The sequence below is a fragment of the Corythoichthys intestinalis genome, chromosome 20 (assembly GCF_030265065.1).
Source record: "Corythoichthys intestinalis isolate RoL2023-P3 chromosome 20, ASM3026506v1, whole genome shotgun sequence".
In the NCBI taxonomy this organism is placed as follows: Eukaryota; Metazoa; Chordata; class Actinopteri; order Syngnathiformes; family Syngnathidae; genus Corythoichthys; species Corythoichthys intestinalis.
In genome coordinates this window covers 36,257,033-36,329,121 of record NC_080414.1, presented here as the reverse complement: position 1 = coordinate 36,329,121, position 72,089 = coordinate 36,257,033, and the positions used below count along the sequence as shown (strand labels likewise).

At 39.8% G+C, this 72,089-nt stretch overlaps 1 protein-coding gene, 3 long non-coding RNA genes and 1 other non-coding gene across 7 annotated transcripts; 2 read left to right on the top strand and 3 right to left on the bottom strand.

The window, feature by feature from the left end:
• Positions 1–27,334: 27,334 nt before the first annotated feature.
• On the bottom strand, positions 27,335–59,813 carry LOC130908898 (uncharacterized). The gene is made up of 4 exons (XR_009061671.1): positions 59,380–59,813; positions 43,507–43,632; positions 27,549–27,680; positions 27,335–27,478 (listed from the first exon to the last, which is right to left on the bottom strand). It is a non-coding gene; the product is annotated as an uncharacterized LOC130908898 (long non-coding RNA).
• trnac-gca (transfer RNA cysteine (anticodon GCA)) lies at positions 53,063–53,134 on the bottom strand. The gene has a single exon. It is a non-coding gene; the product is annotated as a tRNA-Cys (tRNA).
• pomp (proteasome maturation protein) lies at positions 53,451–60,118 on the top strand. Its single transcript, XM_057824818.1, has 6 exons — positions 53,451–53,554; positions 53,825–53,922; positions 54,032–54,092; positions 59,579–59,680; positions 59,754–59,847; positions 59,931–60,118. The coding sequence occupies exons 1-6, from the start codon at positions 53,552–53,554 to the stop codon at positions 59,996–59,998; spliced, it is 426 nt and encodes a 141-aa protein (XP_057680801.1). The 5' UTR covers positions 53,451–53,551; the 3' UTR covers positions 59,999–60,118.
• A 6,311-nt stretch (positions 60,119–66,429) lies between these two features.
• LOC130908899 (uncharacterized) lies at positions 66,430–67,130 on the bottom strand. Its single transcript, XR_009061672.1, has 2 exons — positions 66,767–67,130; positions 66,430–66,633 (listed from the first exon to the last, which is right to left on the bottom strand). It is a non-coding gene; the product is annotated as an uncharacterized LOC130908899 (long non-coding RNA).
• Positions 67,131–67,408: 278 nt separating this feature from the next.
• LOC130908896 (uncharacterized) lies at positions 67,409–70,252 on the top strand. 3 transcript variants are annotated; one of them, XR_009061669.1, is made up of 4 exons: positions 67,409–69,531; positions 69,652–69,754; positions 69,839–69,909; positions 70,016–70,252. It is a non-coding gene; the product is annotated as an uncharacterized LOC130908896 (long non-coding RNA). The 3 variants fall into 3 exon arrangements; XR_009061670.1 differs by having other exon boundaries at positions 69,646–69,754; positions 69,843–69,909; XR_009061668.1 differs by having other exon boundaries at positions 69,646–69,754.
• Positions 70,253–72,089: the final 1,837 nt, after the last annotated feature.

Sequence of the window (72,089 nt, the reverse complement as noted above, 5' to 3'; positions counted from 1 at the left end):
TCTGAGGGTGATACCCAGAAGAAAGGCTAACAGTAGCCCCAATACCTTTACAGAAGGCACGCCAGAAGTGAGATGTAAATTGGGGCCCCCGGTCCGAAACGATGTCACAGGGCAACCCATGGAGCCAGAAAACATGCTGGGTTAGGAGTTCGGCCGTCTCAGCAGAGGTAGGGAGTTTAGGCAACGCCACCAGATGCACCGCCTTGGAAAACCGGTCCATCACCGTGAGAACGACAGTATTCCCCTGGGAAGATGGAAAACCAGACACAAAGTCAACGGCAATATGAGACCAAGGGCGATTGGGCACTGGAAGAGGACATAGAAGCCCAGCTGGTGGCCGATGAGACGCCTTGGCCCTGCAGCAAGTGTCACACGCAGCCACAAACTCCCGGACGTCCGTCCTCATGGTAGGCCACCAAAACTGCCGGCTAAGGAAGGAGAGGGTACGTTGGTACCTGGGATGGCAAGCAAACTGGCTGGTATGGCCCCATAGAAGCACCTGGGAACGCATCGAGTCAGGTACAAAGAAACGGTTGGGGGGACCGTTGCCGGGCCCGGGCTCAGTCTGTTGGGCCCGCTCAACCTGGGATTCAATGTCCAAGGTCACTACTCCTATAACCCAAGAAGTTGGAACGATGGACACAGGGTCACTAGAGGACTCCTCGGGAGCATGGAGACGTGACAACGCATCAGCCTTGGTGTTGCTGGAACCAGGTCGGTAAGTAAGGGTGTAATTGAAACGGTCCAGGTATTGTGCCCAACGTGCCTGGCGGGAGCTAAGGCGTTTGGCGGCCCGTTCTTATGATCTGACCAGACAACAACGGGCTCCACGCTGCCCTCTAGCCAGTGGCGCCACTCTTCGAAGGCAGCTACATCAGCAAGCAGCTCCTTATTCCCGATATCATAATTCACCTCCGCCGGCTGCAAACGGCGGGGGAAGAAGGCACAGGGGTGCAGCTTCTGGTCCTCCACAGAACGCTGGTACAAAACGGCCCCTATACCCACATCTGAAGCATCCACCTCCACTATGAACGGCCTGGAAGGGTCAGGATGGAGAAGGACGATGGGCGGTCGTGAAATGTTCCTTGAGGACAGAAAAGACGGCATCGGCTGCTGGTGACCAAATATAGGGGCGTGGAGTGGAGGTGAGACCAGTGAGGGGGGCAGCTAAGCAGCTGTAGTTCCGAATGAAACGGCGGTAAAAGTTAGCAAAGCCTAGGAACCCCTGGAGCTGTTTGCGGGTTGTTGGTCGGGGCCAACTGAGGATTGCTTGTATCTTGAGGGGTCAGGACGGATGCAGCCACCCTCCACAATGTGCCCAAGGAATTCCATGGAGAGAGCGTGAAAAATGCATTTTTCAGCCTTGATAAAAAGCCTGTTCTCTAAAAGGCGCTGGATGACCAAGCGGACGTGTTGCACATGCTCCTCAAGACTCCGGGAGAACACCAGGATGTCGTCCACGTACAGGACCAAAAATACGTCCAACATGTCCCTCATTCATAAGTGCCTGGAAGACAGCAGGGGCATTGGTGAGGCCAAAGGGCATAACCAGGTATTCATAGTGCCCACGGGGGGTCTTAAAGGCTGTCTTCCATTCATCACCTTTTCCGGATGCGGACAAGGTGGTATGCATTCCGAAGGTCCAACTTGGTAAACACGGTAGCACCAACGAGGGGTTCGAAATTTGAGCTCATGAGGGGAAGTGGATACTTGTTCTTGATAGTGATGTTGAGCTGTCTGTAATCGATGCATGGCCTGAGATCCCCGCCCTTTTTCTTGACGAAGAAGAAACTGGCCGCCACCGGAGATGTTGACGGGCGTATGAGACCTTCAGCCAGGCACCCATTAATGTAACTGTCCATAGCTGCTTTCTCAGGTGGAGACAGGTTGTACAGGCGACTGGAGGGAAGGAAGTTCAGCACCAGGATGGAGCTCGATGGCACAGTCGTAGGGTCGGTGCGGAGGAAGGGTGCAAGCGCGCTCCCTACTGAAGGCCTCACCTAGGTCATGGTATTCAGAAGGAACCTTGGTGAGGTCAGGTGGAGCAGGGCTGGGTGGTTCGGCCAAGGAAGGTGTCTGAGCGGACCGAAGGCAACGGGCATGGCAAGAAATACTCCAGCTCAGAATGCGGCCAGAACGCCAACAGACATGCGGTGTGTGGAGTGCCAACCAAGGTCTGCCCAGGATGAAAGAAAGGCGCATCAGGTGAAGCGATAACGTAGGGGCGGATTCTCTCCACGTGATTACTTGAGACAGTGAGCGTGAGAGTCTCACACCGATGAGTAATGGGACTCATGGGACGACCATCCAAAGCGAACGCTGAGAGAGACTCCTCCAGGGGTGTGATAGGGAGTCCAACCTCTAGGGCATAAGAACGGTCAATAAAAGTCTCATCGGCACCTGAATCGATCAGCGCTGGGATGGAGAGTGTTCGCTCTTGCCAGGCGAGGGTGACGAGAAACCTGGCTCTACTTGAGTGGGGGTTAGACAAGCGGCTCACACGGAACCCCCGACCAAGTGAGCCTTGTCTTTTGGGGTTCAAGCCGAGGGAGCCCTGGAAGACAGGCTTGCACATGTGTCAACCGAGTGCATCGAGCTAGCACAGTACATGCAGAGCCCCTGTAGTCTCCGGTGTTCACGTTCCGCTGGAGTCAAATGGGCCCTTCCCAACTGCATGGGCTCCTCCTCACTAATAGGCTGTGAGGAAGCAGGGAAGAGATGGGAAGACTGATTCTGACTCACTGGTGGTGACGGACGTAGCCTGTTTGCAGCACGACACTGGTGAGCCCGCTTTCGTTTACGCTCACGGTGACGCTCGTCAAGGGATATGGAGAGGGTGATGAGCTGGTTCAAGGAGGTAGGCCTTTCTCTACCCACCAAGGCTTCCTTTATGGACTCCGCCTGGCCTCTTCGGAACGTGCTGAACAAAGCGGGCACATTCCATCGGCAGCGTGCAGCGAGGATACGGAATTCTGTGGCGTACTCTGCTACTGAGAGAGAACCCTGCTCAAGGGTAGAAAGGGCAGAATCAGCATCCTGCCCAGGGGCCTCATGATCAAAAACCATCCTGAATTCCTTGATAAATGCAGCGTAATCCTGCATATAAGGTGCGGAGCCCTCTCGGCTAGCCATAACCCACCGACGGGCTTGCCCTGTGGTCAGGTTAGCAATGTAGGCTATGCGAGCAGCGGCAGTGGAATACATGCTTGGTTGTAGCTCGAACACATACTCACACTGCATCAGGAACTCACGGCAGAGTGTGAAAGAGCCATCATACAGGGCTGGGGCAACGAGGTGGGGCTCACGGGCAGAGGGTGCGTCAGGCGGAGGAACCGTGGCTGGTGGTCACGAAGGGGGAGAAATCTGGGCGCTGAGAGCAGCAACACGGTCGGTGAGAGTCTGAACCAAAAGGGTGAGTTGGCTAACCTGGGCCTGTTGTTCGGATGCCTGCGCCCGCTGAAGACCTGACACTGCCCGGACCTCCTCCCTCAATCCAGAAAAAAGAGCTGCCTCAGATAGCTGGTGAGAATGTTGGGGCTGCCTTGGCTTTGTCGGACAGTAAACTGCTCAGGCAGGCAATCGGGCAGACAACCTTTTTACATTATGTACTGTATACTAAAGCTTGTGTCTGCTCTGACAAAACAGCTGTTTGAACTGCTGTGGAAAGTTCTTTGGTCATTGTGTGCTTCAACATAATAAACTGTGAACCATGACAACTGAATGTAAAAGTGCTTGATGGGATTTGTCCCATGTTTTAACACTCAATTTTCTAAAATGTAGACAGTCTGGTTTAGCTACAGTTCTGGATGCTAGTCTTAGTTTCATGCCACATGGCCCTCTCAGGAGTTAACAAGTCTGGATTTGCAAATATTCAAGATGCTAATTGCAGCTATCCAGAGTGACCCCCCCCCCCCCTTCACACCTAGGCTGCTTGATTGCTTTTTTGAGTGGTCTATTGTTTGAAAAAGCAAAGTAGTCAGTTTGGTATCTGGGTCATTTGATGCCTTTCTGGTATTTCTTAATAGTCAAAAAAAAACCCGGGACCTCCAGTGTTAATGTTGTTTTACTTTACATACATATCCCTGTAGCACAAATCTAACACCACAGAGATTTGTACGGTATGTAATTCACAGCAGCCACACATAAAATGATTTTGTGAGTGACGCATTGTGGTTTCGCAGGTAAAAAGCACTTACAGGTATTTGAAGGAAGACATGATGAGCACATGTTTCATCATAAAATGGAAGCCGTCATTGTTAATCTGTCTAATGGTCATTTCATGTCAATGTGACTGCTGCCAACTAAAGGGTTCAGGGGAATGCACCATGGGTATTCATTAATGACATTGCATCTCTGACTTTCATGGTACAAGGTTACTCAGGTTAATACAAGTTGGGAAGCACTATGGTAAAGTATACAGTGCACTTTAAGTTGTAAACCTTTTTCATCTTTTACAAGCAGGGTCTGTACGTGTCTGCAGCTGAAAATTATTATTATTTTTTTTTAGATTGGGCAATTAATCCAAGTTACAATGCAGTTTCATGACTAGACTTCATATGCGTTTTACCCACCCAAAGCGCTCTTAGAATGTAAATATGCACCTTCTATCTTAGTATGCTCTGTCATTTTAATAATCACACTTTCTTTTGCCCTTGTATGGTGGAGTATTCACTCTGAGACAGATCATGCTTTTGTTTATTTTATAGTTGATCTTTATAAGATGAACTCCATGTCTCTCCAAGTATTACAGCAATCTGTGCAAGTCTGTTTCTGTCAAGCAGCACACAGATGTAGAGCATCACGACATAAAGCATACTACTAGTTACGAAATATGCATAAACCTGGTAATTTTTATTTTTATTTTTAAATTGAAAAAAAAATTTTTTTTTTTGCTTTTAACCAAGAATCGAGACTGTTTTATATCCGTATCTATATAGAATTCAGGGATTTACACATTTATTCACTAGCATTTTCAGTGGGAAATGCTTTTTGTTTACATATGGCGGCCGCTAATTTCCTTATTGACTAGCCTCATGGTTCGCAATATTTACACAAAATAAATGCTACCTGCATTTTTTTTTTTTTTTTTGCTTTTAACTAAGAATCAAGACTGTTTCAGGGTCCATATCTATAATGAATTCAGGGATTTAAGTATTTATTCACAAGAATTTTCAATGCAAAAAGCTCTTTGTTGCACTAAGGGGGCTGCCACAGTGACTTAACTAGCAGCACATTCTGTCGAATAAATGCTAAGTACCCGTTTTTTTTTTGTTACTTTTAACCAAGAATCGAGACCGTTTTACGTCCATATCTATAAAGAATTCAGGAATTTAAGCATTTATTCACAAGAATTTTCAACGGAAAAAGCTCTTTGTTTACATATGGCGGCCGCTAATTTCCTTACTGACTAGCCTCATATTTCGCAATGTTTGCGTAAAATAAATGCTACCTGCACGTTTATTTATTTATTTATTTTTTTGCTCTTAACCAAGAATCGAGACAGTTTACGTCCATACCTATGAAAAATTCAGGGGTTTAAGCATTTATTCACAAGAATTTTCAACCGAAAAGGCTCTGACGTAGCTTTGACGTAGATAGGCCCCTTATGAATCGGACCCGCGCCCCATGTCCCGTCAATACATTATGAAGTCTATGGATGGATATATGGACAAAACACATGCAGCATTTTAATGTTTATTCAGGATGGTGATAAAACTAGCACTGTCAGATAATTTCACTTATTTCTAGTAGATTTACACAGAAAACGGGAATTTAACTAGATTTAAGGTTGTGTGTTTTTTCAGCAATGGGGGGTTGTCAGATATAGTACTTGTGGATAATGTAAACAGTTTACTTTCTTTGAAAATAATTTGGAAGTACACAAAATACTGCTGTGATGTACGGTATGGGAACATAATCCTGAGAAGACATGCTTGCCTCGGGCATTTTGTCTCTAACACGTCAGCTTCAGCTTGAGTAGGTGGATTTATAAGCATATCTTTTAGCTGAATGTAAACCCTTTTAATGGTGTTGCGCTCTGCAAAATCTCAAACTGCTTTCCAGTGAAAATGTCACACACAATCCTGTAGTTATTTTAAATCTTAACCTTCTTAATGGCTACTTCTGGCTATGTTCCGCCACCGTTCCCATGTGCTTTGCACATAGAGGTCACAACCCACTGAACTGTGGATAACAACAACCGGTGCCCTTTTATAGGGAGCACCCATTCGTACTTGTTACTGGTCAAATGTGTCCTGATGGGAAAGTACAGTAATGAGAGAGTTTATGCCGGCAGAGGCTGTGCTGGCCTGCTCCTGCTGTTAAGGCATTGTGCTGAAGTGTGTAAAAACGTGTCAATCCGTGTGTGTTTCATGATGTAGAATAATGAGTCAAAGTCTACCTGTTGGCTTCTGCTGACCACACACAAAAAGCCAAGATAGCCAACGTAATTGTTGTGAGCAATAGTCAAATTGGTACACAAAATACATCCACAAACGACATTTCACGAGGCAAGCCAAGATGAATAGCATCATACATTTCTGCATAAAATCCCCAACAAATGTGATCTGATCTTTGTCAAAATTAAACAGATGTAAAAACAGTGTCCGCTTTAACTAAAACCACCCAAACATTTATAGGTGTTCATATTTTAATGAGGATAGTATGCAAACAATGACAGAAGAGGGAAAAATAAGTAAGTGAACCATCACATTTAATATTTTGCGGCCCCTCCTTTTGCAGCAATTACTTCAACCAGACGCTTCCTGTAGCTGCAGATCAGTCTGGCACAGCGATCAGGACTAATCTTGGCCCATTCTTCTCTACAAAAAATGCTGTAGTTCAGTCAGATTCTTGGGATGTGTGGCATGAATCGCTGTCTTTAGGTCATGCCACAGCATCTCAATGGGGTTCAAATTTGGATTTTGATTTGGCCACTCCAGAACGTCTATTTTGTTCTTCAGCAACCAGACGTTGATTTACTTCGGTGTTTTGGATCATTGTATTGTAGCAGCATCAATCCTATTTTTAGCTTCAACTGTCTGACAGACGGCCTCATGTTTTCCTGCAAAACATCCTGATAAACTTTTGAATTCAGTCTTCCATTAATGATTGCAAGTTTTCCAGGCCCTGAGGTAGCAAAACATCCCCAAATCATGATGCTCCCTCCACCATACTTACCGGTGGGGATGAGGTGTTGATGTTTGTGAGCTGCTCCATTTTTCCTCCACACATGACATGTGTTACTCCCAAACAATTCATCTTTGATTTCATCAGTCAACAAAATATTTTGCCAAAACTTCTGTGGAGTGTCCAAGTATCTTTTTGCGAACATTAAACGAGCAACAATGTTTTTTTAGACAGCAGTGTCTTTCTCCATGGAATCCTCCCATGAACACCATTCTTGGCCATAGTTTTACATATAGTTGATGTGTTCAAAGAGATATTGGACTGTGTCAGTGATTTCTGTAAGTCTTCAGCAAACACTCCAGGGTTCTTTTTTTATCTCTCTGAGTATTCTGCGCTGAACTCTTGGTGTCATCTCTGGTGGACGACCACTCTTTGGGAGAGAAGCAACAGTGCCGAACTCTCTCCATTTGTAGACAACTGACTGACGATTGATGAACATCCAGACTTTGACAGATGGTTTTGTATCCTTTCCCAGCTTTGTACAAATCAACAATTCTTGATCGCAGGTCTTCAGACAGCTGTTTTGACTGAGCATTGATGCACGTCAGACTATGCTTCTCATCAAGACATTTCTTACCAGGTGTGTGTTTTATAGTGGGCAGGGCAGCTTTAAACCACTCATCAGTGATTGGGCACACGCCGGACTTAAAATGTTTGGTAAAAATTGGTTCCTATTGCTCCTTAGGCAGAGGGTTCACTTACTTATTTGCCCCCTTCTGTCATTGTTTGCATACTATCCTCATTAAAATATGAAAACCTATAAATGTTTGGGTGGTTTTAGTTAAAGAAGACACTGTATTTTCATCTTTGTGATTTTGACAAAGATCAGACCACATTTGATGGTGATTTTATGCAGAAATGTAAGAAATTCCAAAAGGTTCAGATACTTTTTCATACCACTGTATATATGTACATACCTTTGTATATATGTAACAAATCATTTTGATGTGAATGCTCAGTGTTATACTACCATTACATACTGCTTCTTCAAGTCTGTGCTTCTCACCTTAGACTTGCTTGCCTTCATTGACCCCTATGAAGCCCCATTGTTGAGACATGTAAAATCCCTCTAAACCTGATAAGATGCCCAGCCATGTGAGGACGTGCTAAGAGAAATGTAAAGCAAATGACGTAAAATTATTATGAATTAATTGCAACAACTTATTGGCAAATTCAATGTTTTTCCACAAAGGAAGTAAAAAAATCAGGTTGTGGCATCCGGTATTGCTGAAATTACCTTCTTTACAGGCTAGCTGGCATTTCTAACAGTTGAATAAGTAAAGAATGAAAAACGGCTTTATACAGAATAGCCACTGAATATGGAAAGTGAATGTGCTATACATACGTCAGAATTGACAAATTGAAGAACGTAATGATATGCATTGCCCTTTTTGTTGAAGTCTTCCAAATAGCAGTCATTTCCTCCTGGTAGCGCTTCTCGTACTTTGATTTATTCCATCCTTCTTCACTGGAGAAATTGAATCACTGGTATGTACAGTATGATTTTACTGAACAGTTTAGGTCAGGGGTGTCAAACTCATTTTGGTTCGTGGGCCACAATCATGACAATTACATCGCATGTGGGCCAGACCAGTTTATTTTTTGGCAAATAAGTTAATATCATTTGATGTGTAACACTGAAATATAAGCATTCACAACCAGTCTTCCTGGTTTCAGTCAATTGGACTTTTATCCATTGGTGGTTCCAAGATTTTTCTGAAACAGGGGCCAAGAAGGGGCCACATGTAACCCTCAGGGGCCAAGCGTCGATGCCATCTTTTTTCTGTGTTTGTTTCAGTCAACAAGGCAATATACAGATTATCCTGAATGTGGCGGTAAAAACGTCTATGCTTGACACTGTCAAGTGAACCAGTATACTACTCCTTCTCAAAAAAATTAGGAAAAACGTTCATTATTTTCTGTAATGTAGTGATAAACATTAGACTTTCATATATTTTAGATTCATCACACACAACTGAAGTAGTTCAAGCCTTTTAATGTTTTAATATTGATGATTATGGCAAAAAAGTCATGAAAAAACAAAAATCCTTATGTCAAAAAATTTGCATATCATGAAAAGGTACTCTAAAGAAGCTACTAACCTAATCATTGAATCAACGGATTAAGTCAAAACCCCTGCGAAAGATGCCTGAGGCTTTTAAAAACTCCCAGCCTGATTCATTACTCAAAACCGCAATCATGGGCAAGACTGCCGACCTGACTGCTATCCCGAAGGCCATCATTGACACCCTCAAGCAAGAGGCTAAGACACAGAAAGAAATTTCTGAGCGAATAGGCTGTTCCCAGAGAGCTGTATCAAGGCACCTCAGTGGGAAGTCTGTGAGAAGGAAAAAGTGTGCCAGGCCTGTACAACCAGAAGAGGTGCCCGCATCCTGAGAAAGATTGTGGAGAAGGGCCAATACCAGAACTTGGGTGACCTGCAGAAACAGTGGACTGAGTCTGGAGTAGAAACATCCAAAGCCATCGTGCACACGCGTGTGCTGGAAATGGGCTACAGGTGCCGCATTCCCCAGGTCAAGCCACTCTTGAACCTGAAACGGCGGAAGAAGCGCCTGACCTGTACTTTTTTCAAATGAAAGCAAATTTTGAATGTCATTCGGAAATCAAGTTCCAGAGTTTGGAGGAAGACTGGGGGGAAGGAAATGCCAAAATGCCTGAAGTCCAGTGTCAGGTACCCACAGTCAGTGATGGTCTGGGGTGCCATGTCAGCTGCTGGTGTTGGTCTACTGTGTGTTATCAAGGGCAGGGACAATGCAGCTAGCTATCAGGAGATTTTGGTGCACTTTATGCTTCCATCTGCTGAAAAGCTTTATGGAGATGAAGATTTCATTTTTCAGCACGATCTGTCACCTGCTCACCGTGCCAAAACCACTGGTAAATGGTTTACTGACCATGGCATTACTGTGCTCAATTGGCCTGCCAACTCTCCTGACATTAGCCCCATAGAGAATCTGTGGGATATTGTGAAGAGGAAGTTGAAAGACAGCACTGTGGATGAGTTTAAGGCCACTATCGAAGCATTCTGGGCCTCCATCACACCTTAGCAGTGCCACAGGCTGATGCCTCCATGCCACGCTGCATTGAAGCAGTCATTTCTGCCAAAGGATTCCTGACCAAGTATCGAGTGCATAGCTGATATAATCAACTGAAGGTTGACTTTTTTTGTATTAAAAAAAAACAACTTTTTTTGTATTGGTCGGATGAAATATGCAAATTTTTTTGAGTTAGGGATTTTGGGGTTTTCTTGACTTTTTTTGCCAAAATCATCAATATTAAAACAATAAAAGGCTTGAACTACTTCAGTTGTGTGTAATGAATCTAAAATATATGAAAGTCTAATGTTTATCAGTACATTACAGAAAATAATGAACTTTATCACATTATGCTAATTTTTTGAGAAGGACTAGTAGTTTACGTCCATGAATTTGGCCTCCCAGCAGACGCAAATGTACATAAAAATGATGTCAGTCGTTTGTGCTATGTTTGTGCAGTAAAACATTTCATTTTTGAGATATTTAAAATTCTTTTATAGGTCAATCTGAGGTTAACCAGCGCCCCATTTTGATTAAAAATGGCTAAAAATAATCTCAATCATTTGTGCTTTGTTTGTGCTTTTGTGTTTGTAGATATTATGCTTTTAATTTATAGTGATTACGTGACGCAGCCCCCCCCCCCCCCCCCACCTCCAATGGTGCCATATTCGTTTGTGCCAGATTTGTGCTACGAAAATTTTGGTTTGTGCTGCTATCGTTTCATAGATATTGAGATATTAATTTCGAGTGATGAAATCACTCGCAGTCATTCTGTATCCTAATGCTGCATTTGAGGAAGGTGGGAAGTCGGACTTATCCCACTTGTATGCACAAACGATTGACACTTTTTAGCCATTTTTAATAAAAACGTGGGGCTGATGGATTAACTTAAAATATTGAAATACAATAAATTATATTGAAATAAAATAAATTTTAAAAAAAAATAAAAAAGCATTTAAATGCATATGTATTCTTTGGCCTTTCGGTTGTTTGACCAAGTGTTTCCAGTATTCAGTTTCGGCAAAGAATTTTGCTTTTGATACATCCCTAGAAACAACATTGTCTTATTCTCTCACTTCAGAAAAGAAGGATTTACCAATTGCTTTGTGCTAAAATGGGAACAGGGGCCATTCAAATTAGAGGCGGGGCCAGTGCCCCTGCGATCCTACCTCTAAAACCACTACTGTGTTTACGGTTGTTAGTGGAACCCAAATAATTAATTTTGGGTCATTTCCTTTTAATTTTAGGGTACTTACGGGTCACTTTCTGTCAGTGGTGGAATGTAACGAAGTAAAAGTACTTTGTTACTGTACTTAAGTGCATTTTTGTGGATCTGTACTTTACTTTAGTACAAATATGAACTGGTACTTTTTACTTTTACTTCACTACATTTTACAGCAGGTATCTGTACTTTTGACTCTACTACTTTTCAAATTGTTGCCTACGTTACACGTTACTTTAGTTTTCTTTTTATCTCATTTTGAATTGATAGTTTCTGTTGAGGCAAAGTTGGCAATGTCAATGTGGACCAAAGTGCAACCAGGAAACGGAAGTGGAGTGACGTGTTTTTATTGAACAATGGCGATGGCTGTGGCTGCAGCTGTGGCTGCGAGGGCTTGATGGATGGGTGTCCTGATGGCAAAAAACAAGAGTAGTCAAGAGTTCGATAAACGATAGTCAAAAAACTACAGGCGTAGTTGGCCGTTGTACCAATGGTGACTGGCAAAATCATCTAGCACATGCTTACCGCTCCTTATGAGCAGTGTTGATTGTTGATAAGCTGCAGGTGCACTCCCAGGTGAGCCAAGATTCATTCCATACATAAAAACAGGAAGTGTTATAACAATAAAAGCCAGCAGAGGGGAGTGTGGGCAAGGACCACCAGTTTTGTTTTCATGTCTCCGGCGCAATCAGTAAGCCCCGTGCAAATATACCGTAACTGAGCACGAGAGGCAGCGAGCAAGATTAGGCAGGTGAACAAGATATTGAGAAATAAAAACTAAAGATACATGTTAATATCGGTCGCCGATAATTATCGGCCGATAATGGCAATTATGACGTCACACAGATAATCCAGATAATAAAAAATTCAACTGATAATGCAATCCGATAATTACATACTTGATTTAGCCTCCAAATGTGCACAACCGAAGAATTCAGCACGCCGCCTCCTCAACCCCTCCCCTCTCTGTAGCCCCTGAGGGAGGAGGGGTTGAGGAGGCGGAGTTACACGACAAGAAATAGTTGAATATCATGGCGGCTGTTACTAAAAAATGACGCCCTCGCCATCTGCGAAACATGTACCGCAGAAGTTCCACGAGGCAGAAAGAAAGCGTCCTCATTCCAAACCACTAACCCAGGATCCATTTAAAACTGCATCACAAAGATTTCTGGAACGAATACGAGGCTGCTGCTAGCGGGAATGCTAAAGCTATTGTAAACACAAACTAAGTTAAACTACAGGGCTTGTGACGATACAGAGTCGGGTTGTTTGGGAAAGCAGCCCAAGGCGGATGGTAAACTCGCATCTAATGCTAAACACCGGCACGACTAGAGACCGATAGTCGGCAAGTAGCCGTCTTCCGACGGAGCCCGCCGCTCTGGCTGGTCTGGCAGGCCGCCACCTCGCCGTTGGCAGAGCCCGGTTCCCCGGCTTCAGGACCTCCGACGAATACCCCGGTTTCTCGAGCGTTCCCCCACGGCCGGTGCGGGCGGATTATCCAGTACGAACGTAGCCGCCGCCACCGAGATGAGACACGATTTTTTTTTACCGAAATGACCCGAGAGCCAAAGCCCTGGATAAACAAATAATGCAGTTTATACGACCACCATTTTTCAAGAAAAACATGCCAATCACATTTTCACCACGGACATTTGGAAAAGTGATGGCCAGTAAGCAAGCTTATCATGACGGCACAGTGGTTAGATGATAATTTAAACATGGAGAAAACGAAGTCAGCCAGTCAATAATGCATTCAGTATGTTAATTGACGAGCGGTCAGATGACTTTGTAACGCTGCCTTTATTTTCAGCTTAACAAAACTCAGGCACAAAACAACACACGCGGAGATACAAGCTCCAACTCCGTCCAAATAGTACTGCCGTGTATCAATTTAGCTGCTGTAAAACAAATGTCGTGAGTGCCGCAAATGTAAACAAAGCGCTGCAGAATGGGTACATGACATCTCGCTCTTTTGAGTTAATCATTTTCACAGTGTGCAACAAAGCATATAACATTAGCAATCACTTTTCAAATTAATTTAACTGATTTTTCTGCTCAATTACAGTCACAGTAGATAATCAAAACTTATCGGCAATTATTAACACTTATCAATTTAAAATTGCACATTCTTGTTGTAATGAAATAACAATAATATTCTGTAGCCACAAATATTATTCAAAATGTTTTCTTCTTCCCAGTTTTTTTGTTTTTTTTTTAGGATTAAGTATAACAATGTATTGCTTAAAATAAGGCTGTTAAGATTATTTTCAGCTAGCTATTTTTCTTCCAAGAAATCTGAGAGAAATACACTTGAAGCACTGGCAGATAATTTCACTTATTTCCAATAGATTTACCCTTAAAACTGACTAGTTTTAAGGAGGTGTGTTTTGCAGTGTATTAATGTTATATATGTTAGGAATGGCTTACTTTTAAAGGCATTTTTGTGCAACTTAGGTATTTACTCTGTAAGTAATTGTTGACAAAATTTACCATTACACAATGTCAGACAATCTGTCATTATTTAGATGTTGGAATTGAATACTTGTTCATATTTTATGTTGAAAAAAGACCAATAAATTATATTTTTGCACAGTAATATTTTCTTTTGTGTATACTTTAAAATTTTATATAAATCTTTTAACAGAATTATCGGCTTGACATTATCGGTTATCGGTTAGAATGAGGAGGAAATTGTCGGTTATCAGTATCGGTTGAAAAATGTATTATCGTGCATCACTAATAAAAACCATCACACTCTTGTACAGTAGGTGGCAGTATGCACCTGATAGTTGCTTGCAATCCGCCATTAAGCTAAATTTGGGAGTATTTGAGATTGTTAAACTTCTATTTACAGTGCACAATGCAGTCATTTTTTTGCTTGATTTTTCCCATTCTGTTTTAAATAAAACTGAGCAGTCAGCCAACGACCTTTCTGGTTCTTTTTTTTTTTCAAAATAGACTCAGATCTCTGTATGTATGTATGTGTTTGTGTGTGTGTGTATATATATATATATATATATATATATATATATAGACAGATATATACATAAGAAAATTATTATATATATTATTTTTGCATTAGGAGAAGATACATAGACTTTTTACTTGTAAATTTTAAAGCAAGTACTTTTTTGTACTTTTTTTACTTTTACTTAAGTAATTTTTGCAACTGTATCTGTTGTTTTACTTAATAAAATAAAAATACATCCACCACTGCTTCCTATACATTTTGTGGTAACTCAGTGTCACTTCCTGTACATTTTGGATCATTTCCTGCTGGTTTTGGGGCATTTCTAGGTCACTTCAAGTTGATTTCGGGTCACTTTATGTTGGCTTCGGGGTATTTTGAGGTCACTTTGTTCATTCGCTGCCATTGACGGCACTGGCACTAAGGGGGCGAATGAACAAATGTGACTGCGGACACGAAAGTGAGCCAAGTGCAGTAGTGCACAAATCTCCGGTTTTGTGGCAACCGTGTCAAATAAAGCATGTGATTTGGTATGTACAGTATGAATGAGCTACAGTGTGTCTGTCAGGCAGAACAACCCTGGGGGCCGAATCTGAACCCCTTGGGGTACCGCTTCTGGCCTGTGGGCTGCATGTTTGACACCCCTGGCTTAGGTTAGTTAGGTTAGGTAGTGACCTGCCGTTTCATTTCTTCTTCTTCAAAACGTGACATTATTGCACAACTGACCTCTTGGTGAACAAAATTGACTCACAATGATGTTCACTTTGGTCACAGTCCTCTTATTTAAATGACTATTGTTTTAAAATGAATACCTTTCTATCTGTACTTCAAGTAAAGACCAGCTACCTCTCGAAGTGTACTAGACTCCCAGTTGTGCATCTGGTAATGTGATGTGAGGGGTTGTGACACGCGGACAGTGCTGCTAGCTGTGCTCGGCCCCTGTGTCAGACCAGATTCCTATTCCTTTACATTGATGTCCCTTTTACCACAGCCACAAATTTGCTAACGACTGATGTCTAATGCTGGCTCTCATCTGACATGTGATGCAAATGACACTGTGAAATGTGAGGACATGCTCTGTAATGATGATGAAACATAGGTGTCATTTTCATGGTGTGTGGCCTGTGTTTAAATGTGTACTGCCTGTAGCTATCTAATATCATGGGTGTGTTTATATTGTCATGAGTCTTCATCAACCCTTAGCAAAATAAAATGGGAAAAGACAGATAGAGAAGCCAAAGAAGCAACTTATTGAATACTTTGTAGTGTACTTTGTACGTATTTAATAATTTGTATTCATGCAACTTTGTGAATATTTGAATTTTAATAAGATTTGCTGCAAATGTCAGTTGGAAATAACTGAAAAAAAAAAAAAAAACATGCAATTAGTTTGACATTTACTGTATCTTACTTCCTACTCACTGTATTAAGTACTTGAAAATGCTTTGGAGTTTTATCATGAACCGCTAAGCAAATATTAGTTTTTAAATTTCACAATTGATGATTAAATTGCTTTTTTATATATTTCATAGTATAGTGTTTTGTGGCACCGTCACTGACTGTCATACTTACGGTAGTGTGATTCCGGCTAGACTTGGTTTGAATTGCTATAGGAAACATCAGTAGTGCATGAAGGTCATGGTGCTGGAAAATTGCCCAGTTATGAATGCTATATATAGTCATGCTCTCCTATGGTACAATGCAAAAAGTACAGAATAAACAGTGTGAAGTACAATGAAAATCAACAAGTCTAACTGAAGTGGAGAACAGTTTTAATAGCTAACAGTTAAACAGTGGTCAAATGTAACGAAATAAAAGTACTACAGTAACAAAGTACTTTTTAAATCACTACATTTTACAGTATGTATCTGTACTTTTTACTCCACTACTTTTCAAATTGTCCCCTGCATTTCATGTTATTTTTGTTTGTTTTTAAAATAATTTTTTTTCATTGTGAATTGTTTCGTTTTCATGCCTCCGGCACAATCAATAAGCCCCGAGCAACTATACCGTAACTGAGCACTAGAGGCAGCAACACGAGTACACACAAGATTAGGCAGGTGAACAAGATATTTAGCAATAATAAAAACACCACACTCTTATACAGTAGGTGGCGGTATACACCTGATAGTTGCTTGCAATCTGCCATTAAGCAAAGTTCTGGAGTTTTTGAGCTTGTTAAGCTTCTGTTTACAGTGCAGTCAATTTTATTGCTTGTTTTTCTCTTAAATAAAACTGAGCTGTCAATTAATTTTCAGTTTCTTTCTTTGACGTTTGACTCAGATCTCTGTATGTATGTATATATGTATGCATGTATGTATGTATGTATGTATGTATGTATGTATGTATAAATGTATGTACATATGTATGTATACATGTATACAATATATGTACAATGGTATGAAAAAGTATCTGAACCTTTTGGAATTTCTCAAATTTTTGCATAAAATCCCTATCAAATGTGAGCTGATCTTTGTCAAAATCACACAGATGAAAAAAAAGTGTCTGCTTTAACTGAAACCACCCAAACATTTATTGGTTTTCACATTTAAATGAGGATAGTATGCAAACAATGGCAGAAGGGGGAAAAATAAGTAAGTGAACCATCACACTTAATATTTATATATATTATATTACTGACATGTTATATTGTTATCTTGTATTCACAGAAACCACAATACAACAAAATAAATTTCATACTCTTTTCATCATCATTAAAGGAAAATAAATCCTGAACGTCCCCTGTTGATTCTCTGATCGGAGTCACAACTACATAGCGTCGCCGGCTTTATACCACACACCCACATATGGATCCCCAGTCAAATTAACCCTCTTTTTCAGGTATTATTATTATTTAGAGGTGTGCATCGGCACTGCCCTCACGATTCGATTCGATTACGATTCGGAGGGCCACAATTCGATTCGATTCGATTCAGAGGGTCACGATTCGGCAATGAATCCGATGCATATTTTTCGTGAATCATGAGGCAACACAAGCGGTCAGACATTAAACAACTTTTTATTGGCTCTTGTTTCACTCCTGGTTGAAGTCAAATTAAAATACTTTCATATATATATATATATATATATATATATATATATATATATATATATATATATATATATATATATATTAAAAATAAATAAATAAATAACAGATCACAGCATTTAATTGGTGCTTTGAATGAGACCAGGGCTTTCTCTTTTTTTACACACAGTAGCAGCCTTTCACACAGTGCAACATCTGAACTCCTGTGCAAAATCAGTAACAGTCACTGTATTTTAGTCACAACGACCCAACAATAAAAAAATTCAAGTAAATATTAAAGAAAACGACAAAGAAAATATTGTAGTGCAGCAGCATCTTTATCGCAATATCAACCCAGGGAATGGATTGATATTTAAATGTAAAGTAGCTCCCTCTACAGAAGAGCCTAGATCTTGAGCCCGAACCCAACCCGACCAGACCAGACCGAATTTCGGGCCGGGTCGGGCCCAAAATGTCTAATCATTTACGTTCGGGTCTCGCTAACTTTTTTTTTGTTGAATAAATATATATTTGTATATTAAAACGATGTATGGATGTTAAACTAAGGAATACTTGTTATAAAATAAATAAATTGGACGAAACAGAGAGAGAAGGCGCTTTGGTAATCACAAACGTGAGCCAGTGCATTGTTTGCGCACATGAATGCCGTGGCCCCGCCCTCCTTTTAATCTTCCCCACCCGCTCTTGGCGCTCTCCGCGAGTCTGCAACCCTGCATCCTGGTATTTCCTTTTTGAATTTCGATATAGAGCCGCAAGAGGTGAAAAGCAAATTAAAGGCGGTGGGATTGAAAAGGCAAGAATCCACAAGTGGTGTGTGGAAAGGATTTAAATTGATAGTGGAAGATGTTACAGAAAACTGTCGGCCTTGCCGAATGCAACAAATGTGGTGCTTTGCTCCCGTACGAGAGCAGAAAGGCCCGCATCGAATCGAATCGTCCATGCTCCGCATCGGGATGCATCGCCGCATCGATTATTGTTGACACCCTTATTACTATTATATAATATATTATTATTACTTTTGTTCCTTGAAGAATCCAAAAAGGGTTATTTGATTGTGGCTTTCTATTCAATTCAATTCAATTAAATTGTATTTGTATAGCCCTAGATCACAACAACATTGTCTCAAAGGGCTTTGCAGAGGCAATATGATACACAATCAGAAACAGCAAATGAAGCAACAAAGATGAATAAATAAATTCAAGTCCTGGGTTTCCCCATCCTTTCCCCCATTGTTTCTGAAAAACAATACATTTTTACATTTAGGCACTCCTGCAATCGTCAAACTTTTTCTGTTACAAACTGACCCCGGCCCCTCATCAGAGAAGGGAAAAGTTATGTGGCCCCCGCAGGAAAAAGTTTGGGGACCCCTGGTTTAGAGTCTGGACTTTGACTTGGCCGCTCCAGAATGTGTATTTTGTTCTTCTGAATCCATTCTGAAGTTGATTTACGTCTGTGTTTAGGATCATTGTCTTGTTGCAGCATGCATCCTCTTTTTAGCTTCAACTGTCTGACAGAGGGTTAGGGTTAGGTTTTCCTGCAAAACATCCTGATAAACTTTAGAATTCATTCTTCCATATAATGATTGCAAGTTGTCCAGGCCGTTAGGCAGAAAAACAGCCCCAATTCACGATGCTCCCGCCACCATACTTCACGGTGGGGATGAAGTGTTGATGCTGCTGAACTGTTCTATTTTTCCTCCACACATGACATTGTGCGTTACTCCCAAACATTTCAACTTTGGTTTCATCGGTCCACAGAATATTTTGCCAAAAACTCTGTGAGTGTCCAAGTGCCTTTTTGCGAACAGTAAACGAGCAACAATGTTTTTTTTAGACAGCAGTGGCTTCCTCCGTGGAGTCCTCCCATGAACACCATTCTTGGCCATAGTTTTACTTGTAGTTGATGTGTGCATAGAGAAATCAGACTGTGCCAGTAATTTCTGTAAGTCTTTATCAGACACTCAAGGGTTCTTTTTTACCTCTCTGAGTATTCTGCGCTGAAGTCTTGGCATCATATTTGGTGGAAGGCCACTCCTTGGGAGAGAAGCAACAGTGCCAAATGCTCTCTATGAGTTGACAACTTCTTTGATTGTGGATTAATGAACATCCAGACTTTCAGAGATGTTTTTGTATCCTTTCCCAGCTTTATATAAATACACAATCCTTTATATAAATCAACAATCTTCAGACAGATCTTTTGACCAAGCCACGATGCAATTTAGACAATGCTTCTCATCAAGACAATTCTTACCAGGCGTGTGTTTTATAGTGGGCAGGGCAGCTTTAAACCAGTCATCAGTGATTGGGCACACACCTGACTTAAATTGTTTTGGTAAAAATGGGTTTCAATTGCTCTTTCAGTTCAGAGTTCACTTACTTATTTCCCCCCTACTGTCACTGTTGGCATGCTACCCTCATTAATACATTAAAAAAACCTATAAATGTTTGGAGGATTTTGTTGAAGCAGACACTGTTTTTTTCATCTTTGTGATTTTGACAAAGATCAGATCACATTTGATGGGGACTTGTGAAATGTGAGAAATTCCAAAAGATTCAGATACTTTTCATACCACTGTATGTATGTATGCATATGTAGTACATGTAAATGTATGTATTATATATGTATATACATATATATATATATATACGTGTGTGTGTATAACTATTTTTTGCACCTGTATCTGTACTTTTACTTAAGTAAAAAAAAAAGTGAGTACTTCTTCCAACACTGTAGTTAAATAAGGATTTTCATTTAAAGTTATGTGTACGACATCATATAAATCCCGTCTCGTCCTCTTAGTATAATGCATTACATATATATATTTTATAATGGCAGCAATTGACTGCATAGGCCTATTTATAGCCAATTAAAATAAATGACCTTGTAATGTGTCATCCTTTCATGTGGGCGGATTTGAATCACAAGTCCTATGACAAAAACCAGCCTCGAACCACTTTAATTAATTGTATCAGCCTGACAACTAAATCTCCCACAGGGACTATGCAGGCACTGTCTACTTTAAAAGAAGCCTTCAAAACAATAACAACCTTGGACTGCTAAACGTGAAGAGACAATCCACCTTTTGTTAAACCTAACTGAAAGACCCATGGGGAATATGAATATAAAATATCTCAAATTTTGTCCTAAAAGCCTTAAATAAAATAAAAAATGTACACATTTAAGGTGAAATTTAATGAAAAAAAATGGATGACTTGTGAAACATGAAGACACAGTCAAAAGTACGACCCCCTAGCTGGTCACGGCCTGCTAAAGGGTCCAATCAGGCCCGCGGGTTTATTCTGCCTGATAGGCACCTTTACTGTTCAAATGGAATCACATGCCTTTCTTTTGATATTGGTACTGTAAAACCAGAAATTTTGTGGTTTGTGTCTGCAGTCAAATTCGTTCACTGGTGGATAAAGCACTTCTTTTTTTTCTCAGATACTATACTAATTCTTTGCACCTGTATCTGTACTTTTACTGAAGTAAAAAAAAAAAAGTACTTGCTTTAACATTTGCGTTACGAATAAAAAGGAAGTATTTTCTCTTGATGCAAAAATGTAACATACGTATATATTAGGGCTGTCAAACGATTAAAATTCTTAATCGAGTTAATCACAGCTTAAAAATTAATTAATCGTAATTAATCGCAATTCAAACCATCTCTAAAATATGCCATATTTTTCTGTAAAGTATTGTTGGAATGGAAAGATAAGACACAAGACGGATATATACACTCAACATACTGTACATATAAGTACTGTATTTGTTTTTTATAACAATAAAACCACAAGAGGAGGTGGAGTTTGTTGGCGTCCTGTCCTGTGCCGTACTGTTGCCGGGTCCTGGCCCCAGGGTTATTAGCTAGGGCTTGTCTGGTTGCGTCTGGTCATGCGTGGGCCCCGTGGGGTGCGTGCTGGTCTCGCGGGCGGGTGGGGGTGCCGCGCGGGTGCTGGTCTGGGGTGAAACATTAAAACTGCTCAGACTAACTGGACACTTAGACATCCATTCTCTGTGTCAAACAGCTGAACAGGACAGGTTAAAAAAAAAACAACAATAATGAATAAATCCACAAGACGGCATTAACATTATAAAAAAAAAATTCTGTTAAAGGGATTCACGCTCCACAGATAGAAAGACTTGTCGTTCTTAAAAGATAAATGTTAGTTTAAGTTATAGTTTTCTATTCAAACGTATTAATGACTTTGTTTTAATAAAATTTGTAAAATTTCAATCAAAAAATAACTAGTAGCTCGCCATTGTTGATGTTGCCGAGCCGTCACATGGGCTCCCTGCCGTTCTTCCACAGTGTCTTTAACTGCGTAAGGTAGTGATTGAAATACACCACAAGGTGTCAATGGCGAGTTTTAAATCTTTGAAATCTAGCCAATGAATGTGTTTGTCCCTTGACTGACACCGTAGCTTCCTGTTTTTTTTTTTTGACTGGGTCTATTGTGATTCACGTTCAGTTGAGTGCTGGCTTTACAACGTACGAGACCTCTTATAGTTTGTATATTGTGACTAAATATTGCCATCCAGTGTATATGTTGAGCTAAACGAAATATTTGAATAGAGTTTGACCAAAGTCTGAGTAAGTTTTATGCGTATTTTGCAGTTATTTTGATTGGGAATGCCAGTTCTTTACACTGTTGTTTAACTGTGTGAGAATAGGGCCTCATTAATACAGATTGAAGCGCTTTTCTTTTGTAACATTAATTTTTTTGAGAGATACAAATATTATTTATGTTATGCTGTCACTAAATGATACTTGAAACTTGATACCTGAAACCTGATACTTGAAAATTATACTGTTTGTTGTGAAGGAGTTGCCAATAAACGGCGAGGTCCAATGAACGCCTGTGTCCACTCGGCTTTCTTTGCCTTTTAGCTCTCAATGTGCAAAAAACAGCATCATTGTAATCCCTTTGAGGCAATGCATGAGCGGGTCTTTCCATGCATGCGTTAAATGCGTCAAATATTTTAACGTGATTAATTAAAAAAAAAAAAAAAAAATTACCACCCATTAACACGATAAATTTTGACAGCACTAGTATACATATATAAATATAATGTGTATATATATATATATATGTATACAATATATGTGTACGTATACTCGTACATAAGGAAATTCTGACTCAATATTCAAAGAAGGAACCAGAAAATTCATTGACTGCTCAGTTTTCCCGTTCTCTTGTGCATTTGAGTTCAGCTGTGTGTGCTCAAGTGCTCAAAGATTTTACTCAAATAAAAGTAGTGTCACTTCTAAATAATATCACTCGAGTAAAAGTAGTCATCCAAAAATGTATTCAAGTACAAGTAAAAAAGTATTCGTTGAAAAGAATACTCCAGTAATGTGTAACATTGTGAGTAACTGCTTACAATGTGTGATTTTTCTTTTAAAAATAATGTTATATTTTTTTTCCTCAGCACAACTTCATCTATATGAACTGTTATTATTATACTGTACAGTGCACAGTGGTCCCCAACCTTTTTTTGCAACACAGACCAGTGTGATATGGGATATTTTTTACGGACTGGCAAGGTATGGCAGAAAATTGACAGTAAATATAAAATAACATGACGAAACTAAAAACGAACATTAAGTGCAGGGAAAATATAACTCACCGTATGCTGACTCAACCTTTTTTTTTACAAGCGGCTTCTCCTAAAACTTGGCGGCAAATATCCTTGGAGTGGGGCAGGAAGTAAGGTGATGCAGTACCCTCCGGTGTTGGGGAGGCAAAAACTGTGTTTTGGTGGGTAACATGGTCAACACCTGACACCTTGCTTGCTACAGAGCCACGCTGAATAAGACTTGTTTTGTGAAAAGGAGGCGTTAAACCGAAGATGATTGAATCTTTTAGTTTTCAAATGTGTTTGTGTGTCATTGCGCCATCTAGCTGCGGGGCATTGCATTATAATACATGGGCGCTTTTATTTCCAAAACTCCAACACACACTGTAGGAGAAATGGAACGCTGTCTTTGTAGTTGCTGGTAGTAGCAGTATGTAAACTATCCAGCATGTGTGTGTACTGCCGTTGTGCACGCCTTGTATAGAGAAAATGCGTGAGCATGACAGATTTGGACTGAAACGGCTGTTTTTGGATATATGGGAAAAAGTAAAATTGATCCTAAGTGTGTGATTTTCAGCGCTCCTGCTTGGTCGCAGGCATAATGAGTTCTTCTCCAATCGTGAAAGGTTTCTTGGCTTTAGAAATACGGTTCGCCAAGAGGTATGATGCTGTCAGTGCATTCGCTTTTGTTGCCTCGTTTGCTAGCTTTTGGCCACATATTATGCAGAATGCACTTGGTTGTAGGCTCCTCTTCTGGCTCAGCACTTGGCCTTTTCCCTGTAAAAAAAAGCTGTCCAAAGACGTTGCCGCCTGCAGCACACAGACAAAAGCAGCTAACGTTACTGTTTACATTGACTGACGCTTTGTGGTGTGCAAACACCCCAGTAATGGCGGCCAACCACTAGAGGGTGACGTACGCAAATCTCAACTAATATTAGTCAAGGCGCACACGCCAGATTGCGGTCGTTAACAAATTATTTATTATTTCTCTGTGGCCCGGTTGCAAATGTGCCACGGACTGGTTCCGACCCCCGGCCCGATGGTTCTGTCAGTTGCCACAGCCTCTAAATGCACATTTCACCTTGCCTGGCACAGCCAGACTGTTCTCCCTGTATTTTTCAAACACTGAGAGAAAAGTCTGGGAATCAGCCCATTAACAGCCTCTCGAGCAGGTACAAAATCAATCGACAAATCAGATTCGTTTATTTGCGTGATGTGTTCTTAACGAGCAACGTCACTCTTGCGCGTCGGAAGTCGTCTCCACAACAACACAGATGGTGAACAGGAGAGCCGAGAATATGTTCCAATCCACTGTAAAATCAGTTTTAAATTACCAAAAACACATCGACACGAGTCATTGACGACAGACTGTCTCGCGCTTGCCATGTTGAATAAACTTCGCTCTCCTCGTATGTTTACTTCCGCGCGCAAGTCCCACGTCCTGCCCTCGTCGTTTTACTAACGTCACGTCTGCCCGTCGCTGATCGGTCCACTCCGCTGTCTGTTTGCTGTGGCTTGCTCCGCCCTGGAAATTTTATCCGCTGAATGGTGGCCAGACTCAATAACTGGAACAGCGGTGAGTCTGGTGTACCAGGCAACATTTCACCATGTTGCCATCCTTCAGTTGAGTCAGAAAACTGATGCTGCATTCGAGAAACGTGGGAAGTCCGACCTGGAAATATATCATTAAAACGCCACTCAAGCTGGGAGGTCCTAGTTGCGAAGTCGAAAAAAAATACCCAGACATCACGAGTTGCTTCAATCTGACGTCACTTGAAAAAAAAGGCTACTGCCCGTCGAAAAGCAGACCGTCAATAGTAAAACTAAAGAAGGCAGATTACAGTGTGTGCTATTTACCTCAGCCATCATTTTTCCTCCACTATTTATTGGCTTACATGAAGGAAGGTTTAATGGAGGCCAAAATAAGACTTCACACTTTCCTAAAATGGCGAAGCACTCCTCTCTCATTTAAAAATAGTCCTGCAAAAGGAAATGATTTACGGCATTTTGGTGTAACATTGTCATGGCCGCATGGGTATTACGAACGATGATCTGTATTTTGAATTTATTAGACTATGGTAGATCTGTTAATATAGTTTCTTATTAGCATGCTAAGACAGAACCATTGACTCGCGCTAGCTTAGCCACTCCGGAGGCCTGAAACTAAAATATATCTGACAAACTGCATGGAATTTGTTGAAATCAACTCCACTGACTAATTAAGCCCTCACTAACTCGAGGATCATGTCAAAGATTCTGAACTTGCCCTTTAATGCAATGGACATACCACTCCACTGCATACTGCAACCCTCTCTGTCTGCTTCTGAACTAAATAAAATTAAAACAAACAAAAACAAACAAACAAACAAAAAAACAAAAAAACGCTCTATTGCAAGCTGTGGTAGTGCTAATTCAGAAATTTGAACTCCCGCCATCTTCCATAAATCATTTGTTCACTCAGTCACTGTCACTGAGAGAATTTGACGTAGCCTTGGGTTGTCCTAGTTTTACAAGAAGGCGGAGTTTTGCGATCGATCTATTGAGGAATAGTGAAGTTGAACTGAAGCCGAGCACATTGTTCCTGTTGAAAGAATAGAGGAGCGTGAGGACAAAGCTAATATGGAAATGTAATTATGATACAAGTTAATTAAAGGGATGGAAAGAGAAGAGGCTGACTACTTAGGACTGCCGAGCATCATCAGGTTAGATTAGACATAGAATAGAAAAGTGACAGGACGCTCTCATAATAACATTCCATTTAATCTCCACTAAATCCTTGTCAATAGAAACAGCAAGTCCACACAAAAGGCAAAACCGTTTTTCCCTGTCATATCATAATTACAAACCCAAACTGCATGATATAGTATCTCTTGTTGAGCATTTGAATTAAATGGAAGAGGGCAGAGCATTTGCCTCATTTAAATAATTCCAAGAATACAATGCCCAGCTGTTTTCCTTTAAGGGAAATATATTAGCACTTCTGTGAAATTGCATTTGGGAGTCCTCACCTGTTTTTCCATATAAGCCTAAATTGCATAACGGCTGACATATTATATTATTTGAGCAGATTAGTGGCATGCAATAACACAATGTGTGGTGGTCTCCGCCCATTAACCTACAATGTTATAATCCTACTTTGTCCTCCATTATTCTACCACTGCATTGTTGTGCGACAGTTAAGAGATTACAGAATTATATGTATGATGGATATTCTATTGCCATTTCGTGGCACATAGGGGACCTGACTACATCAGCGGTTTTTGTGCACATGGACACTATAGAATGGGAATCATGCATGCATGCAGGTCAACATATAAAAAGCACTAAAGAAAAAAATGGCAAACTCAGCTGCAGCAGGGCTGAGAACCAAAATTGGTATTTGCCATGTGGCTAAATGGATTTTGCCATGTGGCATTTTTTTGCCATGTGGCATTTTTTTGCCATGTGGCAAAATGGATTTTGCCATGTGGCATTTTTTTTTTGCCATGTGGCAAAATGGATTTTGTTATGTGACATTTTTTTTGCCATGTGGTGAAATGGATTTTGCCATGTGGCATTTTTTTTGCCATGTGGCATTTTTTTGCCATGTGGCAAAATGGATTTTGCCGTGTGGCATTTTTTTTGGTCACATTTATTTTGTCGTATTTTTTTTTTAGGGTGGGGGGGTTACGTTTTTTTGGACAATACGGCAGTTTTGCAGGCCATGCACGTCCATGCCACTGATGGCTATGCAAGGTTAATTTTCCATTCAGATGAAATAGCAGAAAATGTGGCTGTGATTTTTGACCATATAATTAGCATTACAGCACATTGACATCCAACTGGCACCCAAATAAAAATGGCAAAAAAATTGCCATGTGGCAAAATGGATTTTGCCATGTGGAATTTTTTTTGCCATGTGGCATTTTTTTTGCCATGTGGCTAAATGGATTTTGCCATGTGGCATTTTTTTTTTTTTTTTGCTATGTGGCAAAAAGGATTTTGCCATGTGGCATTTTTTCTTTGCCATGTGGCTTTTTTTTTTTTTTTTTAATTTGCCATGTGGCATTTTTTTGCCATGTGGCGAAATGGATTTTGCCATGTGGCACTTTTTATTTGCCATGTGGCATTTTTTTGCAATGCGCATTTTTTTGCCATGTGGCTAAACGGATTTTGCCATGTGGCATTTTTTTAGTCACATGGCAAAATGGATTTATTTTGTTACATTTTTTTGGAGTGGAGGTATGTGTTAGGGTGTGCGACGAGAGGGGATCCAAATGCAGACAAGCAGGGGTTGTGGCGAATAATATTTTATTGGCGAGCACAAACAATAACGTGGCGGGCGTAAGTTGTTCTGCTTGGTGTAGCTGAGCCGACGCGGGGTGTGGAAGCTCGGAAGAAAGGCAGGCGTGGGATCCGATAGGGGCGCGCAAAGTCAGGACCTGGGGCGAGAAGAGAAAAGTCGTGAGCCGGGGATCAGATAAATAATTAAGTACGCGAGACGCAACTGACGTGGTAAACAGACTAGTTGATCGGGCGACGGGGTGGTGGCGTCCACTGGCTTATGAAGATGGCTGATTGTCATTGCCAGCAGCTGTGGCCGCTCCACCCGTCTGGCGTCCAACCTGCAAATCAAAAACACACCTGCCCAAGGTGGGCCAGGGTTCAGGAGGGAGGGGCCGAGGCCCTAACAGTATGTGCCGTTTTTTGGGCTGTATGGAAGTTTTGCAGGCCATGCACGTCCATGCCATTGACAGCTATGCAAGGTTAATTTTCCATTCATATGAAATGGCAGAAAATGTGGCTGTGATTTTTGACCATATAATTAGCATTACAGCGCATTGACATTCAACTGGCACCCAAATAAGGCTATCTATGCACGTCAAAATTTTCCGACCGAGTTTCCTTTAAAAGTTGACAAGACTCCTGAAATAACCTGGTGGTCCACCCGCAAACGTAGCGACCGCGTACCCAAGATTCATTAGTGCAGAAAGACAACTGACTCACACGGAAATACGGACGTGCACAGCCGTCAATGGCATAGCCTGACTTGGGTGCCAGTTGCATGTGAATGCGCTGTATTGTAAAGTGCATGGTCAAAATCACAGCCACTCATGTTTTTCTGCCATTTAATATGAATGGAAAATTTGGACATGCATAGCCATCAATGGCATGGACGTGCAGGGCCTGCAAAACTGCCAGATACCCCCAAAAAAATGCCACTCCCCCCTCCCCAAGGAAAATTCCACAAACCAAAATCTATTTTGTCACATACCAACAAATGCCACATGTCAAAATCCATTTTGCCATATGGCAAAAAAATATTGATATTGCATGGACACAGGGCCAATCAATAGTGGGCCTATTTCTGTCAAAGCTGACAGAGTGGAAACACAAAGAGCTTCTTACGTTGAAAATCCTTGTGGATAAATGCTTATATCCCTGAATTCTTCATAAATATGAGTGAAAACAGTCTCGATTCTTGATTAAAAGCAAAAAAATGGGTAGTGAGCATTTATTTTACGTAAATTTGTCAAATGTGCTGCTAGCCTTTAAGCCACTGTAGCACCACCTTGTCACCATCAAGAGCTTTTTACGTTGAAAATTCTTGTGAATAAATGCTTAAATCCCTGAATTCTTTATAGATATGGACGTAAAACAGTCTCTACTCTTTGTTAAAAGGCTTACAGAAATCACTGGCACAGTCCAATATATCTGTGCACCAGAGGTTGCGCTAGACTTTTTCGTTGTCTGTCATTTTGACTGACAGGGTCATAAAAATCCGGTCATAATCTATTTTTACCCGTCACTTAAATTTTTAAAATGATGATAATGACATTGTGGTGACCCTTTGTTTGGCATAATTCACCTTCCGTACTTGCGTGTCCATTTGGCCGAGCGGGTTACCGGCTACGACACAGTCACGTGACAGAGACACTTAATAGCCGCGCGCGTTCCGGCTTGAATAGACTGTTCACAGAGAGCAGCAGAGCGACAGCGGCTGGACACAGCAATTCGAGCTAACAAGACTCTTAACATTGCATACCGCTTCAACATATTCAATAGTATTTAGTTTTCATTCATTTTAAATTAATATTCTGTCCGAACAAGCTTAACAGAGAATCCACACCGTGCCATCATCACACATCAAGCAGATGAGGTTACATATGGAACAATGAAATTAACAGTTCACCTGCTGTGGCCTGAACGCAGTCTCACAATTTCCTCCTGGTGCGCATGGACTTGACCGCTTGTGCAGTCCCTCTTTTTTCACCTCTTTTATCAACACCATCGTCGTTTTGGGGCTTTGTGAAGAAACTTCGGACACTCAGTTGCCTTGACATTTGTCAGAGTAAGGCCAACGACGTCATGAATCAAGAGAGACAATAGCTAATTAATATGCTCACTCGCCACCCTGTGGTCTGGGGTGTGAATTGCAACCTGTCAAAATGACAGATGGACTTCAGTTTTTTCCGTCACCGTTTTAAAAAAATCGGTCAACGACGGAAAATATTCGGTTAACGCGACCCCTGCTGTGCTGTGCACACATCAACTATCTGTAATACTATAGCCAAGAATGGTGTTCATGGGAGGAATCCTTGGAGGAAGCGACTGCTGTCTAAAAAAAACATTGTTGCTCGTTTAATGTTCGCAAAAAGGCACTTGTTATAAATAACGCCGTAACGGCGGTTTTTTTTTCAGTAACGGGGTAATCTAACTAATTACTTTTTCCGCCGTTACAACGCCGTTACCGTTACTGACGGTCAAAAGCGGTGCGTTAGTTACTCTGAGTAAATTAAAGAAACTACCAGCCGTGTCGAGTCGACTCTCTGCTCTGTTGATTTGTCATCCAAGACTTGGGGTGCGTTCAGGTTCGAGAACAGCGCACGTACTTCTGACTCCAAGCTGTTTGTCCCTGCTTATTCAATTAGACAATGCTTTCCAAAGTTTGGTAACGTTTCTGTGTTTGCTACACCTGATGCTAGCCACGTTCCCATCTCCCACTGTCAGCCAGCAATAATTCTGCTTCCATCTTGAGGACGGCAGACGCTTTGGAGGTGACGTGAATTGTCGGGAAATGAGCCTACCTGAATGCCCCTCGAGAGATGCGATGTAAGTGATTGTGATTGGCTGAGGGTTGGAGTCATGTGTCGTGATAAGCCAATCAGAGCCTGTGATTTCACATGCAAACCGGAACAGCGGGTGCGGCAAACACACGCAAAACAGATGCACAGGGTCGGGATGGCAGAGCATTCAGAAGAAAAATTGTCCTTAAGAGGTGGAGATATAGACACTATTTCAAGTTTGTCGAAATTAAAGGAAAGAACCTGCATGTAATGTATAATTTATGTCCCGGGGCAAAGCTTTTGTCGACATCTGTGGTAAGCAATTCAAATCTGCTGAAGCACCTAACAAGTTAACTACCTGTCTTTTCTTCTCTATTCCACTGACTCGAATACTGCTCAGAAAATGTCAAATTCTTTGACATACAACAAGTTCTTTTTAAAGTAACAGAAATAGTTACTTTCCCTGGTAACTAGTTACTTTTACTATAGAGTAATTCAGTTACTAACTCAGTTACTTTTTGGAAGAAGTAGTGAGTAATGTAACTAATTACTTTTTTAAAGTAACGTGCCCAACACTGTTTGGGAGTAACACCAACGTCATGAGTGGAGGAAAAAATGCTACAGCTCACCAACATCAACACATCATTCCCACCGTGAAGCATGGTGGCGGGAGCATCATGATTTGGGGCTGTTTTGCAGCCTCAAGGCCTGGACAACTTGCAATCATTAATGAAAGAATGAATTCAAAGGTTTATCAGGATGTTTTGCAGGAAAACCTGAGGCCGTCTGTCAGACAGTTGAAGCTAAAAAGAGGATGGATCCAAAACACAGAAGTAAATCAACTTCAGAATGGTTTCAGAAGAACAAAATACACGTTCTTGAGTGGCCAAGTCAAAGTCCAGACTTGAACCCCACTGAAATGCTATGGAATGCTCTAAAGACAGAGATTCATGCCAGACATCCCAGGAATCTGACTGAACTACAGCAGTTTTGTAGAGAAGATTGGTCCTGATCGATGTGCCAGACTTACCTACACCTACAGGAAGCGTCTGGTTGAAGTTAAAGGGGGGCGATAAAATATTAAATGTGATGGTTCACTTACTTTGTTTTCCCACATCTGTTATTGTTTGCATACTATACACATTAAAATATGAAAACCTATAAATTTGGTGGTTGTAGTTAAAGCAGACACTGTTTTTAAAATTTTTTTATCTGTGTGCTTTTGACAAGGATCCGATCACATTTGATGGTGATTTTATACAGAAATGTGAGAAATTACAAAAGGTTCAGATACTTTTTCATGCCACTGTACGTCATATTTCCTCATCTCAGCTCTTCATATCTTCAGTGCTCTTTGTTGTGCGCTCGTCTGGTTCAAAAATATTGCGCACACTCTGAAAATGAGAGTGCCACTGCCACCCACTGAATGGATATGCAGTTAAACTTTATTCTAGTACGGCCAAAAAGGATGTTCCCCGAGGTCACTTGCGCCACCCCCGGCACTGCCCTGCGGAGGCGCGCCACACTATTTGAGAAGTACTGCTTTAACGAAAGGTTTAGAAGTTGAAAGGCTTCAAAATGGGATAAAGACGTGCATTTAAAGGAAGGAAACTCTTACCTCTGACTTGCTCATAATGAACAAACTAACTCGAATATAACACACACAAAATCCTCAAAGCTTTTCAACACCTCATTTAACTGCACATACAGTGAAGATAGATTTGCAGAGAAAGGCCATGGCCATCAACCCGATTTTATGGAGCATACTGTGAGTTGCACCTGCCAATTAGCTGTCAGTGTGGAAAAAAAAAAAACACTTCACATTGATGAAGTCGCATCTTAGCATATGTCGCCTTGCTAAACTATGAAAACAGTGTGATTTATAGTCTGAAAAAAAAAAGTTATTTCATTTTCATTGTATTTTCATTCATTTGATGAAACGCAAAAGCTGAGACTTTTGATGGACTTTACTTGACCTCAATCTATTTTGGCGGAAATCTTTACCTTCAGTTCTTCAGTCCTGTTACTGTTTAGCATTTTCATTTCCTGTGTAAAAATTCCTGGGTAATGTCTTTGAAAGAAATTCTGCTAGATATGTAAAAGAACTTGATGAAAAGGGAATAATAAAAACAAACATTTCTACACAGTATTATTCACCTTACCACCTTAAAAAACGGAGTTGAATCCCAGGTGGTCAAAGCGGCTAAGAATTTTTTTTTTTTTTTCCTTCTTTGGGACAGTTTTTACGACCACCAAAGCATGTGTCATGCTTAGTTGTTCTGCTATTTCAGTCTTTATCAAACCTCCCCAGCTTTGAGCAAGACTGTTAATCTAGAACAATGGAGGAAGCCAATGACTCAAGCAGCTAAAAATAATGGGTGTGTCTGTGTGGACTGCAAGTATGTGCACTTACTACTGATATATTTAAAAGATGAAGTCATTCTAGTGAGTGTACATAAGAAGCAGAGGTGGATAGTAATGTATTACATTTGCTCCACTACATTTATTTGAGTAACCTTTTGAGAAAAATATACTTCTAAGAGTACTTTTATAAAGCCATACTTTTTACTTTTACTTCAGTAGATTTGTGAAGAATATACACTTCTCTAACTAAGCTACTTCGGGCTGCACTACAGTAGAGTTGTTATATTTTCCCTCTATTTTCTGCACATTAAATTTGACTTTATTTTTGCCGGTACAGAGGCTCTACCAGTTTCACCAATGAGACGTCGCAACAATAATCATATGACTCCATGTTATCAATCAGACGGAAAAGCTAAAAGTCCAGCTAACATACTATCTGTCGGCATCTGAATGAAAAGTGACTCTATGGTAGGATACCCAGGAAGACCCCGCTTCTGACCCAGAGACATAAAAACAGAACAGCTAAAAGTCCAGCTAACGTACTATCCGTCGGCATCTGAATGAAAAGTGACTCTATGGTAGGATACCCAGGAAGACCCCGCTTCTGAACCAGAGACATAAAAAAGCCAGGCTGGAGTTTGCCAAAGCTTACCTGAGAAAGCCAAAACATTTTGGAAGAATTTTCTCCGGTCAGATGAGACAAAAGGAGAGCTTTTTGGTAAAAGACATCAACATAGAGTTTACAGGGAAAAAAACGAGGCCTTCAAAGCAAATAACACAATATCCACTGTCAAACATGGCGGAGGTTCCTTGATATTTTGGGTTGCTTTGCTACCTCTGGCACTGGACTGCTGACCGTGTGCATGGCATTATGAAGTCTGAAGATGATCAACAAATTTTGCAGCATAATGTGAGAAAGCTGGGTCTCCATCAGAGGTAATGGGTCTTCCAGCAGGGCAATGACAAAAAACACACTTCAAAACGCACTAGAAAATGATTTGAGAGAAAGCACTGGGGACTTCTAAAGTGGACAGCAATGAGTCCAGACCTGAATCCCATAAAACACCCGTTGAGAGATCTGACAGTGGCAGTTTGGAGAAGGCACCCTTCAAATCTCGGAGACCTGGAGCAGTTGGCCGAAAAAGAATGGTCTAAAATTCCCTCAGAGCATTGTAAGAAACCCATTGATGGATACCGGAAGCGGTTATTCGCAGTTATTTTGTCTAAAGGTTGTGCTATCTAGTATTAGGCTGAGGGTGCCAATACTTTTGTCCGGCCCATATTTTGAGTTTTGTGTAAAATGATAATGAATTATTATTATTAATTTTTTTTCATTCTCTTTTGTGTTTTTTCATTGCAAGCAAAATAAATGAAGATATTACTACCAAAGCATTTGTAATTGCAATCATTTTCTGGGATAAATTGAGCATTATCTGACAGAATTCCAGGGGTGCCAATACTTTTGGCCAGCAGTATATGTTGGCCAAACCAGAGCGCAGCTGTTCTTCGCCCTTTTTAGACGAGTCTGTTCCTGAGTCATACAAGGCGACAGTCCAGCCAGACCCAACGATGCCACCAGAAGACAGTGTATCCTCCATTAAACAAAATACAATACTTTTGGACTTAGTTATTTAGATAGTTATTTTGAGATTTTGGGATACTTAAGGGTTAATTCCGATTTACGCGGAAATTCGTATTAAGTCGTCAGTGCAGGAATGGAACTCGTTCATAACCCGGGGACTATCTGTATTATTTTTAAGTAACTTTACTCTTGCTTGAGTCAGATTTTTGGCTACTCTACCCACCTCTGATGAAAAGTTATAATATTTCTTGAAAATCTTGTAATGTAACACAAAAGAAAGAAAACAACTTAATTTCTCGAACACCTTTTATTTTCAGTCCACTACATTTCCTGAATAAAATTTTAATTCTAGTCATAGTTAGGTGTGGTACACACATGCTGCTTTTCAATGTAGGAAATACTAAAAATGACAGAGGAATGATGGTTAAATGTATTCTTCTGTTATGGCTGTAGTGTACTTGAACCAGCAAAACATCACACAATATATATAATATTACCACTGAGAATTGCATGTCTCTTCTCTCTGAACAGATTTCTTTGAAAGACACTATTGTGCCCTGGAGCATCCGGACTGCTGGGAAATCCAAAGAAAATAGAATAATTATAAAAGAAAAAGCAATAAAGTAGACTAACCAATAAACTGTATATCTTATCTGGTAAATAGTAAATACTGCACATTATGGTTGGAAGCTCTTCTTGTCATTTTTTTGTGAAGTGCTTAGAAGAAGCTATACAAACATTCGACACAACCAATTGAAAACATGGAAACTCTTCGGGGTCAGATCCCTTCTAAGCAATATTACTTCGTTTTACATCACTTCAGGGTGACACATAACCTCAAATTATAAATATTGATCCCTTCCGGACCAGACCTCGGAGGTTAATAGCTCTTTACACACTTAACATCATTAGCTATTCAGAATAAGAAACCCCCCCCCCCCCCACCCCACATAATTAACCTAAAATAACATAAATAAGATGTATTGACTAAAAAACAACATCATTTTTTACCCAATTCATAAAAAAAACAGATGCCTGCTGTGCATTTGTATTGTACAAGGCCAAATATTTTATTTCATTTTATTATATGGCGGAAAACACTCAGGGTACTTGAAGTTCCGCTCTGAGACCCCCAATTTGGCCAAATTTCAAAATTGTCCGATATGCAAGTGTGTTACAACATTGGAGAGCTTAAAATCTCAATTTTCTGGGGGAAGAAAAATTTTGAACTGGAGGGCAGCAAAACCCTATCTGGAGGTGAGCGCACGCGAGAGCAGAATTACAGACGCCATGAGTTTAACGAGATGCTTCCCTCTTTTCGATCCAAAAACTCCATGTAGCATGTATCACTGAGTGTCAATATACAGCTGTGAATGGCCACAGCTGGATTTTTTGGGGGATTTTATGGGTGAAACATGGTAATAAAACAAGGGTCGCGATGCAGAAATCGCAGACATCGAGGAGTGGTCGAGATTTTCTTTTTCATATATTTACCCTTTTAAACATTTTTTTTTTTTCAATTTTCCTTTGTTTGGATCGATTATTTATCATCTAACATATCGGAGAAAATGCGACAGTAACAAAAAATATCCAATTAAGTGATAGTTATGAGGTAGATAATCTGTGACTTTTTTACAGACACCATTTTTTTCATTGTGACGTAATTTGTTTAAATGTTTAAAATATGCGAGTGAATACTTTCTTAAAGTCGTTTTTTTTTTTTTTTTTTTTTTTTAAATGAAATATTAGACATCAATTAATGATCCTAAGCTAAAAATGATAGACATTTTGAATAATAAATATAACTAATTACCTTTATTTTATGTCTGGGTTGAAACAAAAGCGGTTGCGCGACATCTGTAAACGGGGGTTTCCAGGGTAAAACGGACAAATTAATAATAGTTTGGGGGCTTAATGTGCCATTAATCTGCTATGGCAGCATATAGACACATTTTTCTATCAAACACAACAGTTGTTTTAGCTTAAGTGCAAGAGCATAAACTGCTTTTTCAGTCTTGTCTGCGTTTTCCGCCATATATATTTTTACACTGTTAATCTATTTTGATCCACTTTCTCGGCGTCTAATTTTGTGGCACAGAATTTAAACAAGATTAAAGAGCATATTTAAAAATAGGAATATTAGTTAAGCTGAATGAAGAAAATTATCTATGTTTGTAAAAGGAATGGTAATGAGGTTACTGTGTTTACTGGCAGATAGTTTACATTCAATTACATCCTGGTAGGGTACACGAAGGCTTTATCCAATAAAGCCTGGAATTCAGACAAGTAACTGTCTAAATGAATTAAAATGATTAACCTTAGACACTCTTCTCTCGGTGTATGTGCGTGTTTGTGTGCCTATATATAGATACTGTATGACTATAATCCCCATTCCATTGTTTAAATTCAAAGCATAGAGCACCGATTGCAAACAATCTCTCACTTGACTCCTAACAAGATCTTCGCTGTCATTACGCTGTACTTAAATTCAGGTTGCATGCTGTGATTAGATGTTCATATACTTCAAATTGAACTAGAGATGATTGTGGGACGCCTCTTGTCCAAAATCGATCTCCGTAAGTGATCAGTAACAACAAAATAGAAAAATAAAAACACAAATCTGACCTATGCCATCAAAACAAATCATTACATATCAAGGGTGAACTGGCATACGGGGGATTTCCCCGGTGAGCTGATGGGCCGGTGTCGGGAGAAATAACTAGGGTCGTAATTCCTAAAATAAGTTGGATTTGGTGTCACTACCAACGCGAACTGAGATCCAACATATTTGACACGTACAGGGGAAAAATATGTCTGATATGAAAAATAAGTAGGAATTGGTGACTGCGGTCAAGCCAGCGGACATTCGTGTTCACGTGGTCAAATGACCTGAAAGAAATTAGTGCCCTCGTGTAATCCAAGCATTACGGTAAATGCATTCTGACCGAGCGGCAAGGCAGTTGACTTCTGTGTGCTTTGCGTTGTTCCCAAGTCTAAAAAATACTCTCAACACCAGAGGTTGAGCTAGACTTTTTCGTTGTCTGTCATTTTGACTGACAGTGTCATAAAAATCCGGTCATAATCTATTTTTACCCGTCACTTAAATTTTTAAAATGATAATAATGACATATTCACTAGTATTTAGTTTTCATTCATTTTTAATTAATATTCTGTCCGAACAAGCTTAACAGAGAATCCACACCGTGCCATCACACATCAAGCAGATGAATATGTAACTTTTTCTCCGCAGTGACAAAAACAGCTGACCGTGGCCACAGTAGGTAGGCTACGAGCCGACCTAAGCATAGCTTTAGCTTTTTTATCGACGCGACTGACAATGACATTCTCCGGTTTCAACAAGCTATCCTTTACCATCAGCCCTGTCTTTCTTATATATCCTCTGGTTGTCCTACATCTCTTACCGTTCTTGGGGGTAATTTAGTTAGCTTTGTGTAGCGATCGCAAATGCTACTCAGTGACAGCCAACGAACACTTGTAAATTTTTCATTGATAACATATCTTAATCCTGTAATTTATTTACACTTCCCCCTCACTAAAGTTGTTTTTTTATATATATATATATAACAGAAACGGTAACAGTGGCAGTCAAATACCATTGTAATTCTTTTCAGGTCATTGTCAGACAGAAGCAGTACGGCACAACGTTACGCTAAAAAAATAAGTTAAAAATATAAAAATGGCTTACCTCTTTATCCTCTGAAAGACCATGCCAACCCAACATAACGTTTACTGCATATGAAACGTGAATGGATTCGCCGAGCTGGTGTTAAAGTCCGCGCAAGTTGATTCGGTCTTTCCTCCCTAGTTTTTGGTTCCGGAAACGTATGAAGAAAACATCCTTCATGTGTCGTAATGTCTAGAGTCGTTTCTGCAAGTTCCAAAAAAGCAATGCGTGATCGGCATGTTCGTTTTTGAAAGATTACCGGAGAAAAGTAGCACTTTTTACGTCAGGTCTATGCGAGGGTGGGTCTATAATGTCCCACTTCGGCTTTACTTCCGCTTTACGATGCGACGTCACGGTCTAAAAATAGCCTGCTTGCGGTACGCCATTGCGTGCCCGCTTGTGCATAATCAAATGTCTCAAGTGGGATTGCTGCAGAGGCTGTCCTTCATCCTCCACTGCATCAGTCCCTCTTTTTTCACCTCTTTTATCAACACCATCGTCGTTTTGGGGCTTTTTGAAGAAACTTTGGACACTCAGTTGCCTTGACATTTTTCCGAGTAAGGCCAACGACGTCATGCATCAAGAGAGACAATAGCTAATTAATATGCTCACTCGCCGCCCTGTGGTCTGGGGTGTGAATTGCAACCTGTCAAAATGACGGATGGACTTCATTTTTTTCCGTCACCGTTTTAAAAAACCGGTCAACGACGGAAAATATTCGGTTAACGCGACCCCTGCTCAACACTCTAAAATATATATCGCCACAATTGTCATCATTTAATTAAGGAAATAAAGTCGCCTGATCTTAAAACAGCTCAATTTACATGTGCGTTATTTGATTCCCCTTAGCAACCGGTCATTTTAGTAGATGGTAGGTTACAGTTCTCATTTTTGTGGCACTGTAAATCCATATATCTGACGAAATTCTGGCCAAGGTGGGTGAAGATTACTAGTAGACCTCTCTGACTACTCCCATACTCAAAACTGTGCATTTTTGCTGTCACTCTGGAGAAATGCCACACTAGCTTTACAACAAAAGCAAGATTACAGAGGAGAAAAACGCAGGTGGCGAAAAAACAAACTCCAGCTTTTTATAATATCTACAAAGAGAGTCTTCGCAAATACAACCAGGAACTGAAAAATGCAAGACAGTCATATTTTTCAGAGATCATTAGTAGAAATATTGATAATACCCGCACACTATTTTCTGTCGTTGACAAACTGACAAACCCACAAGCATCAGTACCTCAGGAATTGGCATCTGAGGTGTCCTGTAATGATTTCGCAGCATTCTTTAAACACAAACTACTGAAGATTAGACAGACTGTGTGCAACTCCTGAAATGAAATTGCCACATCAAAATCTGTATGTTTTTTGTGCATTACGTTTTTTTTTCTCCATTCGGATTTTGTCACCGTTTCTGCAACGAGACGATGTGCGTTACTATGCGTAACTACGTTGGTTGAATGAAGCGAGAAAAGTCAGAGACACTGAGAGCGAAGTATTTGTTGTGACGCCGTTGCAAACGCGATGCTAGGCTAGGTGGCTCCAATATTTCCTGACTGTAGCCGACAGCCTACAATCTACGCCTAGATATCTCATGCATATAGAACTACATGCGAAATGACAGACTTGGTGGCGTTAGTAAACAGCCGCCATTTTAGAGCAGTACACTTCTCAAAAAGGCTCTGTTGTAGTGAACCTTCCTAGCGAACCTAAGTAACTTTTTATCTAAAATACTCCTAAATCAGCAAAATCTTGACTTGAATCTATCTTTAAATGATGAAACAGTTTTAAAACTTTCACGTCGAAATGAAATAATAAATAAATGACTTCCAAACATATCAAAGGTTACTTTTTTTTTTTTTTAATGAAAAAACAACAACAACAACAACAACAACAACATAAAAGTTAACACCAGTTACTTTGCAAAGTAACTACTTACTCTTACATTCAGGTAACTGAGTTACTAACTCAATAACTTTTTGGGAGAAGTATGTTGTAACTAATTAATTACTTTTTTAAAGTAAGATTAACAACACTGGTCATAAAGAGGAAGTCTGCAGAATGAAAAGTGACGAAAGCGGAGATTTTATTCTGCCAATTTGTTGACGACCACAATTTGCCTGCAACTATTGCTGATCACTTCTCAGAATTAGCAAAAGAAATGTTCCCTGATTCAAAGATTGTATCGGTGAGTTAATTTTATCAATTGACCTTTTTAATTTATTATTAGACACACTAACGAACTACCTTCAAGTCAAACTGAATTGCGAGCTGAAGTGCCATGAAGTGCAGCCATCAGGACATGATAGAAATTGCCAAAAGTGCTACATACAATTATAACAAAAGTCACTTTTAATTTTAGAAATCATGACGTAGCTGTAGATATTGATTGTTCTTTGATTGCTCCAGGTTATATGTTACAATATTACCAATAAATTCATATTATTTTAAAAAGTGATTTTTATTTTTGTTTCATATTGCACGCTATATACAACTTTGTATGATTAGTCACTATTTGTAAGATTGCCTACGGCCTCGGGTTGACTGGTATGCTATGCCACTTTAACAAAAATTGTGTCAAAATTAAAGCCCACAGCATGCTGCCTTGACATCCTTCCTTCAAACTTTTTCAAAACTGTTTTTCATTGCATAGCCCCAGACATACTTAAGATTATAAATACTTTTCTCCAAACAGGAGAGTTCCCACAGACTTTAAAAACTGCAGTAATAAAACCTCTTCTAAAAAAAAATCTAATCTAGATGCCTCAACCATTAGTAATTATGGGCCAATATCAAATCTGACATTCTAGGGGAAAATTATCGAAAGGGGTGTGCTCGAACAGATCCAGGTTTTTATAATGCAAAACAATCTTTTTTATTCGTTTCTGTCTGGATTTCAGCCACAACACAGCACTGAGTCCGTGCTTATCAAAGTCCTAAGTGATATTTGTCGGAATACCAATACAGGCAAATCATCTGTTCTGCTACTATTGGATCTCAACGCCGCATTCGACACGGTTGATCACAACATGCTACTCGGCAGATTGGAACAGTGGGTAGGGCTCACTGACACTGCTCTTCAGTGGTTCACATCTTATTTACATGATAGGGATTTCTTTGTGTCAATCCGAAACCATCAGTCAGAACGAACCAAATTCATGTGTGGAGTCCCTCAAGGGTCCATTCTTGGACCACTCTTATTTAACATTTATATGCTTCCCCTAGCTCAGATCATGGAAAAGTATGACATCTTCTATCACATCTATGCAGATGACACACAACTCTACATTTCTGTGCCCCCATATGATTGTAGTCCCTTAGTCTCCTTGAGTAAACGCATTCATCAAATCAATGAATGGATGTGCCAGAATTTTCTCCAGCTAAATGTGGAGAAGACATAAGTGATCATTTTTTGGCCGAAAAACGAAAGGTCAAAGATAAGCACGAACCTTAGCACAATGTCACTTAAATCAAGTCAGAAATGTTGGAGTAAATATTGACTCAGACCTAAAATTTAATTGCCATCTAAACACTAAATCTGCTTATTACCACCTGAAAATAGCATGAATTAAGGGGCTTCTGACTCAACAAGACATGGAAAAACTTAAGCATGTATTAATTTTCAGTAGTTCGGACTATTGCAACAGTGTATTTACAGGTCTTTATAAAAAAAAAAAATTAAAAATCAAGCAGGAAGCTGCAGCTAGTACAGAATGCTGCTGCCAGAGTCCTTACAAATACAAGGAAATTGGACCACATTACACCAGTTTTGAAATCGTTACACTGGCTTCCAGTGAGACAAAGGATAGACTATAAAATAGTACTGCTCGTCTACAAAACACTTAATGGCCTTGGACCAAAATACATGCTTGATTTGCTGGATCGCTTTGAAACATCTAGACCCCTAAGGTCATCTGGAACTAGTCTCCTGTATGTTCCAAGAACAAGAACCAAGCAGGGTGAGGCAGCATTTAGTTATTATGTTCCTCACCTCTGGAACAAATTACCTGAAGGTCTGAAGTGTGTTCAAACTGTTAGCTTCTTTAAATCAGGACTAAAAACGCTTTTGTTTATCACAGCATATCCATAACTGTCTACATATTTCAAAATTTCCAGCTATTTGCTTTTTATTCCTTTTCTGCTTTATTTCCATTTCTGATTTCAATTTAATGTGATTTTTATTTCCTGTTTCGATTGCCTTTGTCTTAATGTTCTTTTGATTTATTGTGATTTTTATTATCTTCAAGTGATGTTAAGCACTTTGAATTGCCTTGTGTTGAATTGTGCTATACAAAGAAATTTGGCTTGCCTTGCCTTACCAATATTTAGAAAAACGAATTAAAAGTCTTTCATGTTTACTTTGATGAGGGTACAGTTCTCATTTTTGTGGTACTGTTTATCCACAGTTTTGAATACGTTCTGGCCAAGGTTGGTGAATTTTAGTGCTGGACCTCACATAATCAAAACCAAATTTTTACTGGACCTATATATATAAAAATGAAGTAAATGTCCTGCATGTGAACTTTGATCTAATTACAGTTCTCATTTTTGTGGTACTTTAAATCCATTAAATAAACACAATAAATTATTCAATATCAGTGTTGGAGCTCTCTGTCTACTCACAAACTCAAAACTATGCATTTTTACTGTACCAATATTAAGAAAAGTTTATTTATAAGTCCTACATGGGTACTTTAATTAGGTTATAGTTCTCTAATGGTTTACTCATGTTATAGTTTATTGTATCAATGACCTGTTTGCATTAAAAAAAATATGACATGCTTTAAAATCATTACACTGTTGTAACTTTTTTACTCATTAAGAGCCCGGGTTATTGTTTACTATATGATTTTTGTCCAAACCAACATCAAGTGCTGTTTTATTCCATCAAGGTACAGGTACAGGATGGCTTCCTACACCGTCCATGAAGTGGGCCGGTCTTTCAATGACTCCCAGGCCACTCCTCAACCCAGTCTGCCCCTGTTACATACAGTGGTATTCTTATTTGTAGAGGCAGAACTTATGATGCAAAAAGCTTTCATCTTACTTAAAGGGCATTTAAAATAGATGCAATGATGTCTGATGTTTTCTGTGGATAAACCGCACTCAACCCAACGTCCTTGTGACTTAAGTTCATAAAGAAAAAAAAATGCCCTAACCAAATGTCACATGGTGCCCCTGCCCGGTTATAAAATACACTTTAATACACCTTAGCAATGGCTTCTGAAGGGTCGTCGGCAGTGTAAAACATTAGAGTCAGCACAGAGCACTTTCAATATTGCCACAAGTTATCAAATAAAGCAGTGACCGGGTACACCAAGCCTTATTGATTGTCACTTCCACTTTCTCATTTGAAGTATAAGTCAGCAGAATACCTGTAAACCTTTGATTTCTGATGTTAAACCCCAACCAAAACAGCAAAAGATACTAGTTTCTTCAAGTACTGCGTCCCCATATATCATAGATCAATCCATTATTTTCAAGATGAAAATAAGATCAGTTTACCACAATTCAGTCATGTGAAAATGATTTTTAAGTCCCTTTTTCCCTTTTCTCAGCATAAGGAGCAGTCTCCAAATGCCCACGCCATTATATGCATTTTGCTATGGGCACATGGGGATGATGGTAGAATTGGTGTTTCCTGCATTGCGCAGCAGTTCTCAGTGTAACATGGGAAGAATCAGTCACAATGTTTTTGATATCCTCCCAATCTTATTTAACATTATCCACACATAGTTGTCTGCATGCAGTTCTTTATATACGTACATGTGGTAGTACTTTGTGTGCTTCAACTTAACTGGCGGACTAGGGCGGGGGAGTGGCCCTCGAGTCATCGAAAGACCGGCCCACTTCATGGAAGGTGTTGGAAGTCATTCAGCCAGCAACACAAGCCTTGATGAAAAAGAAACAGCATTTGTCTTGGACAATAATCATATAATAAACAATAACCCGAGGCCTTAATTAGCCTACAGTAAAATAATTATAATAGTGTAGTGATTTTAAAGCATGTAGTGATTTTAATGCAAACAGGTCATTGATGCAATGAACTATAACATGAACAAAACTTATTGGAGAGCACTAATAAGAGAAATGTAACTTGATCATAGCACACATGTAGGATTTTTTATTAAAAGTTTCTAAATATTGGTACAGTAAAAATGCATAATTTTGAGTGTGTGAATTGTCAGAGAGGTTCACCACTAATATTCACCAACCTACGCCAGAACTTATTCAGAATTGTGGGTTTACAGTACCACAAAAAAGGAGAACTGTAACCAGATCAAAATTCAGTAGGGCTTTTAGTTCATTTTTCTGAATATTGGGACGGTAAAAATGCATAGTTTTGAGTATGGGAGTAGTCAGAAAGGTCTACTAATAATATTCACCAACCTTGGCTAGAATTTATTCAGGATAGTGGATTTACAGTACAACAAAAATGATAACTGTAACCTACTATCGTAGACTTCATAATGTATTGACGGCGCTGGGCAGATAAATAGGGGGCCTACATTGTTGGCGAGGCTGTTAAAGCTCACCGAGTGGAATCACAGAAAAAGAGCATTTTTTGTTGAAAATTCTAGTGAATAAATGCTTAAATCCCTGAATTCTTTATAGATACAGACGTAAAACAGTCTCGATTCTTGGTTAAAAGCAAAAAAAACAAAAAACGTGCAGTTAGCATTTATTTTACGTAAATATGTCGAAGTACAATGCTAGTCTGTTAGTGAATGTGGCTAGAGGCCGTCTGATGTAAATAGAGCTTTTCTGGTGAAAATTCTTGTGAATAAATGCTTGAATCCCCGAATTCTTTATAGATATGGACGTAAAACAATCTCGATTCTTAGTTTAAAAAAAAAAAAAAAAAAACGTGCCCTTAGGATTTATTTTACGTAAAAATTACGAACTACGATGCCAATGCAGTAGATCAGGGGTGGGCAAACCAGTCCTCGAGGGCCGCATTGGGTCCTGGTCTTCCACCTGTTTCAGCACAGACAGTTTAACCAATGAGGTTTAAGTGGAAACAAGAAGCACCTGACTGCAATCAATTAATTGCATTTGTAAGACACCAGATTGGTGAAAGGCTGTCCTCATGATGGGTTGGAACAAAATTCCGCTCCCACTGCAGCCCTTTGTGAATCCTCGAACAAAGCACTCCTGAAACAATCCTTTCTGTTTGTATGCGGTAAACTTTTCGTACTTTTTCAACAGAAATCCAGCATTAGATCGCTGCGTGCATGTGTTTGTGAATAGCTCCTCTTAATGTGGGCGGCCCTCTCCTTGAATGGAAGACGCAGTGCATGACCGATTTGACCCGTCAATACATTATGAAGTCTATGCTACTATCTTCTAAAACGATCCGTTACTCAGGGGAATCGCATAAGATTGTACTGACGTGACAGCACACATAACGCACATGTAGATAGAGCGGACTTAAGATCAGGTGACAATAATGGCGTTATACATTTTGGAGTGTTAAGGACATTTAATAGTTGGGAACAATGCGAGCACATGGAAGTCAACTGCATTGCCGCTCGGTCAGAATGAATTTACCGTAATGACTGAATTACGCGGTGCACTAATTTTAGGGTCCGCTCATTTTGATTACGTGGTGCGCTAACTTTAGGGTCCGCTCATTTGACCACGGGACTACGAACGTCCTCTGGCTTGACCATAGTTTTACGACGATACTTATTTCTCCCAACACCAGCCCAGCGACCAAATCCCCGGTATCTCCGTATGCCAGTCCGCCCTTGGACTTTAAGGACAATCATATTAGTTCAATCTCTATATTCCATTTGTCTTGCCACACAGTGTAGAAGCTATCGATTGCACCAACTACACAATGCACAAAAATGAGGTCGCTGCTGTCCTTGTACAGTTGTCCATCCCTCTATTTTACTATCACCTCTTCTCACTAGGATCTAAAGGTACAGTAAATAGCATTTTTGCTGACATGCTATTTAATAGGCACAAACATACCTGCTTCTGCTGCATTAGTGAATTAAAAAAAGACATTAAAATCATAGCATGACAAACAATAAATGTATGATAAGAAATGTTGGTGTCGGCAGACAAAAAGAGCCCCTATATGAAAGAAATGAGTGAGTGATAAGACAGGCAGCCGTGACGATAAGGCAGCCGTCATAATGGCGACAGTGACTACGAACTGACGACGATGCAGAAAGTTGAAATAACCACACCTTCAGCCTTCCTGGGGGACCATAAAACAGACAGTAGGTGGACAGTTGGGGAAGAACCTCTCACATCCCCACGGACATCTGATAACTGATGGACACAACATTCTAAATTGGCGCATAGACTTCATAATGGTATTGACGGGTCAGATACACCGCGCCTCGTCTTAAAGTAGGGGCTGCCCACATCAAGAGGAGCTATTCACAAACACGCACGCAGCGATCTAAGGCCGGATTTGTTGAAAAAGTACGAAATCGGTACCGCACACAAACAGGAAGGATTGTCTCAGGAGTGATTTGTTCTAGGATTCAAGGAAATTATTATATTTTTCATAAGTTTTTTTTTTTTTTTTGCTTTTAACCAAGAATCAAAACTGTTTTACGTCCATATCTATAAAAAATTCAGGGATTTAAGTATTTATTCACATGAATTTTCAACAAAAAAAGCTCTTTGTCTGTGATTCCACTCGGTCAGCTTTGACCGCCTCGCCAACAATGCAGGCCCCCTATTTATCGGCCCCGCATTCCGTGAATACATTATGAAGTCTATGATTGCCGTTGCACACTTCCTGGCTGATGCTGACAAACGATAACTCCGTTGCCTCGATAACAGTGACCATAAACTCTTTTGCACAATCCAAGACTGATGCCACGCCTGGACAACAGCCCATCGGATCATCCTCCCTTCAAAATGGCTGAACACTCCGGCATAGGTTGTCAATTCTTTAGATAATAATAATAATAATAATACATTTTATTTGTAGAGCGCTGTTACAAATACTCAAAGACGCTTTAGAGTTGAAACAAAAAACAGCAAACAACGTGAACAGTACAAAACAATTTAAAAAAAGTAATAATTATACATTAAAAGCTAGTTTAAAAAGGTGAGGTTTTAACAGTTTTTTGAATGTGGGAAGTTCTGAACAGGTACTGATGGGTTTAGAGAGTGAGTTCCAAAGGGAGGGGGCAGCAATGGAGAAGGCTCTGTGCCTCCAAGTTCAGTGTGTTAATGCCTAGATGCCTACGGGTATGCGGCTAGAATGGGACCCTCGGCCCAATTTTTCCCATCTGTTTGCCTGCCACATAGACTTCATAATGATATTGACGGAGCGCTGGACCGATTAATAGGGGGCCTGCATTGACAGCGTGGCTGCCAAAGCTAACCGAGTGGAATCAATGACAAAGAGCTTTTTACGTTGAAAATTCTTGTGAAAAACGAAAAATATAACAATTACCTTGAATCCTCGAATAAATCACTCCTGAGACAATCCTTCCTGTTTGTATGCGGTACAGCTTTCATACTTTTTCAACACAAATTCAGCGTTGGATCGCTGCATAAGTTAGTCTTCCTGGAGTGTTCCGGGAGTCAGATAGTGGTTACAATAACATGAACGTTTGGCTTAGAGGTCAATTGCCAATAGGTCCCAAGTGAGCTAAACTATCCAGCTGACTGTGGGCAAAAAAAAAAGACAGGATAAACACCACGGTTCAACTGTTAGGTTCACATAAGGTAAGACAAGCATGTGTATTCAGGGAACAGACATTTTAGCAAGCGTTCATGGCAGTTATAATATTATTATATGAGCCATATTGGATAACCATAATAATCAAAGATTATTATTACTAAGGGTGTAACGGTACATGTATTTGTATTGAACCATTTCGGTAGGTGGTACTCGGTTTGGAACGGTGGCGTACCAAATGAGTTTCTGACGTAATGTAACCCTTACTTTTCGAGGCTGTGAGTCGATCGGGTTACAATTTCTTTGTGTAGATTATATTTACTCTGTCTTCTCTACTATAATGAGGACCAACACGGTAGGACAGTATAACCCAGAAACATCAACGGCGCGACATGGCCGCCGCGAGAACGCAGTGAAACGAGGGCATTAAAGTCAATCAGCCAATGCACACCAGTCGCAGTGCGGGCGCGTGTCAGACTCGTCCCAGAAGCGGCTCAACACGATGCACACGAAAAGAGCGGCAGAGTTTATTATTTGACGCGAGACGCGACCCACCTGCATCAATACTACTACTGGTAGCTAGGATCGGGCAGACCGGAAGTCACTCGTGGAAATATACGGTAGATCCGGCCGATTTTCAAACTAATATGCAATCGTAACCCACTTTTTGAGTCCACCAGATCTCTTGAGTGGTAGATCGGCGCACAGTTGACTTGTCTTTGTTGATTTACTGCTGTCTTCTCTGCTATAATAATAACCCTGTGTCCCCGTGGTCGATACAAAAACCCTCCTACCACAACAATACAAGTAGGAACTAATATTCACATTGGAACTAAAGTTATACAAAATAAAATATACAATATAAATGAATACTACATCACATTTGTAAAATATAAACACATAACAAAATAAACAATAGCCCATTTAAATAAAATAAATTGAAATGAGCAAAAATACCTGTAATTAAATAATAAGAATTATACAAAGATCCTGCTTACACAATTAAATGTAATAATTTCTATGTGGCGCTTTAACTTGAGAAAATCCACCAATAAAGCTTAAAAAAAAACATTTTTTTTTAAATGATTCATTGAGGCATTTCATTTGTAAAATACATGTTAAAATCTTTGTCATTGGGATTGCTTTTCTCTTTAGCACAGGATTTCTTTTTTCTTCTTTCTTTCAGAAAGAACGCTGACCAATGCGCGGGGTCTAGAAGGCAAATTGTTGTTAATAGCCGCTACTTTTTGAGCAGAATTCTAGCTTTGTATAGGCTGATGTTCCTATTGTTGAAAGCACAAAGGTGTGTAATAAACAACTAGCACATTTATATTTTGCATTTTGTTTTCTTACTGTACCGGAAATGAACCGAACCGTGACCTCAAAACCGAGGTACGTACCGAACCGAGATTTTTGTGTACCGTTACACCCCTAATTATTACACAAAAGCCCCTCTGTTTTGTTTTATATTATTTTTCTGTGGCTAGTTGCTACAACACCTGACCACCATGAACTGACTCCAGCAGACAAAGGCAAAGGTGGCGCTCAAATAAAAGTCATCAAATGCTATCACTACGCGCTTGTCATTGTAATGAGCATGTAGCTGATCCTTTCTTTAGTCATTTGCTGCTTTCAAGTGACTGTATTGTGGTACTGCATTGAGGTTTCAGGCAGTCGCACAGAATGCAATAACTTCAGTCAATGAAGTAACTGCAGTAGAAGCAGTGTGAGCTCAGTTCACACTCAGGGATGGTGTGAATGGCTGTCTCCCCTATTGCTACGTGACTCTTGAAAGGACTGGTCGGAATTTTTCTTTCATTTTGTCTGCGTTTCACATGTGAATATCAACCAAATCAAGTCAATTGCGTCCTTTTAAATTGGAATGCAAAACTAGGTGATGACATAATGGGTGCCGCTGGCTGTATTTCAAAGCCTCAGCTTGGACTCATGCCACTGTAATCATCACATCACATGAAAAGAAGATTGGCAGAACGGTGCCATGTGATACTGTCAAATACTCCATAAGCGTGTGCATACACAAAACATCAGCTATATGGATATTCATGTGGCCATATTTTCTTTGTAATTGTGCTGCATCATAGTGAGAGCATTTTTCTGAAGGGTGAAATGACACCTCTCACTGATGGAGTGCAGTACCACACCAAGAGACCACTCTAGCATGTTAAGAGATTCAAAAGAGGTCATTGACTCTGCTGACCTGATTTTCTCAGGCAGCTCATATAGCTTCAGGTCTGTGAATAGTCTACCACATCTACTTTAGCTTTTAATAATAAATCAGGGTTTCTACAGGTATCAGCAAATCTCCTTTAATGATTTTTAATGCCACTTTAAATTAATTTAATCCCCATACCCAATTACAGATAGTTTCACACACACGAATTGTGAGTTATCCAATAATTTTTAACTGATTACCGATATTGTCCAACTCCAGAAATCCGACACCGATACCAAACCGATACCGATATGTGTAGTCGTGGAATTAACATTTTTATGGCTGGAGACTTTAATAATGATAAATGTAACAACTTCAAGATTTTCCAATAACCTTTCTGTGAAAAATTAGAGAACAATTACATATGAAGTTATGGAAAAAGTGCCTATATTGCAGCACTAGATTTGTTGTTGAAATCAAAATAGTGCAAACATCATTTCTTTTTCGACCAAGTGCAAGTGTAAAATGCCAATAAGATAATGCCACGCATACAGCTCACACAGTGCTTGTGTCTCAAAATAACAAAGGAACACAGCTTCAGTACAATGAATGAGGTACATAATGAGTTTATAATTCATTATTTTGTAGTTTATAATTATTATTTTTTCATTTGTTTATTTAATTCTTGCACCATGAATGCAAATGGTCTGTTCACCAAACAAATTCAAAGCATCTTAGTTTGGAGACATCTAATGGTCAATAAGCATTTCTGCTGTGCTAAGCTGTGACCAGCAACTGTACAAAGGCAGAAGGCTTCTGCATTCACTTTGAAGGCAACATGCATATTGACCCAAAATCGATAATGATAAACCAATGTCAATATTATTTGATATCATTTTAAAATTAATTTGTCGGGTAGTCGATAGTATCGGCTCTCTTATCCCGTAATGATCTTATGTAATCTTCCTATCCAGCTACCTGATAATATCAGCCAACTCTAATAAATAATGTAACTGTCAAATTTACATAATTTTTAATGCTAAATAAATTCAATCAATCAATTCAATGACTTTTAATAGTTTTTGTGTATATTACGTTTCGTGTATTTTTATCATGCTTTTAAATGTTTAATGCTTTTAATGTTTTTTTCCCCCCCTGGCATAAAACCTGTAAATTTCACTTGGTACTTTTTGGGCCAATGATCTTAAAGTGGATTATTATAGCGATTGTGTGCGAATATGTGTTCGTACGTGACTGGACCTTCAATGTCAGTGTCAAGTCATGTACGCACCTTTTGTTGCATATATGGTTCTGTTGGGCCCGAGTGCAGCCTTTGACACAATCGACCATAATATCTTATTGCAGAGATTAGAATGTGACATAGGCATTAGAGGAGCAGCCCTCTGCTGGTTTAAATCATATTTATCTAATAGGTACCAGTTTGTCAATGTAAACCAGCAATCATCATCGTACTCTAGAGTTAGATATGGTGTGCCGCAAGGATCGGTCCTCGGGCCCACCTTGTTTACGCTGTATATGCTTCCTCTAGGTAATATCATCAGAAAACATAGCATTAACTTTCATTGTTACGCTGACGACACACAACTGTATTTATCAATTAAACCTGAGCAGGTCAGGCAAGTAGAAAAACTAAGCGCCTGCATCCGAGATATAAATACCTGGATGAGCACTAACTATCTTCTACTTAACCCTGAAAAGACAGAAGTCCTTATAATAGGCCCGAAAAGTGTGAGAGACTCTTTAGCTGCCCAGATAGTCACTCTGGACAATGTAAGTGTAGCCTCCAGCGCCACAGTTAAAAACCTAGGAGTTTTATTTGACCCTGACTTATCGTTTAAAGCACACATTAAACAAACCTGTAGAACGGCTTTCTTTCACCTGCGCAACATCGCCAAAATTAGAAATATTTTATCTAAAAGCGATGCAGAAAAATTAATTCACGCGTTCGTTACATCGAGACTGGATTACTGTAACTCCCTACTTGCAGCTTGTCCTAAAAGCTCTCTAAAAGGTCTTCAGCTAGTCCAAAACGCAGCAGCAAGACTTTTAACAGGAACCAATAGAAGAGAGCACATCACCCCTGTGCTCCAGGCACTTCACTGGCTTCCAGTCGAGTTTAGAATTAAATTTAAAATACTCCTTCTTACATTTAAGACCATTAATGGGTCGGGGCCATCTTATCTCACCGATGCTCTGGTTCCATACCGCCCCAACAGAACACTCCGATCTCAGAATGCAGGTCTACTGGTCGTTCCCAGGGTTTATAAAAGTACTGTCGGAGCTAGAGCCTTTAGCCACCAAGCCCCTGTTTTATGGAATCAGCTTCCAGCTAGTATTAAAGAAGCCGAGACAGTCTCCACATTTAAGATTAGATTAAAAACGTTCCTATTCGACAAAGCTTATGGTTAGGCTAGTTGAAGTCGGAGTAGACTCACAGTTTAGTCTAAGCTGCACTAGAAGCTATAATGCTGGGGGCAGTACAGCCGCTGAGTTCTATCTCCTTTTCTTACTCTACCTACCACTTGTCTTAATTTATTTCTATTTTCCAGTGTTAATATCTATTTGTCTAGTCTCTTCATCACTAGTCACCCGGTGTCCCCTTTCCCCCTCCCCTCTGGGGAGGGGCTATTTTTCAGCTGCAGCCTCCTGACTGTCCGGACCCCTGGCTGGATAGACGTCCTCGCTGCTACCCCCGTCTCATCTGACTAGAGGGACCTCTTCTTGCTCATTTACTCCACTGTATTTTTACGGACTATAACTTCGCTTGCTAATTCCCATTAGCAGTTCTGGGGTTCCTGTCTATCCGTCCTGGGAGTGGATCTCTCCTGACTGTGGTACTCCCCAAGGTTTCTCATTTTTCTCCCAATTGACTCTGGAGTTTTTCCTTGCCAGCATGGAGGGTCTTAAGGATAGGGGATACCCAGGACTTGAATTGTATCTATTCATCTTTGTTGCGTCATTTCTAATTGTGTATCATATTGCCTCTGTAAAGCCCTTTGAGACTTCTGTTGTGATTGAGGGCTATACAAATAAAATTGAATTGAATTGAATATGGTCTTCAATGCAAAACACGGGCCTACCTGTAACTTGATGAGTTGTTGGATTTACAACATGATCTGGCCGTAAATGGGGGGATTTTCAGATGCATGGTTGGAAAACCGCTGAGTGCATATCTAAATCATTCATTAAAGACCAGAAATTATCCATGGTTGCATTGCATCAACTAAAGAAAAATACTTTTTGAGATGTATTTTTTTCTCATGGCATTATGCTGCCCTCTGCTGTTGTAGTTTGGAAACAACAGGCACCATTTTAGAATAACGGAACACCCTTACATGTCAAAACTCACAATACAACAGCACACATTGTTTCACAGCAGAATTCTATGGAGGAATCTAACTCCATAGAATTCGGTATTGATGACGGGACCCCTAGTACAAACGAGAAAGGTCCAATAAATGTACAAAATGAGGGGGCACCCGGATTTGAACCGGGGACCTCTTGATCTGCAGTCAAATGCTCTACCACTGAGCTATACCCCCTTGACGGACGACGACGTGAGCATTTGGCAATATAAAAAAATCCCTCTTCAAATATTTGGTAAAAATTTACCTATTTCTTATTTATTTGATTATACTAATGACAAACATACCAGCGGGACTGCTTTAGTCTTGGATAGGGTATCATACCTAAGAACTATTCGATGGGAAAACAATTTAACTTAGCTTTTTTTTTTTTAAATTAAAAACAAAAAACAAAACAATTAAAAAATAATAATAATGATCAGAACAGAATGTTAGATTTTTCACCGTTTGACGATAAATTTCAGTCTCTGGAGCTAAACTGAAAACATTTATCAGCTTGACGCATATTATATGACGTCATGACCGGAAATAGCGTGTTGAAAATGCGACACATTACCGACTGTTGAAAAAAGAAAGTGAAGTCGTCTGTTCATAATGGTACGTTCATTCTCTTTATTGTCGTTAAGTGAAAGTAAGAGAATTAGTCTAATATGTAATCCCATCGTTATTCATACAGTAACAATTTGTGAGGTTTTCTTCGACATTATCGAGACAGTTCCAATTATTGTGAATCTGATTAGTCACTGGTGCCAGTGAGCGTTAGCTAGCGTTTGTCATGCGAGTTTCCTTTATGTGGCTAAGGTATTTTTAATGTTTTTGATAACGCTTTCTTTTGAATTACTAACAAATATACGGTATGCATATTAGAATTCTCGAGGTATCCACTCACAGCTGAAAGACAGCGTACCGGCAACTGGCTTGTGTCCACCGGGGGCTTATGGCGCTCATGATACGCTTCGCAACGGGTAAGTTAAGGCTATATTTAACTTTTTATTTTAAGTCAAAAGTAGACGAATACTCATTGATATGCATGGATTACGTGCAGATTATGTATATTATTTCTTTTACTGATAGGTTCAGCAATGTGAAAAATGAGATCATTCCTGCCCATCCACTGGAGCTGTCAGAAAAAAATGTAAGTAGGTGGGAATAACAGCCATTTTCAAAATCCCAAAAAGCATTTTGGTGCTTTTATGTGTCCAATGTGCGGCATCAATACAGTGCTACCTTGATTCATAGTATTGGCACTGAAACCAGTGTTGTTTTAGGCAGCCCTTTTAATTTTCATCTTTGGCCATGTCTACACGTAGCAGGGTATTTGGCAAAAAGAAGAACATTTTCTGCAGTTATCCTATCAGCCCATCATCCACACGCACGTTTTGGGCATTGAAAACAAGAGTTCTTAAAAACTCTTACCAAAGTGAAGATGTGCGAATTCTGCGTTTGTGGATTCATCATTTAGACACTGACAACTAAAGATTTAACTGTGGAAATGTCACTGACTGTGACAAACTTTGTTCCGATGTCACACCAATGTTTACATTGTTTTAAAAATTAATTCGAGTAATTTTATTCGCCTGTAGGAATCGTTTAATTTTGCCACCTCTAAGAATCACGTTTTGCCCGGACTACTTTTAATGCGGGGCAACGCGCTGACGTCACGTGCGTAGTGGAACAAGCAATAATACCTGACTACAGCCGACAGCTGCTACAAACTATGCCAACATTGTTAAAAACTGCGCCCGCATCACATGTATATTGGATGCGAAATGACAGACTCGGCACTGTTGGCACATGTACATAGAACTATGGGAAAAGACAGACTCACCGGCGTTGGTAAACAGCCGCCATCTTAAGGCAGTAGACTTCTCATCGCTGATAGATAAGATTAATGTTGCTGTACCTTGCAAACATAACGTTTGCCCTGCGGAGGGCTAGGTTTTTATTAATTATGACGACTTTCGATGCGTGGCTAACATGTCTTACAGGCTTTATTTAATCTGTAAAAACACATCGCTGTACAGTGACGAGGGCGTAAAATAAAAACATAATAAAGCTAACTGTCATTTTTAGCTCAGTACCCAATGTTGGATAAAAAAACAAGTAGCACTGGTGCCTAATGTGCTCCAATACAGCAGCAGGTATCATACATTTATTTTGAACACTGCAAAAACTCAAAATCTTATCAGGACTTACAATTTAGACTTAAAACTGAAATAGAATCTAAAAATAGCTTGACAAACTGAAATTTAATGGAAACACGTGGGAAAAACACCTAACTTTTGACTGATTTGTATTATCAAGCGTAATGACATTTTTAGGTAAGAAATAAGATTTTTTTTTTTTAATATTTATAAAAGATCTAGAAGTTGTTTGAGTGAAAGCCGTGAATTTTTTTTTTCCAGTCACATCTGAGATGCAATTTGTCTGTTTTCAACAATTTACATCGAAAACAAAGACATTGATTGTCAGAAAATGGTTCAATTAGGTGAAATGTCTTGTTTTCTCATGTATATATATAATTTCTCTTTACCTAAAAAAAAAAGTTTACTCCATAGAATTTTCAGTCGCATACTCGATTACTAAAATATTCGATAGCTGCAGCCCTACATTGTTTATGTTTAGATCTAATTCTTAGACAGGTGCTTTTTGCTTCTATTTATTTACAAACTCTTGCAGTACTTCAAATTGAAGAAGTCATGCGAAGGATGGGGGTATTATGAACAATTATTTTTCGCCCAGTTATGAATGTACTTAAAAACGAATAAATGCGGTTGGCTATGAAATCTTTTTTTTTTTTTTTTTTTTTTTTTTTTTTTTTTTTTTTTTTTTTTTTTTTTTTCCCTACAAACGTGCTGGTGTAGACTTAATTTTTTCAGGACGTATGAGGGCAGGCTCCTCGGTTTAAAAAAAAAAAAAAAAAAACTGCTAATACTAGGTGTAGACATTTAGACTTTTGGATGAAAATACCTGTCATGTTTTAGTCAGAGGTGGGTAGAGTAGCCAAAGATTTTAATGGAGTAGCGTTACTTCTGAATAATATTACTGAAGTAAAAGTAGACTTAAAAAATTTACTCAAGTACAAGCAAAATAGTCGTCGCAAAGAATAAAAGAATACAAGTAATTGGCAACATTGTGAGTAACTGCTTAGTGTCAGATTTTATTTTTTTCTCAGCACAACCTCATATATATGAACTGTTATTATCATACTGTACTATAGTCCAGTGTTCCCCAACCTTTTTTGCACCACAGACCGAAGTGATCTGGGCCTTTTTTTTTCACGGACTGGCAATGTGTGACAGAAAATAACAGTACATATAAAATAACACGATGGGACTAAAAACGAACATGAAGTGCGGGGAAAATGTAACTCGCCATGCGCTGAATCAACTTTTTTTTTTTTTTTTTTTTTAAACAGCGGCCTCTCCTAAAACATGACGCCAAATATCCTTGGTTGCAAGTGTAATGAGATCTTCTCCAATCGTGAGGCACAGGCCAGATTGCGGTCATTAACGAATTATTTATTATTTCTCTGCGGCCCGGTATCAAATGTGCCATGGACTCGTACTGGTCCCAGTTGGGGTTGGGTTGCTGAGCCTCTTACATCACTGTATTATTGACCCATTACCTGTCCAAAGAGCACGAGTGCCCTCTAGGGGAGAAAAAACGTTGTTACCTCTCAATGGTATAATGGACTCATATGTATTTTTGCGACATCTTATTGGTGAAACAGGTAGCGCTACTGTCGGCATCTCTGGCAAAAATAATGTTAATATATAGAGCAAAGAAGAAAAATGTAATGACTCTAGCGTAGCCGAAAGTATCGGAGAGCGAGTAGCGTTTCTTCTTCAAAAATCTACTCAAGTAAAAAAAAAAAGTAAAACGTGTGGTAAAACTACTTTAAGAAGTACACTTTTCTCAAAGTTATTCAAGTAAATGTAACAGAGTAAATTTAACGCGTGACTACCCACTAGGGCTGGGCGATATGGCCTTAAGTACGTATCACGATAAATTGAGCAGATTTACCTCGATAATGTGGGGATGGCGTGGCTCAGTGGTGGAGTAGTTGTCCCCCAACCGAGAGGTTGTGGGTTCGATTCTCCACCCTGATGAACTCTAAGTATCCTTGAGCAAGATACTGAACCCCGCATTGCGCTATACAAGTATAACACCATTTACCATGACGATAAATTCGCCCAAGCGGACTGTTATACAATTTGAATCAATGCATGGAATACAAGTTAAGTTTCTCGTTAAATTTATTTACCAGCTTTCAATTTAACAATTGCACATGCAGTCTAAACATTAAGTATTAAAAAGAATCTTGTAAACAATAAGAATTCTAGTGTGAACATTTATAACAGCTTGTATGACTTGAAAAGTGTGCAACATTATAAAAATCAATATGACGACTGTGCAAACATGTCCTGAAACCTTGACGTAAACACTTGTGTTGAATAATTGTTTTTTTTTCCAGAACATTTTTTAATACATGCACCCCCTACACAGACACAACCAAATTAAAGCTGTATTGCTCTGATGCCAATTAAACATTTAAGATTTTATGATGGCAGAATAAAGCAAACACATACAGAAAAATAGCTGTGGCCATTAAACTGTCATATTATATATAGGCTTCACTGTTGGATTATACTTTATGCTGAGTGCTTTACCATCATGAAAGCTTTCAGAGAAATCACACAGAGATACCAAATAACGCGACATAATGATTGCTACATGAAGTCCGTGCCCAGTCCACTCATTAATTTCAGCCGTTTCGACAAGGTTAGAGCCGCTATCCGACTCCATCACGTTCATTTGTAGCCGCTGTTAGCCGCTAGCGTTAGCCTGTGGCTTGGCTACCAGAAGAAAGCACTGAAAGCATCCTCTCCTGAAATAGTGAGAACCAGTGAGGACAGCGAGTGAAAGCCTGTCTGGAACCCGCCAAGAGTTTACTTAATGTCGGGGGAAAGTTTGGCGAAGGTAACTTAAGCCCGACTCCATCTCGTTTACTTGTAGCGTTAGCCGCTAGCGTTAGCCTACCGGGCTGCTGTTTGTTTGGCTTCCTAAAACCACGTGACTCCATACGTAAGCACACTGTCTGCTTTCTTAAAGGGGAATGAACATAGCCGAACAACACAAGAGTCAAAGCGGGATGAAAATACTATTTTCTTGTTTTATTAAATTACCGAATTTACCGACATGATCAAAATGACGTCGGTCATCGTGAAGAATTTCGGTAACGGTAAATTTTCGGTTTACCGACTTGCTCTACTACCCACCTCTGATTTGAGTCATTTCAAAATGTGTTCTTCTTCATCTAGTTTTTGTCAACGCTTTATCTAAGTGTGTTTGAAATTTTAGTCCAAAAATAAAGGTTTCCAACTATTTCAAATCAACATTGACAGAGGATCACATACCGTAGCGTCTACAAGGACAACGCAGAGTTTGTGATTATAATACACACTTAGCAGGAAAACATATTATTTTCAATTCCTTATAGGGACCTGTATGCCAGGAACTGTATGTAAAAATAGTTGTTCAAGAGTTTAAGACGAGATTCGCAACGCTAAATGCTAATGTCAACGTGAATGCAATGCTAACGCTACGAGTTACATTTAGTGTGTGATGATTGCCCCCTTAAGACGTAAATTTATAGAAAAATTACTGTATGTCATTCGTTTGTGCTGAAAAAAATTTCGATAATGTGGCAATCGTTTCGGAGATATTAACATTTCTTTTATAGATCAATCTGAGGTCCACCAGCCCCCTATTTTAATTAAAAATGGCTAAAAAATTTGTCAATCGTCTGTGCTGCTATTTTTTTAAAGATTTTGAGATATTAGTTTCGTGTGGTGAGCCCCCCCATTTATTGCAAAATGGACCCGTAAATGTGCCATTCATTTATGTGATGTTTGGGCTAGTTGTTGGAACACACCTCTTTTATTCAGAGAGTTGGTACGCTTCGTCAGCCGCGATGCAGTTGCTGCGATTTAATGTCATCAGTGGAAATTAATATCTCAATATTTATAAACTGACTCATTCTTGTCTTAGAAACTGGCATGCATATCATTATGTTTTAGCATAGACTTCATTACGTATTTACGGGGCGCGGGGCCGATAAATAGGTTGCCTGCATTGTTGGCGAGGCTATCAAAGCTGACCGAGTGGAATCACACACAAAGCTTTTTTCGTTCAAAATTGTGAATAAATGCTTAAATCCCCGAATTCTTTAAAGAAATGGACGTAAAGCAGTCTCGATTCTTGGTTAAAAGCAAAAAAAAAAATTGCAGTTAACATTTATTTTACGTACAGTAAATATTGCGAACTATGATGCCAATGCAGTAACGGCTAATTTCTCCCATTGATTTTTTTCCTGATGTTTCAAAATGCATGCATGGTACAAAAAATATAAGAATTACCTTGAATCCTTGTACAAATCCCTCATGAGACAATCCTTCCTGTTTTGTATGCGGTACAGCTTTCATACTTTTTCATGAAATGATGACCTCCTTCTTCTCCCTATATTTTTCATTAGTGCTTCTAATAGCGATGACTTTAAATGCTATCTTTGTTACACTTCCTTTAATGCTATGATGTGTTTTTATTGTATTATAACAGTTCCAGTTGAGCCAGGACAAGATGAATTTCTCGTCCCTCAGGACCATCCAGGGGCTTCATGCCCCACTCAAATTGCAGATGGAATATAGGGCAGCTAAACAGGTAAAACAAACATATTTCTTCTTCTTTTGTCTCATTTCCATTGTTGCCCTTCAATTCCTCTTTTTATTTCCAGATCCAGCGTCTTCCATTCTTGCAGAGCTCCAACCTTGCGCTGGACACACTGAGAGGCACTGATGAATCCATTGGCTTTGAAGACATCCTCAATGGTGACACGCCAACTCTTTTACAGAGTCATAATTGTCCCATAATAGTTGTTAAACAGTCAAACTTTTTTGTTTGTTTGTTTCAGACCCAACACAGAGTGAAATGATGGGTGAGCCACACATGATGGTGGAATGCAAGCTGGGATTGTTTTAGAAGATGAACAATTTGTTATCGTGTCTGTTTGATGTGCTGTAACTGAAGTGACCAGCACAGCTTTTGTATTATTCCAAATTGTATGGCAGTTCTAATAAAAGCCAATAAACATGCTCATAATATTATTTTTGACTCTACATTGGGAAATATTGTTTTAGTTGAAAATAAAGCAATGTCTTTTTTTCGCCAGTAACTGAATATATTTCCAGTTACACAATTCAAAAGGCACAGTAACTTGGTTAAAGGCTAAAATTCTTCATTCTATTTGCTCGGGTAATATCAACTTGTCTAAATTAAATTATTCTATTAGCGAGACAGCACTGTACACTTTTGGAGTGTTGCATATTTGAACATTTTAATCTAGCTTGTATAAACCCAGCTTGTTTGTGTGTAAGCAAATACCGATTTAATGTACATTAATGTAGAAGGAAATACAAACTATATTCTATTTCTGACCTACTTATGGTTGACAACTCCCTAAAAAATAAGTGCCACCTCATTGGTACAGTGGTATGAAAAAGTATCGGAACCTTTTGGAATTTCTTACATTTCTGCATAAAGTCACCATGGAATGTGATCTGATTTTTGTCAAAAATCACACCAATGGAAAAAAGTCTGCTTTAACTGAAACCAAACATTTATAGGTTTTCATATTTTAAGGCATACAGTATGCAAACAATAACAGAAGGGGGAAAATAAGTGAAGCATCACATTTAATATTTTGTGCCCCCACCCCCCTTTGGCACCAATAACTTCAACCAGACGCTTCCTGTAGCTGCAGATCAGTGGCACATCGATGAGGACTACTCTTGTCCTTATCTACTCTACAAAACTGCTGTAGTTCAGTCAGATGTCTGGCATGAATCCCTGTCTTTAGGTCATGCCACAGCATCTCTATAGTGTTCAAGTCTGGACTTTGACTTGGCCACTCCAGAATGAGTATTTTGTTTTCCTGAAACCATTCTGAAGTTCATTTACTTCTGTGTTTTGATCATTGTCTTGTTGCAGCATCCATCCAGTTTTTAGCTTCAACTGTCTGACAGATGTCCTCAGATTTTCCTGCAAAACATCCTGATGAACGTTTGAATTCATTCTTCCATGAAGGATTGCAAGTTGTCCAGGCCCTGAGGTAGCAAAACAGCACCAAATCATGACGCTCCCTCCACCATGCTTCACGGTGAGGATGAGGTGTTGATGTTGGGTAGCTGTTCCATTTCTCATCCACACATGACACTGTTACTCCCAAACCATTCAACTTTGTTTTCATCAGTCCACAAAATATTTTGCCAAAACTTTTGTGAAGTGTACTTTTTTGCGAACATTAAACGAGCAAAAATGTTTTTTTAGACAGCAGTGGCTTCCTCTGTGGAGTCCTCCCATGAACCCTATTCTTGGTCATAGTTTTCCGTGTAGATATACACAAATCAACAATCCAATCTTCAGACAGCTCTTTTGACCGAACCATGATGCACATCAGGCACTCCTTCTCATCAAGACTTTTCTTACCAGGTGTGTGTCTTAAGGCTACGTTCATACTACAGGTCTTAATGCACGAATCCGATTTTTTGTCATATCTGTTTTTTTGGCGTGCCCGTTCAGACTGCCTTTGTCCATTGAGACCATTCAAGTATTACGCATGCGCACTAATTCGCAGTCTGACAAGCGCTGAGCAAGACGACCCGCATGCGCAGAAGCATCAAAACAAATGACCACACATGCTGGCTGTCATCCGTCATTCCAGGGATATCATATTTTGCTTTTTAAAAAGAGGACACAAATAACAGCAATAAATAATCCTAGTTTAGGTTTATATTCAAATTATATGGATCGATTGCATGCACGCACTGTCCGTGCATGTCACACACACATAACGCGCAGTTTGCCCCGACTCTCGGCCGTGTAAGCAATGTTGAAATATTGCTTACATGGAGCAGACAGAAAACCGATCATTCTCAGGCTCTTCCTCAACCCATTTTTATTTTTTAATGACTGTTGTCCTTCTTAAAAAGCCGTGTTCAAGGCACGCTAGGCGCTAATAACGCACAGCTGCACCGCTATGGTGGCGTCTCTCTCGCTTTTTGATGACGTAAATGCTGCATGAATTCCGATTTTAGAGACTGGACAGTACAGACCGCCGCGACAGTCTGGAAAAATGTGGCCCAGATCGGATTTGAACCACATACGAAAGTGACCCAGATCGGATTTAAAATGGTCCAGTTCTATGCGACTTGTCACGTTCAGACCGTCAAGTTAATGCCTCACTCGAGTCGGAAAAACACGAAAAAATCGGATTCGTGCATTAAGACCTGTAGTATGAAGGTAGCCAAGTAGGAACACCTATAAATGTTTGGGTGGTTTAAGCAGACACTGATTTTCATTTGTATGATTTTGACAAAGATCAGATCACACTTGATGGTGATTTTATGCAGAAATGTGAGAAATTTCAAAAGGTTCAGAACCATGACCCTTTGTTTTGTATGTGAAGGGATTTTTTTTTAATTATAATTTTATTCAAGACAATTAATCTACATATTTGAGTGATGTGAGCACATGAAAAGCAATCATTTCATACAAAAAAATACTAAAATAAAATGAACATCTGTCTTGCTAAGCTTAAAAGTAATTTAAACCTTAAGGTCCTGAGCCTTTTGTGGATGTGTGAGTTGCGTGTGTCTGTTTTTGGACGTTTTTTTTTTTTTTTTTTTTTTCTTCTTTAAACGTGCAAACATGAACTCTGGGGTAAACATTTTTATTAGGTGCGTTCAAAGTCCCCTCAGCAATAGCAGTTTCGTAAACAAGCGCTCCAAATGTAATGTGGAAATGCAAACGAAATTGACAGAACACCAAAATATATAACAAATAGTGAAAATAAAGTACACATAGAAGAACAAGAAAACAAATGATCATCATTTTGAACATCCTTTTTACTCGCACTTGACTCAAACCTCTTATCTCCTTCACTCATATTTTGTCTTCAGTTTTCCTCATGGCAAGTGCCAGTACCTCGGCCAATGAGATGAACGCAACTGTCTTGGTTCTGTCATCTCATTCAGAACACAGGAGAGGCGGGGCTATACGTTCCCTACATATTAGGCGCTTTCGCACTGTTGTAACTTGAGTACTTAGCTCCTTTAACTATCCCGCCCTCCTGTAGTTCGAGGAGCTATAGGGAATGGGACGTAGTGTTGTATCGGTCGCGAACGATTCGTTCTTTTTGAACGAATTGTTTGGGTGAACGAGACCGAACTAATCACCATCTGCACTGATTCGTTCTATGAAGTTGGTGGCGCTTGTTCGCTGCGTGGGAGGGCGTTGAGCAAGCGGCAGCGTCTTCTGACATCGCACACGACCAATCAGACGCCAGCCTCATCGCGGGCAGGGGAGGGAGCGGAAACAGAATCATGGCGTATGGCACTCATTTCCACGCGTGGCCAATAAGCAGCCAGCGTGCAGGCAGGGGGGAAAGACTGAGTTTTGTCACTTCCCGTTCAGTGATTCGGTCCTCCGGTTCCTGACCTAGCTTGCTGCTAACTTGACTTTCCAGTAATGACTATGCGGTGAACGAGTCATAAAATGAAAGGAAACGACTTTGTCACATATTTGTTAACGTGGAGCCTATCAAATGCTGCTCAAAAAGACAAAAACACCACACAAATCTAGCGAGCATGGTTTAGTGTTCTACTTTTCTCAACAGACTCGGGACTGTGCCTATGACGATATACTATCAAATTTACAGTAATTTAAAACACGCGTAGCTACGAGGCAAGCAAAACCTGAGCTGCGGTCGCGTGACGGCAGTGAAGCGGGCAGAGAACTGTCACTATATGGAGGCTTCATGGCAGCGATATGTACCTCATATGTGCACAGAAAAAAAATAATATTTAGTATGATCACCATAATACTGATTTGCAATGAAACTGTATATACATGTCAATTTTTTCCGAGTGGTTTTTTTTTTTTTTTTTTTCGTGTCAGAGGGTGTCGGTTGGTTTGACAAATTATGTCAATCCGTCCATCATGTGCTACTCAAGCGCCCCAAAAACAAAGCGCGCGGACACGGGAGATGTCGCAATATGTCTACATTTTTCTTAACAGACTAATGAGAGTAGAAAGGCGAAATCATAAAGCAAACAATTATTTCTCGTCAGCATTTGACGATCTGAGATGCGGGGACGACAGGGGAGCTGACCGGATTATTTTATTTATTAATACCAGTGCAAAAATTCAAAACGATCATCTTAATAATAAAAAACAAAAATACAACAGAGCGAGAGGTTAATATGATGTGTTGGCCGTTCCATAATTAGAAATTAAACTTTCGATTTATTTTTGTTTTCGTGACAGCAGGCATGCCGCGTTGGCTGTTAGCAGCAGCATTGTATATGTGAGCAAGATCATGCTAAAGAAAGTCCGTGCGCCCCCGACCCCAACCCCCCGCTCCCCCCACAAAAGGAAAATGTTTAACCGTGTCCTCAATCGAAATGCAAGCACGAGCCATGACTTTGATCCCATTAAACTAGGACAGACGACGCGGAAGTTCTCCCTCGCTTTTGCAGCAGCGGGAGGGAGACGAGGCTGTCTCTGAGAGCAGAATGATATCGCCTGTCATTCATTTCTGAAACTACGACGAGTGGTCAATGTGAAAGAGAGGGAGGGACCAAGCAATGTCACTTCCCGTTCAGTTATACTGCGAAGCGGTCTTTGGGGATTCGTTCGGCAACGTCACTTCCCGTTCACTAACCGAACGATTCATTTGGGTGGGGAGGGAGATGAGGGGGGCGAACGATTCGTTGAACGATTCGTTTGAACGAATCGTTTTACTGAACGAACCGGAATGGATTCGTTTACTCAAGTGAACGACAGATCCCGTCACTAATGGGACGTACTACGTCATTGTTTGGACCCGCCTCCATGCTGGCAATATAATTCACTTCCGGGCCGGCAGAGTCAATGCGGATTGTAACGTGTGATAGTGCTAAGCTAACTCTTTCGGTGTTTTAGAAAGAAAATATGGGTGCTTTATTGTTGCGTTACCGGGTGCAACAGCGTCTCCTACGACAAAAAAAGGGGTGAGGAAAAATGGACTCACTTTTCACCGTTTTCCTGCATGGAGGACCAAATATCAGATCACGAAGGTACGACGGATGGCTGGATTGCAGCGGTTCGTCGGAAAAGCATTTCTTATGATCATATTTCTGCTGGAATGAGAGTGTGTTCCTGTCATCTCTACTCTTGTAAGTTGAACGATTTATCCACTTTTGGTTTCAATACGTTTTTGTTTTTTTACACCGTTGTGTAAATCTGCCTCGGTAGCAATGCTCGCCTACTACGACTCCCCTACCTGTTGTGTTCCTAGGTAAACCTGCTGACAACACATCCCGATTGGTCACCATCTCTCTTCTTGGATCATCTGACAAAGAAAATTTGTTCAATGGAGTGGTTCCATTTGTCCTGTGTCGGACTCAAACAAGCCCCTGCAGCAGACGCCATCTGGGTCTGCCCTTCTCGTCGATGAACTGCGGGCTTTTAACTTGTGAAAATGCAAGAACTTTAATGCACATATTTATTCTGCCTGGCTATTTAACTATGGCCAGTGACGTTTTTTTTTTTTTAACCACTTTGACAAAGACACCTTTCATTGTAATGTTGAATTTATATATTCTATTATTATTTTTAAATTATAATATTCTTATTTGCACTTATGTAGACTTTAGACTGTCAATTCAAATAGTGTTGGAAAAGTTGCAATACCTAAAATAGAAATGCAAGAACTGTAAAGTACATATTTATACACCTTTATTTACCTAAGGCCACTGGATGTTTTTTAACTGCTTTGAAAAATACAGGTTTTGTTGTGATCTTGTATTTATATAGTATATAGCTTTTTATAATGTATTATGTATTATAATATTTGCTGCCCCCTGCCAGAGTGTGGGCCATTTTGTACTAAAATGATTTTAAACTGTCAGTTCAAATACTGTGTTGGAGACTAGTACTTGCAATACTTAAAATGGAAATGCAAGAACTTTAAAGCACATATTTATCCTGTCTGGCAATTTACCCAAGGCCAGTAAATAGGGTTTTAAACTGCTTTGACAAAGACACGTTTATTGTGATCTTGTATTTGTGTATTACTTATAATTATATAATATTTGCTGCCACCGTCAGAGGGTGGGCCTTGTTTGCACTAATTTAAAGATTTTAAACTGTCAATTCAAATATCGTATTGGAGAAATTGCATTACTTGAAATAAATCTATTGCAACTTATCAGTCCCAGTTCTTGTCTACAACACTGTCCAAAAATTGTCAATGCATATTCCAAATAGAATAACAAAATTAAGTCACCTGACTTTGTAATTATTACACCTGTTTATTATGAAGACCTGAAGTAAACAAGCAGTTACAGTTTTTCAAGAAGTTGTTCAAGTCATGTTTTGGTATTCATATTTTATTGACTTTTCATAACACTTGGGATCGTGTTTGTAAGAGCAGCGCAAACTGAAGTTTCAGCGTGCACTCTTCGCCTTTCCAACCTCTCAACGCTCCGATGTGGTGCGCTTGACCTCAGAATAACCCAAGAAGAGATATGGTGACCAATCGGGATGTGTTGTCAGCATTTCATATGCAGGTTTTCCTAGTAACACAACAGGTAGGTGATGAGGAGGAGTAGGTTAGCATTGCTACCGAGGCAGATTTACACAACAGTAAAGAAAAAAACAAAAACAAAAAACGTATTGAAACCAAAACGGATAAATCGTTCAACTTACAAGAGTAGAGATGAGGGGAATACACTCTCATTCCAGCAGAAATATGATCATAAGAAATGCTTTTCCGACGAACCGCTGCAATCCAGCCATCCGTCGTACCTTCGTGATCTGATATTTGGTCCTCCATGCAGGAAAACGGTGAAAAGTGAGTCCATTTTTCCTAACCCCTTTTTTTGTCGTAGGAGACGCTGTTGCACCCGGTAACGCAACAATAAGCACCCATATTTTCTTTCTAAAACACCGAAAGAGTTAGCTTAGCACTACCACACGTTACAATCCGCATTGACTCTGCCGGCCCGGAAGTGAATTATATTGCCAGCATGGAGGCGGGTCCAAACAATGACGTAGTACGTCCCATTCCCTATTCTTCGCGAAGCACTCGTGTTCGCACGTTTTTTTTTTTTTTTTTTAAACAAACTTTATTTACACAAAAACAAATACACATAATGGTCGAACAATTCACAAACAATCAACAGATTTACAACAACAACAAAATAATAAATAAAATGGTCGGGGTCATTTTTAACACATGCCGTACTGTTTGCAAAGTCTTTTGGTCCTTATATAGACCCTACTCACATGACGTCACAACCACGCCTCCGCGCCATATTTTCCATCTACTCGTCGTTTTGACGCATTACCCATTACCGCTACGTAAATTCCTCCTGTTATGGCATGTTTTTCTGCTCGTTAACATTAATAATCAAAATGGTGAAGGCGTGTGTGGCGGTTGGTTGCAATAACAGAGAGGATAGACGGAGAGACTTGAAGTTCTACCGTATTCCAAGAGACCCGGAGAGGAGAGCGAGATGGACTGCTGCAATTCGACGAGAAAACTGGGCTCCAAACGATTACCACAGATTATGTAGTAGTCATTTTATATATGGTAAGATGCATTTAATATATATTTAGAGGGTTTTGGGCTGACAACCACAATTAAGATCATTACGAGGCTAATCGCCGACAACATACAGTTTCAAATTCAAGATGCTTATTTCTTCCACCATCATTACATTTTGAATAATATTTAGCTGGTACCAAGTGAAAGAAGCTGGCCTCGTCTACGGATCATCAGTTAAACTGGTGTGTCCAAACCTTTTGCAAAGGGGGCCAGATTTGGTGTGGTAAAAATGCGGGGGGCTACCTTGGCTGATTTACATAGAACAATATATTTAAACAAATGTTAGCAAGCCCTCCTGTGTGTCACATTTGCTTTATTATTTTTTTTAATTCATAATTTCAACAGTCTCGTCTTTGTGGCGTTCTCTTTCGACACTCGGGCTCTTGCGAAATACTGCTGCTGTGAAATTAAATTAGCTTCAAGTTGCTGTAATTTCTCGCTGCGTATCTTCCCTGTAATGTTGTCGTACATGTCAGCATGTCTTGTTCAGTAATATTATTATTGCGTCACATCGAACTCTTTGAACACAGCGACTGTCTCTTTGCAAATGAGGCAGACACAGTTGTTGCGTGTTTTCTTGAAGAAATAGTCCAATATCCACCTAACCTTGAAGCGTCGGCCATCGCAGTCAACTTTTTTTTAATTGATTGTCGCCATTTTAGAAAATTGGAAGTAAAGGGTCACACGGGGTAATGTTGCTTAGAGGGAAGAGTTTTCAGGGAAGGAGCATATATGTGGCTGACCCCTATGTTGTTGCAACATGGTGAAAGCCTACAGGATGTGACCCACACATGCATTTGCCTGTAAGGCTGAGTAGTAACTACTACAACTTGGAGCTTTGGTTCATTTTCAAAGAACAACCAAATAATAACAAAATAAATGACCCAAATTCCGATTATTTGTGGGGAAAAAAACAGATGCAATCACGAGATCAGAGAACTATTGTTATCACTAACGAAATTCAGTATCCATTCATATTGGCATAGCGTTTCCATGATGATCCAGAATAGCCTTGCTTGGTTTTGAAGGTATGTTCCAGTCGATCTTTTTATGATGCCCCTTCAAATTAAAGCAGAATTGCACTCCAAATGATTCATCCAATCATTTGAGGCAAAATTTTTAAATGCCACTCTAAAATGGCGATTGTTTTGTTTAACGGCCGTTGGTTCGGTGTCAACATTGGTAGGGACGAATATAATGCAAATAAGGTTGCTCAAAAGTTGGTGGGGACAACTTTAGCATCCTGAAAAGTTGGTTGTGTTATGTCCCTATCGTCCCTATGCAAACCTTCGCCCTTGTTTTATTTGCATGAATCATTTAAACCTGACTGGTTGGTGTATGCATGGAAACACTTTTGTGATCGTTTAACTACTGTATTTAATATAAACCTATACTTTCAATTGTGGAAAACTTTGACAGTCAATCAACAGGGGGACATGGAAAGAGAGGATTGGAAGTGAAATAGAGGTATTTGTAAAAGTGTGTATATTCATTGATTCAAAACTCGAAGGAAGTGACTCGGTTAAATTCTTACTATACATTAGGGTTTTCCAGAACAGCCATAGGGGAAGGACTGTGGCATCTTCATGTTGATGGTAGGTGAGTTTAACAGTCTATTTTTTTCCTCTGTGATATTTGTATTCATTTATCCATTTGTAGTATGCTCTTTACTCTTTTCTGGATGCTCTTTTTGAGTTTAACCATTGTAAGTTGAAGTTCACCGAATCATTCAAATTGGGCCACAAAATATCCTTGTCGTTATTCTTTATTTACACTTGTTTTTAATTTTTGTTAGACTGATATGCCAACTCTCAGGAAGTGGTGGTGTATATTGCTAGCGGACAATTCCAAACTTGGGTGCATGGTAAGTCTTTGAAACTGTTGATATGACGTTCACAGGAAAGTAGGTGCACAGCACCTTAATGCTTTGTTGGAAATTGTGGAGTACTTATTTTTGTGTTTTTTCAACTTATGTGAGCCACAGGAAAGAGTTTGCCCATTGGACAGATAAGGCTAAAGCATCACTCCAGGGTGAAGTGACACCAGTCTATCAGTTGAAGAAGTGAAATTTGGATATAATTGCTGAGGTCAGCTTTTAAAGACTTTGTAGTGTTTATTTCTCTGAAGCACTTTTGAACATGCCCCCCTTAATTGACTTATTTATTTTTTAGGAAGAGGTGCAACCACAGCTCCTTCAAGTTAGTGGTGGCCCACTGCAAGAAGATGTGGCAGGAAAAAAGTGGTAAGATTGTTTATATACCTAGTTTAAAATCAAGAATAAAATTAACAAAGCATCATTTTTATTTTACTTATGTAACATTCAAATAGCTCTTTTCTCTTTTCCAAAGAACAGTTTTGGTAAAAGGATTGTGCAAGACAGCACAAAAGCCTCGGACAGGGTTAGGGGGAAAAAAATCAATGCAGTAGGAGTTCCCAAGCATTCTGCCGATGGAAGAGGATGAGCTCGGACGACAATGTCTTGGAGCCATTCAAGTTCTGTTTCAACCATCTGGAAGACGAATTAACCTTTTCTGAGGAGATTGTTGACTAAAGAAAATATCTGGTATTCTCTCAGTAATAATAAAGAATTATAAAACTAAAAAATAAAGTTTACCACAGCAGAACTGTTTGGATTGAGTTAATTTTTTCTGCACTTATAGATTAGTTGTTGTTTTTTTTCTCTTTTATCCCAGATGTTAGTTGTAGTTTGTTTTAATTACCTCTGATGAAGGCGGAAGTGTTGGCCGAAAAATGTCAGGTAATTAAAACAACCAACAACCATTGTATGGGATAAAAGAAAAAACAAAACAAAACAAAAAAAACCCACATTACAACTATTTTGTCATTTCTGTTTGAAATAAAGCTGCCTTACCTGGAGCAGAAAGTGCTTAATATAGTGTCTGAATTAGTTAATTAGGATCTTGAAGAGTGAGCACCCACATGAATGAATTTAAGTAGCGAAATGTAAGACAAGAAAATTGGTTTGGTTGCACCATAGAGAGAATATTACTTTTTTGATACATTAAATTGTAATGAAGCTATATTAATGAGTCCGTTCATAAAGATGTAAGGATGACAGCAATTTCTAGTAATTCACAATAGGAGTCAATTTTACACTTGACAAACTAAAGTACACACTGTGATAGGTCACAGGCGATCTTTTAGTCACTAATTAAACCTTTATTTCAGTAAAGTGTATTTTAATTTTGATGTACTGTAACTTTTTCATTTTGGTAAAATCAGCACGCTTTAACAAACTGCGCACGGTTAAAGAGTTAATCTCCCGATTTCACCTAGCCTGGCTCTGCCAGACTATTCTCCCTGTATTTTTCAAACAGAGAGAAATAGTCTGGGACCCATCCCATTGACGGCCTTTTCGAGCAGATACAAAATCAATCGACAAATCAGATTCGTTTATTTGCGTGACGTGTTCTTCACGAGCAACGTCACTCTTGCGCGTCGAAAGTCGTCCCTTCAGCAACACAGACGGTGAACGGCAGAGCCGAGAATATGTTCCAATCCACGGTAAAATCAGTTTTAAATGACCAAAAACACATCGACACGAGTCACTGACAACAATCTGTCTCGCGCTAGCCATGTCGAATAAACTCCGCTCTCTTCATATGTTTACTTCCGCGCGCAAGTCCGTCATCCTGAAGTCGCCATTTTACTAACGTCACGTCTGCCCGTCGCTGATTGGTCCACTCCGCTGTCTGTATGCTGTGGCTTGCTCCGCCCTGGAAATTGTTTCCGTGGGAAGGGTGGCCAGACTCAATAGCTGGAACAGCGTTGAGTCTGGTGTACCAGGCTAGATTTCACCTAATCAATTCAAGGAGTATGGAAATTAGATACAGTGGTACCTCTACATACGAAGTTAATCCGTTCCAGGAGCTTGTTTGTAAGTCGAAATGGTCGTATGTCGAGCAGGATTTTCCCATAGGAATACATTATAATTCCATTAATTCGTTCCACAGCCCAAAAACCTGCACTAAATCCTTAAAAAATACTGCTGGTACTATTACAAATGGCAATTACATATAGCAAAACAAATAAATAATAAATAATAATCGGATTAATAATATAATAATAATGATAATTCCTTTAATAGTGTAACGAAACGGGTTCTAATAAGGCGGACGTTTTTTTCTGTACCTGAAGGCACCGCGGCGCTGACGTGACAAAGAGGGAGGGGAGCGGGTGAAAGTTTACTTTCGCTTTCAATGCTTTCTTGAGAACATCGTCAATTGCGGCAGACAGCAGGCGTTTTGTGTTGAATAAGTTGTGAAAGAAATGCTGAAAACGTGGCGAAGCTGGCGATTTCTCTGGAGATGTTACCACAATAAGAATTGTCAGCTTAACTTATAAAGACTGGCGAACGATGGTCGGAGGAGGACCGTGGAGATGTATTGTTGAGCCATTTCA

What these genes read in the sequence shown, in the direction of transcription:
- pomp (XM_057824818.1), top strand. An exon ending in TGGAGCTGTCAGAAAAAAAT is followed by an intron (nt 54,093 to 59,578) that starts GTAAGTAGGTGG and finishes GTATTATAACAG; the next exon opens with TTCCAGTTGAGCCAGGACAA. An exon ending in CTTTGAAGACATCCTCAATG is followed by an intron (nt 59,848 to 59,930) that starts GTGACACGCCAA and finishes TGTTTGTTTCAG; the next exon opens with ACCCAACACAGAGTGAAATG.